The sequence below is a fragment of the Lynx canadensis genome, chromosome B1 (assembly GCF_007474595.2).
Source record: "Lynx canadensis isolate LIC74 chromosome B1, mLynCan4.pri.v2, whole genome shotgun sequence".
In the NCBI taxonomy this organism is placed as follows: domain Eukaryota; kingdom Metazoa; phylum Chordata; class Mammalia; order Carnivora; family Felidae; genus Lynx; species Lynx canadensis.
In genome coordinates, this window is record NC_044306.2 from 3,808,141 (window position 1) to 3,880,229 (window position 72,089).

Sequence of the window (72,089 nt, forward strand, 5' to 3'; positions counted from 1 at the left end):
GTTCACTTCTAATGTTTTGAGGAACCTTTCTATTTTCCACAGTGGCCGCACCAGTTTGCATTCCCACCAGCAGTGCACAAGACTTGGGGACCCCTGTACCATTGGGTTTCATATATTACAAAAGCCTTTTCTCCTGCTCTCCAGTATTGCAATGCCACCACATGAAGGTCTTATAACCCCACCTTCTCCCTCCCTCCTTGCCTTTAAGGCAGGGGAAGACACTTCTGTGGTTCACAAAGCCAGTAGAGAAACAGCCCCTCCCTGCCTACCCTCTTCCCTCGCTCTCCCTTTCCAGACAGACTAGGCCAGGGACTCCTTTACCACTGAGGGTCACATTTCAAAGCGAAGGCTCCCAAGTTCTCCAGAAAGACATTCCTGAGCTGCAATAGGCCATGAGGCTGCTAAGAAAATGTACATCTCCAAGGGGCAAAGAAAGGACTCACAATTACAAGTTTATTCAAGATGAGGAGAACATTAAGGCTCTCCTGGTCCTATCCAGAAATCTTACCTGAGAAAATAATGTCCCCCTTTTTAGTTCCTGCTTACTATTATCACCACCATCACCCTAGCTGATATAATAAGATATCATTTGCTTTTCCATTTTTTTCCTCAAGTAATGCATTTTTAGTTAATGCAATTTCCTATCTTGCTTTCCAGAAGAATCTGCATTTTCTCAGCTTAAAAAGAAATCACGATAATAATTCAGTGTAATGGAACATCTTTAGCCTAAAGGGTTACTAATGTGGAAACTGAATCAAGTCACCCAAGAAAAACATGTGAGGGGGGTTAAAAATGTTTAAATTTTACTTGAAACTCCCATGAAATTTTACTAAACATATTCTCTTTCTATCGTGAGGACATTTTCCACTTTGATCAATGGCTATGATAAGTTAACACAAGGAACTCAAATATTTTAAATGGTTTTGGAAAATGGAAAATTAAGTTATACATAGAATATCCATATGTTTATTTTTGATTTTGCAATTTCGCTCCAAACCAAACCTTGCCCCTTGTATGTAGACGGCAAATACGTGGGTATTGTGAACGCTGTACTATGCACTTTAACTTGACTTCTTTTAGGAAAAGCCGTCAGTGCAAACACACTCAGCACATCACACACAATCCCTGGAAAAGACACACCTGACTCCAATGCCGAGATCATCAGACTAGTACATCAGTCGTTTCCCCGTTTCTCTACTCTTGGTTTTCTTTTAGATTTTTTAACTCTTCCTGGCTGGGGTCTGGGGGAGGGGGAGAAAAGAGGAAAAGTCTCTTCTAATAGAGCTATATTTTCTTTCTAACCCAAACTGCAGGCTTTAGGGGAGGTCTTCTGAGCCTGAAACTCTAACAAAATCCCTGATGAAGCATCTTGCCTCTTATGTGCAATGTATCAGGTAGATACATAAGTTTCTCTCTCTCTCTCTCCCTCTCTCCCCTCCTCTCTCCCTCTCTCCCCTCCTCTCTCCCTCTCTCCCCTCCTCTCTCTTTGATTGGTTTACTTTGAATACTAATGAAGAGTGTGGACAGTTGCTTCCCACCGTCCTGGTGAAAACCTGTGGCAAACGCCAGTGTGGCTGGGCCCCTCACTTCCGAAGAGAACCTTCTGCGTGAACTGTCAGATTTGAATCACTGACTCCAACGGTCAAGACTGGCACTTCTAATTGTTCTTAGAATGACCACCCACATACTTTCCCCCCTTGATTCCATTTAGGACAGAGTTCTAAAAATCTATTGCTATGGTAGTTTTTATTTGACAAATAATTTTCCCCCCTTTGGGGTTTTAAACATGACATTTCAAGATAACCTTTTCGGTATATTTTGTTTTAAACCTGTTTTCTATTCTATTGAATAAAATTAAGCATTGAATTTTTATGGAGGAAATTGGAAAGACACAGAGAGGGAACATCTCAATAACCATAGGGCTCAAATATTTAAACAGGAAATATGTCCTTTGGCAAGAAACAGCATGAGTGCAAATAGCTTCAAGCAAGGCACTCTTGTTTCATTCAAGGACTAGAAATATGGATTTCTCCTCTTTGTAAAAAAAAAAAAAAAAAGCATCCCATTGCTCAGATGAGTTCTTTTCTTTCTTATTTCGTAAAGTTAATAGAATTACAACTGGATGATCTTCAAAATCGCGCAGGTATGTACGTGTGAGTGTCTGTGTATTTTTCAAAGGTCTGAGATCACTGCAGTGACATATGAGGGCCAGTGCTGGTTCCTGACTCATGCTGGTGCACTGGCAGGCAGTTATAGCACAGGAGATTAGGTAGGGGAGGGAGAACTTCACAAGAGTCAGGCCAATGACACATAAATAATTGCAGTGACAGAGGTTCTGCGAGCATAGGAGTTCTTACTCCGAGTTGGGCATCTGAGCCCCTGTGTGGGACACGCTCCAGGTTTGGTGGTGAATGTGGAAGGGAGTGGCCGAGGTGCAGTAAGAAAATCAATTTTGCCTTAATTCAAAGTTCACTTGCTGGAAATTAGCATTTCACTAACTGAATTTCTCTAATCTTCTATAAATCTATAAAGAGATAATTATGTTTCAGTATTAGCCATTAAGGTATAATCTTAAGCGAAAAAGTAAAACCGTGTTTAAAGTAAAAATACATAACATCTGCTTTCCATTTCATTTAACTGATTCCACGGAATAAAGGATATCATGAGAATGGTCTCCGATGGCAATAAAAGTGAAGTTAGAATGTTTAATGCTTTGCATTCAATAAACTGCTTTCCATTGTTGATCTCAAAAAGTAATCACTGCATCTGCCTTTAACATTTATATCTTCACACAAGGAATTAGTACACTCGATTTATTAGCAATGGGAGATGTCAGTTAAAAAAATTCTAATAGCACACCTCATGGCCAGATGTGGGTTGCATTCTCCAACAAATGCATGGGTTGCATCCTCCAACAAAAGGAAGCAGGGATGCTTGGAGAAACGGCTGCTTCTGGGCTTGGGGCAAAGCACATACAGGATGATTCTAAAGCATCTGCAGTGGCAGAGAGAAAGGAAGTGTCCAAAGCAACCAGACCAAACACCCATGTTACAGGGGCAGGTCGACCAACGCAGAAACCAACTGAGAACGTTTCCAAAGGCCCAAGCTGGCAAAATTATAGCAAAACAGAAACAATTATTGTACTTCAATCTGAAGGATAACATAATATCCTTGAATCCATATTGACTCCTAGAAATAAAGAAGGGGAAATACAAATCTCCAGTATAGAAGAACACACGTGCTGTATGTGGACACTCTGCCCTCGGGGAGGTGGGGCTTAACTCCTCTCCCCGAGCTTTGGGCTTGCTTTCAAAGAGTGCCCTACGGAAGGGGGCACAGTGGATGGAATGTGCCCTGGAGGGACAAGACAAACGCGACCCCAGTCCCGTACTCAAGGTCAGGAACCACAGCAATCCATCAGACTGATAGGGAGATGGCGTCATGCAGAAGACGGCACGTTACTGCTGAGATGGTCCTCCCCAAATCCCCTACTCCAGACAAATGCACAAATCTCAGTTGAGCGTCCTTCTACAAAATTATGACGACTATCTTCAAAGCCGTCCTCAAAACTGTGAAGATCATCCAAAGCAAGGAAAGTCTAAGAAACTGTGACAGTCAAGAGGGGCTCAAAGAGACATGATGAGTCAATGTGCTGTGGTGTCCCGGATGCACTCCGGGGACAGAGGAAGACATCGGAGAGAAGGGGAGGAACGTATGATATTTAGTTAATAATAATGTCTTGACGCGGGTTTATGAATTACTAATGGAAGATCTTAGTAACACAGGGATATGAACGTGGAGTATCTGAGAAGTCCATACTAAATCTTTCTATAAATCTAAAACTGTTCTAGAAATAAGTTCATTTAAAAAAATTTAGAACTACCGCATAGCTCCTCACGTCCATTAAGTACTCCACTGTTATCATTTCATTTTATCTTATTTAATTTTCCTATGTGCAGGAGTGATTCATGAACAGAGCAAAGATTTCTAAAAATATTAGGGAGCTATGATAGTTTAATAAAAGATTTCACTTTAATTAAATTAGAAGGAAACCCTTCTATTCTTTTTTTTTTTCCCCTCCAGGGAGGAACCATGGTGTCATCTTGTTACAGGATTTCCCTTACGGCCTTTTCCTTCTTTGATGAATTTGTTGTAGTCAATGAGTGCCTAAAGAATGAAGAATAAAGGTCTAGCCAAGGGACATTTCATTTTTATATATATATTTTTGTGCGCGCGCGCACACACACACACACAAAATATGTTTTTCTTTCCTTTCCTTTAAATCATAAGCTATTAATGAGGCATTAGGAAGGAAACTCTCACTTTTTGTATTTATTTAGAAGACTTTGGTGTCTTTTCTCACTAGACCTGATAAATACTATTAATGGAAAACCAATATCCTGTGATAAAATCCCAAAGAACACTCTCAGTGAAGTGACATGACCAAATTGAATTGATAATACAATCATCAAGTATCCACATGACAGAAACATAACATAAGCATTTGCCACTTTTGTTTATTTAGAAAGAGATCATAAGGGGAGAGGAGAGGAGAGGAGAGGAGAGGAGAGGAGAGGAGAGGAGAGGAGAGGAGAGGAGAGGAGAGGAGAGGAGAGAGAGAGAGAGAGAGAGAGAGAGAGAGAGAGAGAATCTTAAGCTGTCTCCACGCTCAGCATGGAGACAGATACAGGACTTGATCCCATGATCCTGGGATCATGACCTGAGCGGAAATCAAGAGTTAGACACCCAAACAACTGAGCCACTCAGGTGCCCCATCATCTGTCACTTTCTTGACCCACCTGCTAGACAAATGTCCCCCAGTGCTCTCCTTTTGGGTCCCCCCCCATTAGCTACATATGAGGTTAGACATGACAGAGGATTGATGCTGGTAGCCCATCATCACCACTGCTACAACATATACATTCACAGTGTCTTCTAGTCTCGAAAGAAAAAAGCAAACCCAAACAAGAGACATCCCAAAAGATTAGAGTCAGAAATAAGTACTTGAGTGTAAAGCTCAGTGAGATTACAGGTACCAAAGGATATCAGGAAAAACAAAAAAGGAAAAGTCACTCTAGGTCCCAGTAACCTGAAAACCCTTCGTGGAGGCAATGGGAATAAATCTCTCTTGGAGAGCAAAAGGGAGCAGACTGGCCAGCCGGCATGCCCAAGTGAGAATGAGCACAGGAAGTCTAGAAAAAGTGGGCTCGTCAGCCTGACTGAGGTGACTCCTTGTTGCTAGGAAAGGAGAATAAACACCAGCGACATAACCAGAAACCAGTAAGAGAGAGTCTCAAGAGCAAGGAGAGGGAAGCTGGTTTTCACCCTGATGTTTTATGAGTAGGCGCTAGGTGACAAGGCAGTTATGGGTGGAAACAATCACTCATCAGTGTCTGGGATGGAATAGGAGTGAGTGGGGGAAGACCTTGGAGTGGTTCTTCTGTAAGTGACCAGGCCTGTCTGGGATGGTCACAGCAGGAATTAAAGGGGGAGGGGTCTTTACCAGGGTGACTTTGACGCCAATGTGGAATAGATGGAATGAAGAACCAAGAATCAAGAATGTGTCCCAGTTTTCAGCCTGAGGAGCTTGGAGAACCATCACAAAACTAAAAAAGAAAGAGGGGCCCCTCTTGACTCAGGGGCTGAAGCGTCCGACTCTTGGTTTCAGTCAGGTCGTGAATGCTGACAGTGCAGAGCCTGCTTGGGATTCTCTTGCTCTCTCCCTCTTTCTCTCTGCCCTCCCATGTGTGCACACACTCTCTCTCTCTCTCAGTATTAAAAAAACATTACAAGAAAACTAAGAAAGAAAGATTTATGTGAATCCTCAGCCTGCTATGGACAGCCTGGGGAGGTGAACACTGGGAGGTGAGCTCAGCACATTCAGAAATAATGGCCACAGGCACGTAAACATACAGTAACAGGATCTGAGACTCATGAGTTGCCATAAAACCATAAGGGTACCCAACATATAATTATACAACATTGAGTCAAAAAATGAAGAAAAGGAATATTTGGCATTTCCAAGACCAAGTACACGAGATAAATAGCTCAGCTGGTCTTTTGAAGATACAAACTATGCAATGATCTCTTCAGCGATTTGAGGAAAAGGGTGTCACCTCTCCAAAAGCACAGGTCTCACTGGTCTGGGGTGTGGGTGATGCTGGTGTTCATCCCCCAAAGAGGAACCCCTCTGAAAGGCAAATGGCTGCCACTGCCAGTTATTTTCAATTGTAATTCAATTTTTCTGCTGGAGCTGTGACCCCCATCTTCTGGCCCAGGTGTCGGAATGCATGAGTCGTGGGCCTTCACGTTTGCCCTGGAGCTGCAGTCCTCAGCTCTCCCGGGCCTCTAGCCTGCAGATCAGACTGTGGGACTTCTCAGACTCCACAATGCTGTGAGACAATTCCTCATAATAAACCCTCTCTGCGCACGTCCATACAGGGCAATGGGCCCAGATTCTCTAGAGAAGCCTGGCTGAATGGTACATTGCTGATTTGAGCCCCCTGCACCTTTCTTGCATTTTTAACTATTTCAAGGGTTTTTTTTTTTTTTTTTTTTAATCAAAATAGCATTCACAGGGGCGCCTGGTTGGGTCAGTTGATTTTAAGTGTCCAGCTACTGATTTTGGCCCAGGTCAGGATCTCACCGTTCTGGAGATCGAGCCCCACATCAGGTTCCAAGCTGACAGCTCAGAGCCTGCTTGGGATTCTCTCCCTCCGTCCCTCTCTCTCTCTCTCCCCCTATACCGCTCATTCTCTCTCTCTCCTCTCTTTCTCTCTCCCTCAAAATAAATAAGTAAACATTAAAAAAAAAAAGAAAACCATTCACCGTTATGTGAAGAAAAGACAGGTGGACTCAACTGCTCATGTGATTACAGACGAAATGCCCGCTGGGTAGGGGGCCGCTTTCCTGTCCTCGACTCGGCACAGTCTTGTCAGGCGGATGGCCCTGGGCCTTGCTGCTGCAGTTTACTCCACCCTGGGAGAACAGCAAAGGCAGAAAATTCCTGCCCTCAAGTCTTGGTATCTGTTCTGAAGCTGGAGAAGAACGTTTCCATAAAGTAACCCTCCTCCCCACCATGAAGACGTTTCCTTTGTCAAAAGGAAAGGAAATCCACTGTAGAATTTATGCTGTCGTGTAAAGGCCATGTAACACTCCTCTCTGAACAATTTATTTCCAGTGGCCTCTTTTTGTCAACTGTCCATGTTGTCGCTTTTTCACATCCGACAACGAATGTACGGATATCATTTTCTCTGATGGAAAGCAAAACAAAACAAAACAACACCTGTGGTCATTACAGGATATTTCGGAAGTCAAATCTTCCAAGGAGGAAATAAGAATTAGCTGCAATCCCATCTCTTTGAAATACCCCCCGTTAGAGTCACTTATAATCCCTACGCCGCCATACTTTCTGTCAACTCTGTGGAAACATCATTGAAAAAAATTCCATATGTGAACGTGCCATCATTGTCGCATTACATATTTAATAACTGCTACGCTCCATTCTGTTATGTTTATATCTGCCTATTTGCTGTTGCTATCCCCTTGTGTTGGACGGTCTGGTACTTTCGAAGGCACACTGAATAATGAATGCTCTCTTCCGTTCCAAAATGCTGCACCCACTTATATCCCCACCCCTAACAGCGTGGGGATATTCACACCCTCCCTAGCATATGAAATTTTAAACCTTTGCAAACTTGCTTGCATTTTAACGTGCATTGTTATTCATGCAGTGGAGATATTTTCAAGAAGCTTGATAAGCAGCTATGTTTTCTCCCATTCGACCTGAAAGCTGATGTCCTTACCCATCTACACCATTTCTCATTTGTAAGAGTTTGTATGTCACACACTTCTACAGCTACTTGACTTCAAGATCGCTAACGGGCTGCTGTCGTGGATGGGTTTTTATACAACGGATTGAATGACCATCCCTCTGTTTGGGAAACGGTTGCCGAGCACCCGCAAAGCAGCAAGAACTACACACAGTTACGGGGGGCCCGCAATGAATGGGGTGGACACAATTCATTTCAGAGCTCTTTCCTCCACCACTGATTCCATTGCTTTTAAACATTTAATTCCGCATCCTTGTGGATTCTGATGCAGAATCATGTCTCTTTCATTTTGCATTTTGTGAGCTGGAAACAGTGGGTTTTAATGGACGGAATTGTTTGCGTGTCTTCTGGGAGAGCAGAGAGAGCAAAAAGGGAAAAGAATTCATCAGGGATCAGTCACTATAGAAAGGTGCTCTGACCTCTGGGGCTGCACGAAGGGAGGAACCAGTGTTTGGGGAGCTGGTGAAGAAGGGCAGGGGTGCCCGGCAGGAGCTGGATGTAGGGAGGGGCGCAGCGTCATGCTGGATCCCTTATTTTTCTCCTCTTTGAATGACTGTATCTAAGCCAGTTTAGATCTATTTTGTTTCGCCACATGAAGTGAGAATTCACCCCCCACCCATCTCTAACAGATCAACCTTGGTTTATTTTTAAAATACTGGAAGATCACACTGGACACAGGACACCTGACACATTCAGAGCTGATTCAGGAACGGAACGGTAACTTTGGGGACAGGCCAGGTAAATTCTCAGTGCCCCGGCTTTACCTTCTGTAAAACTAGCATCTTGATGAGATTAGTTAGAAGGTTTACGGTTTAGCTCTATCACTATATTTTTACTCAGCTTTTAAAATTTAATCTCTTACCTAACTTGGATTCATAATATTTCTCAGGCCGCTCACAATAACTATTATACTACACAGTTTGGCACCTTTTAAAGTCTAAGTTCTGCAAAACTATTTATTTGTGTGAATGAATATTTTTGCCCTAATCAGTACACTTCTCTAAGTGTGGCCAGTGCCTAAATGCAGTAAGCAAACGATCACGAACTACTTTGTATAATATTTTATACAAGGTACTGATGTAGGACTCTCGCGATGGTGGTTACGGCCAATGATGGTAGAATTGTAGTGCTCTCAACAATATTCAAATACATTTGTAACTCCCTTATTTTTATTCCTACTAAACTATAGGCAGCTATAACTCCTACCACACCTCTGATTACAAGCCTTGCAGGTAAAGTAGATGTAAAATCCAGAAGCCCAATTTTACCAATGCCATGTACAGTGTGTTACGTTTTCACTGATCGTGTATACCCTGGTACTGTGTGATTCTAGTTGGATTCTAACAGATTAACTGCGTTACATATTGACTAGTGAGATTAAAAAAAAAATCCCTGGGCTCTCTATTAATGTTTGAAAATAAATCATTCTAAAACTTCTATGTTATGTAAACCATGCAAAGTCACTCTTTAGTTGCTATAACTCACTAGGTGCTAAATTAAGTATTAGACATTTATTTAACATAGGTGTAACAGAACCTCGAGAAATTACGTTAATCATTTGCATACAGGTTGATCCAAAACATAAGCATAAACATTGTGCCATTTAGAGAACTTCTGAGAGAATAGTCCCTTTGTCTCTGTCTCTGTCTGTCTCACTGACACACCCACATTCCTTCTCTTCTAATATTCAACAAAAGCCACAACGTAGTCATTCTTTCTTTTAGCTTTACACTTTCCTTCAACAAGTTTTAAATACCTTTGGTCAAAAGAAAATGCTAACCAAAACGTTTGAGGAGAAATAGGCTATGTGGATGGTAAGAAAGTCTCTCCCTCAAGATGCTCATGAATTTGAAAGAGAAAACAAAGGTAACTTTACAGTGGACATACTCATCCTACACCACCTTGGCCAAGTCTTTTGTGCTAGCTCCAGAACTGAAAAGCCATATGGACCTCATGTGCCTGTGAAAAGTATTGATTACTTCTGTGGTGTTCCGGCCAAAAATGCATAATTCAACCAAATCATGAGAGAACATCAGACAGACTCAAACTGAGAGACCTTCTATAAAGGAAGCGGTCAATGATTTTCTAAACTGTCGGGGTCATAAGAGAAAAGATGTGATGGCTTCCTGTTGCTCTGGGATCCTGGGTGGAACCCTGGAACAGAAAAGGGATGCAGGAAAATGGGAGAAATCTCAGTATTTGGTTAATAATATTGTGTCAGCACGAACATTCTGATAGCTGCCCTCTGGGTATGTAAGATGCTAACTTTGGGAGGAAGGTGGGTGAAGGTCTTATGAGATATTTCAAGTAAAGACTAAAAAACATATATGCACCAAACCCCTGAGGTGTACAATGCCCTTAGTAAAAAAAAAAAAAAAAAAAAAAAAAAAAAGATTGTGTTGGACATTTTCTGAAGTCAGTGCTCAGAGGGAAAGAGGATGATAAAGCAGAGGTGACAGGAGAGTGGTGAGTATACGATAAATCAGTAAGACCCTATGACGAGGCAAGCAGATCGGGGTCCTTGAGACTAAATGCCGACCACTCTGTAGGAGGTAAGCACCATTTGTTGAGAAAGTCATCTCTGCCGGAATATAGTGACGTGTGACCATGTCCATACCTAGTGCACCAATGTTCACAGCACAGGGCACCTCACAGAGACAGCAGGGCATATTTATTGCTGCCGAAGGACAGGTGTCACTGCGGTGCAGAAGGCGTATGGAGTAACAGCAGGGTGGCAAGGAGAAAAGTTAAAGTGGATCTGGGTGACCCCAAGTTTAAAATGAATAGCCATGAATCCTAAATGAGACGGATAAATTATGAAAAAATAAATAAATACGTGGGAAAGAAGAGAGGGATATCCTGCGTAGAAACATACTCGATAATTTATCGATATTCTGTCCCAGAGGCGGAGCATCATTCCCCTCTGTCTAGTTGCACGTCGTGCCTTCCTTCCCCAGACTCTGATTGAAAGGCAGAAAAGCAGAGGCTGTACCTGGCGGAGACGTCCGGCGGATCCAGGGCGGCCACGTCCACACCAGCTGTAGTGATTCCCGTTCACGGTGTGGACCCGTGCCGTGATGTGCTGCGGAGGACCCTTCATGTCTGGCCTTCCTCCTCAAAACCCACACCCCCAGTGTACCCATGAGAAAACGGTGGACAGATCGCAGCTGAGCGTCACTCTGAAAAATGCCCGACCAGTAATCTACACGACTGTCAAGGTCACCAAAACAAGAAAGGTGGGAGACACTATCACGGCCAAGAAGAGACAAAGGCGACGTGCCTGAATAAATGGAATGTGATTTCCTAGCTGCAATCCTGGAATGGAAAAGAGGGCATTTGGTTAAAAACTAGAGAGATCAGATAAAGTATGGAAGTGAGCTAACAATAAGGTACCAAAATTGGTTTGTTGCCTGTGACACATGTAGCATATGAATGTAAAATATAAGGGGGAAATTCTATAAAATAATTTCTAAGAAAGCTCTAAAATAAAAAAAAAAGCATATTAAAAAATCTGGGAAGCAAGGCACATGAATTTGGAATGTTACTCTATGTTAATAGATCACTCTTTTATTCGTATAACATATTGTTAATATAGTATTCACGCTATTTTTGAATACATTTTGAGATATTCTCTCCACAAAGGAGTGTGTGGGCATTCTGTATTATACAGTTTCAATGAGTTAAGGACAAAATAGTTGATTTATTTTTAATATGTATTCCAGGTTCCTCAGGCATTGGTAAAATTTGGAGCAGAGATTTAAAATGCTGTTTCAGTGAAGCTTCTGGAGCGTCTGACTGAGCAGTAGGGACACTGAGACAGCCTTCCAGGGGTTTGGGAAGTAAACCACATACAGAGCCCCAGCATGGTGAAGTGCATGGTCTCACTTCCAGCAAGAAGGACCAGGCATCTTGTGACTCTAATGGAGACAGTGACAGGTGGGGGCACACAACCCAAGAATATTTCTGTCAATAATCGTCATCACATGGAGAGAGGGTAGGGCCCAGAATGTGAGATAGCTCATTACTCTTCAACTGTGAGGTCCATTATATGAGCACAATAATATCAAGGCTGGAGAAGGGGCGCCGGGGGGCGGGGGCTCAGTCAGTTAGATGTCCAATTTCGGCTCAGGTCATGATCTCACGGTTTACGAGTTCAAGCCCTGCATTGGGCTCTGTGCTGACAGCTCAGAGCCTGGAGCCTGCTTCGGATTCTGTGTCTCCCTCTGTCTCAACCCGCACCCTGTTCTCTCTCTCTCTCTCTCTCAAAAGTAAACAAACACTGAAAAAAAAAATTAAAAGGCTGGGGAAAGGGAAGAGATGATATTTACAGAGACGCTGTTGCAATCTTTCTGCCTAAAAGGAACCATTACCCACCTTATCGTCCACACCTCAAACTACACCTCTCCCTGGACCCCTCATGATCACTTACTTTCCATCTAGGACCCTAGCCCACAGTTTTGTGTTGGGGGAGCAAAACACGTTGACATTCCCAGAGCTGACACCATCACGCGTGAATTGCGGGCTTGAACGTGATGGTTTTCCTGCGGGGTCTCCCCCTGGGGGGTCACTCATCTCATGTTTCCCATCTGCTTCACCAACACCCAGCCTTGTCCTGCCTCTCACTGGTAGATCCCGGCTGACCTGTTTGCTTCTTCATTACACAGCGCACAAGACCCGGTCATGATGCCGAAGAAAAAGATTGAAATATGTGTAGAAGTAGCCCACTCGGTGAGACTGGAGAAAATAAAGCAACTTGCTGAAGGTCGCTCAAAAAGGAAAGGGTATAGATGGGACTTAAATTTCTTTTCTCTTATATGAAAACCACTCCACTACCTCAGCTGCAACTTAGGTTCTCACAGACAGATGGGAGTATAATTAACAGAGAATAAACTTCACGACGCTAAGGACATATCTGACAAAGGAAAGTATGTGTGCTTTGTGCGGTACTGTTATGTCATTGGGCCGGATGAAAGATTTCCCTTCCAACAGAGACTCAATTCCACTAAACAAACATTATCAAAGACATAAAGTTTCCTGACCTAACAGCATTAGCGCATATGCTGAGATCTGTCTCCAGAAAGTAGGGTGAGGCTATGCTGACCTACCATGGGGCTGACCTCATTACACTACAGTCCAGACCCTTAACTTTCCACTTGCTCTACACTTCCCATTTACTATCAGTATTACCTATGCTTTCACACGGTGGGGTCCATGAACTTTCTGTGTCTAACAGAAAGAAAAAAATAACGATGCCTAAGTGTCAGATGCTTCAAAATGATCCAAGGAATCCTGAAGACCACCTCCCACATTTTGTCTAGGAGGGCTTCAAGGCTCAGAATTATTCAATGGTTCAAGATTACATTCTTTATAAGGGGACAAGTGTAGGGGCACCTGGGTGGCTCAGTTGGTTGAGTGTCCGATTTTGGATCAGGTCGTGATCTCACGATTCATGAGTTCAACCTTGGAATGAGGCTCCATGCTGATGGCTCAGAGCCTGGAGCTTGCTTCAGATTCTGTGTCTCCCTCTCTCTCTCCCCCTCCCCTGCTCATTCTCTTTCTCTTTCTCTCAAATAAACATTAATTTTTTTTTTTAATTTTTAAAAAGCAGACAAGTGTCCACTCACTGTATCATATGCATGGCATATACAGAGGCTTACAGAACCCAGAGGTCCCAGTGCCCGTGTGTGCATCAGTGGCTTTGGGGTAAACCATGGGAATATTCCGGACCGCATTTCAGCAGTGGGATTCTAGAGTAACAGCTGTTCCATGATTTACCAATGTTACCATCCTCTTTCATGTTTCCACGCGTATTAATGTTGACAACCTGATGATTTCTTTGCTCCATAATATTTCAGCTTAACTCCAGATGACGTGTGGGGCCATATAATTTGAATTAACAATTGACCCCTGAACAACGCAGGTTTTTGCTGCATGGGTCCACTAATGTGCAGATTTTTTTTTTTCATAAATACAGTACAGTACTGTAAAAGTATTTTCTCTTTGTTTTGATTTTCTTAATGATGGTTTCTTTTCTGGAGCTTCCTTTATTGTAACAATTCATTATGTAGTAATATAGGTAACATACAAAATGTACGTTAACTATTTATGTTATTGGTAAGGCTTCTGGTCAAGAGGAGGTTATTAGTATACTGTGATGAAGTGTTTTGGGGCTGAAAAGTCAAATGTGAATTTTCAACTGCATAGGAGTCAGTGCCTCCAACCCCCACGTGATTCAAGGGCAAATGTATTGATGTGGTATGTTAACAGAGGACACAGAACAAGATTTAGACACCACAGTCTACTAAGCCCACACTTTCTTTTTTTTTCTTTTTTTATTGTGTGTTTTATTTATTTTTGAGAGAGAGAGCTAGCGAGCATGAGTGGGGGAGGGGCAGAGAGAGAGGGAGACAGAGAATCCAAAGCAGGCTCCAGGCTCCGAGCTGTCAGCACAGCCTAAACCATGAGATCACGACTTGAGCCAAAGTTGGTCGTTTAACCGACGGAGCCTCCCAGGCACCCCAGCCCACACCCCTTTCTAAGGGGAAGACAAGAATGGGGGTAGGTGTGGGGAATCTCTGAATCAGTAAAGAATAGTTTCAGTTCAGAGAATTCTTTTTAGTTACTTAGGGAATGTGTCCTTCAGAATGTCCACTCTTCAGCTGCCTTTAAGATAGGTGTGCCCTCATTTCCATGAAGTCTAACTGGATACCATGAATTCAACAGTTGTTCCTAACATTACAGAGAGTAATCTGTCCTCTCCGATGTTATCCCAGGACACCTAAATGCCATGACTGTGGCAAACAGAGTGCTCGAACCAGAAACATTTATGGACCTCAGATCCTAACAGATGGTCTCTAAACATGGAATGTTTACTCGATGTTTGCCGGATTGCACTGTATGGGAGCCATTACCACACTGCAATGTTTGCAGAAATATCCCAGATTGAGAAACCTCAACATTACAATGAGGGAAACCTGGTAAAAACCACACCCTAGGAGAAACTGAGCTTGTGTGGGTAAAAAGATCTCTTTTCAAAGATAAATCATCAATTTCCCCAAAGCCAAATGTTACAACACCAACTATTTACCCAAGTGGAACTTGAAAATCATGATGTTGAAATAACAGCATTTTAAAAAGGAAAACTCTTCCTAAGTATATTGTAGACCCTCCCCTCAATGCCGATTAATATTACACTCCGGGGGAGAAAAGACTTTCATGTAAACAGCTCTCAATAGGACACTGTTTCTATAGTGCATCTACAAAGAGTTCTCAGCAATAATTCAGCTCCTTGGCGTATGTTTGTTCAGACTGATTTTCTTGGCTCCATCTTGGATGGAGGGGTGCTCCCATCATCTCTAAATCATCAATACAGTCTCCAGCTTCACCTACACCTGAATGAACCTCCTTATCCTGCAAAGGACAAAACCATCTCAGGAATGCAATTTGCCCATATCCCAGCCAATTTCTGCGACACCTAAGCACAGCCCTCCCTCCTGAAATTCAGAGCTCCTACTCTACCACACCCTCTTTCCTTTGGCCGATTTCCGCTGTTACTTTATTTGTGTCCCTTTGATCATAATGATTCTTCTGGTTCTGGTTTCACTGCTGATTCCCTGTTAACCGGTTCCAGCCTGCCCTCACGATGGCACCTTATTATGTTGGCTGATCTCCAGCCTCAACTGATCTTGATTTTTGCCCAGGAATCTCCAGTGCAACCTTCACTGACTATTGCTTTCCTTCCACTCAAATATCCATCACCAGACATTCTTAACCTCTCCATCAAAACCCATCTTGTGCCCCAATGTCCAACAGAGAATATTCATCCTATTGGTTGTTTAGCTCTAGAGGAGAGCTCAGAGGCAACTCTGGGAGAACAAAGAGGACCCAGAACAGAGAAAGAGCTAATATGGCAGGTACACGGTTTACATTTAATCAGAGAGATCATGGCGAATCACATAAGGTATTTATTTAGTCTTAGGAGGATTACCCTGACAGTTTTTTTGTAAAATGTATTGCAGAAAAGGGGTACAGATGGTAAGACGGTTAGGAAGAAAATGTTAATGGAGGCTTTCATTAGGGTAAAAACAGTAGGCTTGAAAGGTTGGAATAAAAAGGAATCTTCTGGGTCTTGAGATTTAAGGGAAAAAAAAAGCACCAAATTTTGAAGCCCAGATGGTATCATTAATGGTAAAAATAATCTTCCAGGCATGTGGTATCACTACAAGAAAAAATCATGAGAGTAATGTGTGATGATTTATATTATTTATATGAGTAGAGTGGCAGTAATAGGGCTTTGTTGGAAATAGACTATTTAAAATGCTGGTGGTACATCAAGATTTAAAAAAATAAACTGTTTGAAAAAATTAAAAAGGCAATTTCTGGGTTTAGAATAAACTGGAGCTTTTCATAAAACAGACTGAAGGGGAAGTTCTTTATCTGGAATGTGAGCGAACAGAATGCCATCTGGTGGATAGGAGGTAGCAGGGTGTTAATCACTTTGTCTAAACAAATTTAAATAATGGACATTTCAACTCTTATTTCTCCAAACTGTTAATTTTAAACTTCTACTAACTATAACATTTGATATTCTTTTAAAAATGTGAAATAGAGGGCACCTGGGTGGCTCAGTAGTAGGGCAAACGTCCAACTTCAACTCAGGTCATGATCTCAGGGTTCATGGGTTCAAGCCCCACATCGGCTCTCTACTGACAGTGTGGAGCCTGCTTGGGATTCTCTCTCTCTCCCTCTCTGTCCCTCCCCCACTTGAGCACTCTCTCTCTCTCAAGATAAATAAATAAACTTAAAAAATGTGTGATAAATGCTATATTAGCCTATATTCAGTAGGGTAATTTTTTTCTGGTGTTTACTAAATGATAATTCAAATATTTAAAAATGGCCAAGTCATAAAAAATAAATAAACAAAATAAAATAGTCAAGTCATGATTCAAAATCAAACGTTAAGGCGTGTTTGATCTGTATAACCAGGAAACTGTTTAGGGTCACATGTGAACAATTGATCACTGAACTTCTTTTCTGTGTGAGCTTATCTGTTACAACATGTAGAAGAGACTTACAAATCCAAGTTGGTTAAAAAAATATGAAATGTTTAGTAAATACTCCTGAAAGATTTAATATAAAAATAGTTACAATAACTACAGATGAAAACCTACAGCAATGGAGGAATTTCACCCAGAGGCAGCTTTGAGGCAGCAATCCTTTATTTCAGTGAAAATGGACATGTTTACTCACCTTACTTCAAAAAATCCGAAAGACTGCGAGAATTAAAAAGAAGAGTTTTGGATATGGACTTCAGAGGGTATAGCTTGATGTGTACAGTCACGAATGACAGCCGTCAACAAATATTCCTTAAAGTCTTAATTCAGAAGCACAGCTACCATGAGGACACAGTACAAAACAGACCACCAAGTAACAGGCGTGGATTTCATGTCTGGTAAATTCAGGTTTAGGATCTGAGAATAGAAGGTCACGTCAAAGATCCCCAAGTCCAACTCTAAACACTCCAAGCCTCCAAGGTCTACACACAACTAAATCTTCTTCTAATGAACTAAACATCTCCCTTTGGGTTTATTCCTTGGTCCTCCCCTTAAGTGTGGACCCCGCACAACACAAGCCTGACTTCTCCTTGGCACGGCAACCACGTAAACCTTGGAAGGCAGCTGGGATGCCTCTTTTTCCATCTTCGTATCCATCCTCGTTTGTTCAAAGTTACCGATGTTTCCAAAACTCACTGCCTTTCTAGAATCCCTCATCTCACGTCCTTTTCATATATCCATGCTCTTAGTCATGGAACATGCCGACTGATTGGGCAGATGTGAGAAAACACACTCTTGGCTTGTTTGGTCCTATTTTACATTCTCTTTTCTCCCTTGTCGGAATCACCAGAAACATCATTGGAATGTTTCCAGCGAAAGCCTGTACAGGGTGGTAAACACTAACACACATGTATTTGTTATAAAAATTTACATTGATCTAAGATACAAAATAACATCATCAACTGACCACCTTCTTTTTCAGAGGGACTGGCCTATTTCTACCAACACACTTTGTCCTTGCTTTTGTACCATACAATGAGCATAAAAAATATAGAAGGGCAAGAGTTAGAAAACACTCTCTTATCCTTCTATTTTATCCTTATCGTCCTCATCTGGTTGAGCTCTCCATGCTCTTATCTGGAGGAAATACTTGAAAATTACAATCAGTAAGATCCCTGGAACTAGAACAAAGAAGGCACAGTAAAAGGTACCAAGATTACAAGAAAAAAAATTATTTGCATAGTTATTTTTTTTCTTCTTAGGAATTTCAAAGAAAAATGCAAAGGACATTATGTCACTCATGTACTCAAAAGTAGAAATTTAAAATGCTAACCCTTCATCAAAAGAGCATTAGATGTTTTTCCAGAAATAATTATTTCAAGTCGACTCAAAGCAACTTATATTTTCTTCCCTCCCTACAAACAATAAAGGTGGATTTACAACTCTATTGTTAATTTGGTGTAAACACATCCTAAGTGTTTATGATTTTATTCATAAAATTGATGTTTTAAATTTGTAAAAACAGTCACACTTATCTTGTTCTGCCAAACCCTCTTTTGTTTTTTGAAATTGACTCAAAATTGAAAGCTATACACCTACTTTGTTTTAAGTGCTCTAAAGTATAATGTGTACGTGAATATTAAAGAATGTATATGTCTACCCCACTAGTGACAGGCAGGTGGGTTGTTTCCAATTCCCCACTATTACCTGTAGTTCTGGAATGAACAATCTTGTACATGTCTTGTGACCTGCGTGAATAATAACTGGTTCCATAAGGTACAAACATTTTTAACAGTGCCAACTGGCTTTTCAAAATTGCTCTACTAATTCTCACTTCCATCAGCAATTTGGGAGTTACCACTTCTACACACTGTCCTACACATTTGGGATTCCATTTTTTAGACAGTTAGATGATGCTTGCCAATTTGACGTCAATTAAATGTTATCTCGTTGCTTTTTAATTTGAATTTGCTGAGTCTGGCAAGGCTAGCCATATTTTCTACTAGTCAGGCTTCCTTTTCCATGCCTTATTCTTTACTAATTTTTTATTAGATTGTTTTGTCTTTTTCTCACTGACTTGCAGTTATTTACATTATATGTACATGTGTGTATATGTATATGGGTATGTCTGTGTATATATACATAAATGTTATTCAATGTTATATGTATATGTGTGTGTGCACACACACACTTGACTACATGTTGTAAAGAGAGTTTCAAGACTATTGTTTATCTTGTTCATATTATGTGTTTCATATAATCTTCTGGATTGTTTTTTAAAATTTTGATGTACTACTCCAATTTTCCAATCTTTCTATTATTTGTATTTTTATAACTCCATTGAATACTATTCCACTATTTTCCATTTCCCCCCAATTTTTCTCTACCTAAGGTGTGTGTGTGTGGGTATATATATATATATGGTGTATATTATATATATATACACGTTATTATAATGTAGTAAGTTATATATAATATGTATATACACTATATTATAATGTAATAAGTTATATATAATATATGTTAACATATTTTTTATTAGAACTATTATAATAACTAAGTATTTAAAATGTATTATTTATATTTGGGAATTTAATCCATCTGGAATTTATTTGGGGGTAACGTGAAATGAGAATCTTATGTTCTTAATATTTAACTGTATGGAATTGCTTTTGTTTTGTTTTTGGTATATTTTTAATGATTTATAATTTAATGACAGTATCAGAGGCTGTGTGATGTCAATTTCTAAGATGAGGTTGACATTTCCTTTGCAAGAGCACCTAATTGTTAAAAATGCCCCATTTATGTTTTACAAAATAATGTACATTCTTTATATATTGTGTAAAACATTCATTAAAGCAAGATGGGGTCTCTGGGGTTAAGTATCTGACTCTTGATTTTGGCTCAGGTCATGATCTCACAGTTCTTGAGATCGAGCCCCACATCAGTCTCTGCACTGATAGAGTGCCCACCTCCCCTTCCAAATAAATAACCCTAAAACAAAATTTAAAAATGAAAGCAAGACAGTTAATTGTTACTCAGGACTTCTAATTTGAAAAAGTTTTATCTGCTTTATTTATAAGTTTCTGATAATAGATATTTTGAAGTCTCACATTAGAATTATCCGTTTCTCCTTATAATTCTGACAGTTTACTCTTTATATATTTTATCTACTTCAAAGCTCTTGTTACGAGGTTATGAATTTTATATAATTTAGTATATTGATCTTTTCATCATGGTGTTTAACTTCCATGTCTCCACCAATGCCTTTTGTGTAAAGTGCTATGATGTCTTATCATGATGTTGACAAATCAACTTGCTTTGAGCTGGTAAACCTTCCTTGGTTTCCATTTGTAATTCTTATTTTGCCACTATGTTTACCCTGACTCTTTTATTAAGGGAGTAGTTGCATTTTTTTTTAATGCAGTGGGGTTAGTCTATTAACATTTATTTTGATTTAAAATAAAAATGACTCAGGGGTGCCTGGATGGCTCAGTCGGTTAAGCATCTGACTTCGGCTCAGGTCATGATCTCAGTTTGTGGGCTCGAGCCCCATGTCGGGCTCTGTGCTGACAGCTCAAAGCCTGGAGCCTGCTTCGGATTCTGTGTCTCCCTCTCTCTCTGCTCCACCCCTGCTCGCACTATGTCTCTCTCTCTCTCTCCCAAAAATAAATAAATGTTAAAATTTTTTTAAATAATTAAAATAAAAATGACATGTGAGTCAATGTCTTGTTTTCTGTTTATTTTCTTTTATCTCTGTTCTTTGCTTACTTCTCATGTCTTTCTTCCACAGAAACATTTTCTTTGTTACTATGTATACACTTAGCTTGTGCAGAAGTCATGGACGGTATTTCTATTAATGCAATAATTATCTTGATGTTCTTAACACAAGACTTTTCTAGCAAAGCTTGTAGGTATTCAATATCTCTATCCTATTATAATTTTTGAACAGTTACAAATTCTGCATATTGTTTATTACTCAAATTATTCTCTGTCTCTCCTGGAGTGCATATATTAAACAGAAAATAACGTATACACAGTTTTAGTGCATTTATTTGTGTAGGTACATGATAAATTAGGTGTGATATAATACTGACACATAGCACATAATATAAAACCAAAGCAAAGGAAAGGCATAATGAGATGGGTTATAGAGAGAATAGTATGGGCTATAGAGATATCCAAACATGACTGGAAGTCAATGTGTGGTGCGTATGATCATGCCATAAAGGGATTTCCACAAATACTATGCAGATGAGAAAGAGAGGGTCAGACATTTGCAAAGGCCAAAACTTCAGAATAGCATTAGTAGTTGTGAACACAATTTTTCTGTGAAGCTTGGGTTAAGAGCACTGGTCATAACCCCTATAGCTTTGCTATTCTCTGAATAAAAACAAGATAGCATTCCCACTTTGTGTTGTTGCTGTTGCAGATTAGGGTCTGAAGAAGACTCACGCATTATTAAATGAATCTGGACAAAATCAACTAGTACGAGGAACTCATGGTTTTGGGGGAGGAGCGGCTAAGGTTCTAGGGCTAAAAACATCAATTCCCTGAGGGTTTGACTTTCTTGCCAACGTGGTGTCAACACAGAGGGGAACTCAGTAAGTATCTGTTCCTTCAGTGTGAAGAGATGGCAATTAGAATAACTAGGTCTCATTTCAGACCTGGATTCATGAAGCACTGATGGAAAATGGTAAAAGAGAAAACCAGATATAAACAACGGGAAGATTCATCAAGTTATCCCTTACAGAGGTTCATTGAAAGCACAAGAAAAAGATAAGCAACAGTCAATAAGAAGGCTGCATTCCCAAGCCCAAGAGACTGAGTTAAGGATCGGCACAAATTCCTACACACACGAGTGAGGTTACTTGAGATAACTCTGCCCCAGTTGAGCTGTTGAACACCTGGAGCTGTGTGAATGATACCAAGAAGACCACAGAGGAGCTGACAGCCAAGTGGAGTCTACGTTAGTGACCCGTGGTATTGTAACAGAACTTGGCTTTTTTGTTGTTGCTGTTTTTTGGTAAGGAATTAAGTCTTGAAGTCATTTGTTACACAGCAACAGGTAGCTGTAACACTCCGCAGTGTAGTTGGGGGGTATGAATGCAGAGGTTATTCACACACGGTGATGATCGATATTTGGGGAAAGGGCTGAGGATCCAAATTTTGCCGTGGGAACTGTCTACCCTTAGGGAAAGGTAACAAGCAGAAGCCAGCCTAAAATGAAAAGAAATAATAAGCACGGAGATACAATGATATTACAATTCCTCCCACTAAAAGGAAGCCAGAGACTATGAACTTTCTGAAAGAATGTGTGTTCAGGAATATCAAACACTGCCAAGACAAAGGAACACTGAGGGGCTGGTCAGCGTAAAGGTGACATTTTGTGTGAATTGCTTCCAAGAAAGTTGGAATGCATTTTGCCATGAAAAGAATAGGTGATGAGAAAAAGAGAAGGCAGCTTTTAATTAGGTTCTTTAGAAGTGAAAAGAAGATGGAGAACGTAGGGTGATAGAAAAAAGCCAAAATTGCCCTTTGCTAAAAGGAAAGGCCAAAGAAAATAGAAATTCATGTACGGTTATGAAATCATTCATTTTAAAGGAAAAGATGTAGCACTGGCAATGCAGTTTTATAAAGATCCCACATATGGTTATATTGTGATCATAGCAATGGCCAAGTAGATATAAACCAGCTTCATAACCAAAGAGGCCAATTTGACTTGGATACGTCTACGCAAGCACACAACAAAGAAACACCATTCTGGTCGGCTTCTTTAGCTGGCAAGATTGCTACAGTGTGGCACAGTTTAACATCAACTCAGCCTCTCCCACGTATAATTAACCAGGAGGCTGGAATTTGAGGTCTGACCTCAGATACAACCCCCAATCCTTTTTTCCCAATAACTTCCATCACCTTAGAAAGACAATGAGCTTCTGATCTTAAGTGGGCATCCACGGATGCCTTAGTTTCCTAAGATATTCAGCAACCTTTCTAGAATTACAGACATGTTCAGCTCTCCATCCAGATACACCCCATAAAACAACTACGGAGACTATGAAACCTAACTTTTCATTTTAAATCTCTTAGCAAGATTTGAATATATCGACTGTATCTGAGGACTAAGCGTGGGATGTGCAAATGCCAGTTTGGTAGGTAATGAAGCTAGGGAATAGCATGGCTGTCCTCAGGCAGCTCACCAATGAAGGACTAATGTTAAATAGCTGCTTACATCCAAAACGAATTTCTCAGCCTCCTCAGAAAACACTGGAGACAAAATTTCCAAATGATGCTGCGAGTATTACGTTGAGAGATACTTAAGGTACTGTTAGATCCATGACGACGTATTATGTACTTATCAGAAAAGGTACTCGTGGTTCTAAAAAGAAATCACAGGCAATGTTTTTAAATAAGTGAACCCTTATTTTAAAACACTGCCATATATAATGATGTTAACATGTTTAGCCTCCTGCACTTTGCGAGATCAGACGAGATGGGGCGTGTTCAGGGTGGTATGGCCGTAGAATGCACTTTGAATGATGCACAGAATGTAGGTATTTTGTTGGATCTTAAGTGTCTTCTTCATGAGCCCAGCTACCACTTAGGAAACAGACATGTGTTCCATCCCGTCATTTATAAAGGACCTTGCAGGTTCAGTTGGAGGAAAATTGCTGAGCGTGATTCTTGGTCTAGTTGAGAGAGGTTTCAGATGGTCATTCAGCCTGAACTTACTGCGTTCGTCCAATCAAAGCATTTGGACACTCCCTAGTGTAGCTGTGGGTGGGGGTGGGGCATGGGGAGGGAGTTGCAGGTGCATCCCGGGAGCTGCGAAATCCTGTGACAACAACAGGGTTTCTCCTTCTCCTTACTTCGCCCTCGGGCTTTTGGTTGGCGCCCATTGTTGCCATCGGCTTTGGATAACAGCCAAACCCCAGTTCTATATTTTTCTCTGCTAAGCTGAGATCATTGGCATGTCCCTGCTGATTCAGCGTCACCTTGGTTTCTGAATGGACTTGAGACCACTGTGAATTTCCACCAGGTCTTTGGGCTTCCCCGGATCTCAGGGCCCATCCTCCCTTTGTTGTGGGGCCATTCCAGCCCAATCACGGCATTCCTAGGGCAGACGCACTGATTCTGAACTCACAGTGCAAGGATTCAAGAAGGGGAGGATTTGGCAGAACAAGTCAGACTCTTTCCCTCCCTATGGGCATATTCTCCTTAACTGTGCCAGACAGTGTTTTTTGTTAGGATTATTTAATGCAACCCCTCCTCTCTCTGCCAGGGACCAGAATAAATCACACACCTGGCTGAATGTCTTCTCCAGACTATTTCTATCTCCTCTCTACTTCTCTCCTCCCCCTTTTAAAAGTACCCCACAGAAGGACCTCTCTCCAGCGTCTGAATGTCAGTCCCTCAACTATCCTTAGTGTCTGAAAGTCACTACGTATCATCAGGAGGAGTAGGAGAGAAATCCCAATATCGCGCTCACCAAGCCAGGCTCCTGAAATGCGTGGCGACAATGGAAAGAAAGTAAAACGTCCTCTCTCCTGATCAAGGATGACGCCAAGATTATTCTGCTGAGCTCTGACACACTAATGTCTTACCTCTCACTCCTACCTCTCTATCCAGGCCCCAACCCCACATTTCTTCCTGCCCAGAGCTATAAGCATCAGAAATAAAATCTTAGAGGAGCTAAGATTTCAAGGGGAACCTGGGTGGCTCATTCAGTTAAACACCTGACTTCAGCTCAGGTCACGGGCTCGCAGTTCGTGAGTTCAAGCACCGCATCGGGCCATCTGCTGTCAGCATAGAGCCTGCTTCCAAGCCTCTGTCCACCTCCCTCTGTCTGTCACTGCCCCGCTCATGCTTTCTCTGAAAAATAAGTACACATTAAAAGAAAAAGTATCATTGAAAGGACTTCCTTTGTAATCCTGTCCATGGGGAAGTGGTGAAATATACCCCGGTTATGTCATCAATTTACAGGTAAATATTTTTGGTCACCTTTTAGACATTTAAAAGTAAATAATGTTTAGTCACGCATGTTGCTAATTGTTCAAAGGTGGTATTAAGCTACTATGTTGCCCTCTATCACCCATTTCTGTTCTAAACTATCTCCATTTGAATTAAATATTTTTAATTTCTACTCTCATACTAACAATACATTCTGAATTTGAAGTAAATGAGTGCTGTAAGAATAACATTTGTGTGGGGCGCCTGGGTGGCGCAGTCGGTTAAGCGTCCGACTTCAGCCAGGTCACGATCTCGCGGTCCGTGAGTTCGAGCCCCGCGTCAGGCTCTGGGCTGATGGCTCAGAGCCTGGAGCCTGTTTCTGATTCTGTGTCTCCTTCTCTCTCTGCCCCTCCCCCGTTCATGCTCTGTCTCTCTCTGTCCCAAAAATAAATAAACGTTGAAAAAAAAATTTAAAAATAAAAAAAAAGAATAACATTTGTGTGGTGTTTACTCTGCAATCAAATTATCACAAAAATTGAGCAAGAATTACTTAAGCACTAAATTGGTGTTTGCGAATCACGAATATGTAAGCATATCCTGCTACAGATGATCTGTCCAGAAAGTCTAAAAATGTATTATCTTAAGGGAAAAGGGAAATTATTTCATTAAGTACAAGAAAATGTTAAAAAAAAAACTGATATAAAGAAAATCTCGCTAGGGCACCTGGGTGGCTCAGTTTGTTAAGTGACCAAGTGTCCGCTCAGGTCATGATCTCACAGTTCGTGAGTTCGAGCCCCGCGTCGCGCTCTGCGCTGACTGCTCAGAGCCTGGAGCCTGTTTCAGATTCGGTGTCTCCCTCTCTCTCTCTCTGCCCCTCCTGTGTTTGTACTTTCTTTCTCTCTCTTAAATACATATTAAAAAATTTAAAAAAAAACATCTTGCTGATCTGGAAGTTAGGGCACAATTTGTTGCAGATTGTTCGCTGACCTTCAGTGTAACCTTGACCAAAGCTACTGCTTGTCTAAGACTCACTATTTTTTGCAATAAAGCAGAGACAATATATATCACTTATCCTAAAACTGTGCTAGGAGTTGTGTCAATATAAATGAAGGGAACAGATACGAGTATGTTTTCAAGTGAATAACTCGATTCAGGTATAAAAACACATGTTTTTAGAACACAGAATACTTGGATGAGGAAAAACCACTAACAGTGACACCTACCTAGAAATTACATACTAATCACACAGCGTTTGTAACCACAAAATAAAATAACGTCAGGACGCTTTTTTTTTTTTTCTAATTAAAACACTCTCCTTCCCATATTAGAATGGCTTTGGGTGTTATAAATTGCCACTATTTTAAGCTCGCTCTTTAAAACATTCTGTCGCGGGAAGAAAGGGTTGTCATACATCTCCTTAAAAGTCTTTGATGGTTTTTATATACTTTCACAGCCTTTGGCTAGGTTACACACAGACTGTTAGTAATTTCCTACTTGGCATCTCTCTAGAAATTTCAAATAGCTAGTAATAGTGTCAGTATCAATCAATTGCGGGATTTGCAATCCTTCATGCCCCTAATACCACATCTGGCAATGTGTTTATAGCAGGTGCAGCTACAATTACTCGTGTCCTGACACCAGTCTCCAGGCAGGTCTGATGCAGGAGGCTGGCCTGTATTGCAGGGAACCACGCCCCAGCAAGGCAGGGGGTAATGGTGTGCCCTAGTTGATCCCTGCTTCTCAGAGACGGGAGGCGTCTCCAGTCTGAGCAGTAGAACTAGCAGCATTAAACATCCTACTACTTAAAAGTCATCTACTTTTAATTCCTTGCTGCCACATTCAACCGTCATTTTCAAATGGATCCTACCAGATTATTCAGTCTCTGATTTATCACATGTATTGATCGGCACAGATCCTTTACCTCTCGTTCTTCCTGGTATGGACTTTCCTTTGTTTTAAAAGTCTCTATACTTGAAATTCGGACCTTTAAACCATCAGAGAGAGCTGGCATTCTTATTCAAAAGGAGCCTCCCAGGGCACCTGGGTTGCTCAGTTGGTTAAGCGTCCCGCTTCTGCTCAGGTCATGATCTCATGGTTCGTGAGTTCGAGGCGCACGTCGGACTCCGTGCACACGGCTCAGAGCCTGGAGCCTGCTTCGGAGTCTGTGTCTCCCTCTCTCTCCGGCCCTCCCCAGCCCATGTTCTCTCTCTCTCTCCCAAAAATAAATAAGCATTTTTTTTTTAAATAAAGGAGCCTCCCATTCACAAATTCATTTGCAAAGCTACAAAACACATTCTGGCAGGTGGGGGATTTTTTGAATAGCTTCTTTTAGGTATCAGTCAAAACTATTTACTGAGCACCTAATATGTACACAGCCTAAAAAGTTTTGCCAAAAGGAGCTCATTTCTAACGCCATCCAGCTTCTGACTTCTTGTTAGCTGTGTAAATTCTTAGAGCTCAAGAAATTTCATGTTTAAAATGAAGAGACAGCCAAAAGTCAACAGTATTAGTATAGACATTGACCGCCCCCCAAAAAAAATGGCTATGAGGGAACCGGCGTGAGACATAGTAAGGTGTTGAAGACACATTCCAAACCATTTGATTTTTTCTGCATGTAACCCTTCCCCACAAAAGCAGCAACGGATCGACCACGTTTGCTTCCCAGGGAGCTCCAGTCCTGTCCTGGGGAGACAAAGACAAGACCTGCCCTGAAGGAGCCAAGCACTCAATTTTGGAAACAGCTATCCAAAGTGCCAGACTTCCAAAGTAGACAATGTCTAGAGAGGTTGAGGTTATGACATAAGAGATGGCTCTGAAGTTTCGAGAATGGTAATGATGTAGGTGGCTTTTTCTGGGCTTCCAGCTGAAGACCAGTTTCCTGGTGCCGGACGCACGGAATCATCTACACTCCAAACCCTGCCATCCAGCCTTCCTCATGTTCTCCCACCCCGAGATCTCGCCAGACATGTTTTCGTGTCCACCTGCTACAGGTCGTCAGTTTGAATTTTATCACAATCTAGTGCAGTCTGAAGCTCAGTTTATTCTCACAGAAATTTATTTGGAAGGAGTTCCTGGAGTTTGAGCCCAGGGCTGCTCTTTGCACGGGGCACCATGAGACAGCGGGAGGTGCCAGGCAGTGGAATGCCATAGTCACTGATGACCACGCTCTCTTTTTACCTTGGTTTACCCCTGCCCCAGGAAGCCTCCTTTCCTGTCAGTGGCCTAGGCAAAGTGATTTTGAGACCCAGTTCGGAAGAAGTTCTTGGTAACTGAATTCCACTGAGCTAGATTTTGGTGGGATATGTTTATGTAGTCAGCAGTCATTTCCCTGTGGTGTTAATTTCTCCCAAGCCCCCCACATTCAGGGAAACCATTCAGAATTACTCCTCCCACCTCCTGGGTTTGACTTCCTTACTCTGTTGCCATAAAGGGTGAAGGTTTGGGGGTGTATGGGCATACACGTGGGCAAAGACCCTAGCACTGGAAGTACGTACTTGGCCAATGAGAAATAATTTTGAAATAAGTGATGTAAGAAGTTCATTTGTAGAATATTGTTCCCCACATCCAGTGTGGAAAACATATGCCGACGATTCTGGTTCTCACTGATGTCTACTTAAAATGGAATGTTTCTCTTTCTAAGAATAGCCTTGAGGGGCGCCTGGGTAGCTCAGGGGGTTGAGTGTCCGACACTCGATTTCGACTCAGGTCATGATCCCAGGGTCATGGGATAGAGCCCCACATCAAGCTCTGCACTGAGCATAGAGTCTGCTTCAGATTATTTCTCTCTCTCTATTCCCCTCTCCCCCATATCCTTGATAAGATAGCATAAACAATTCTAATGCACCATGCGATTTTTTCTCTTTTTTGATGAGAATCACGTATAATAGAATTTGTCAGAATTCCTGTGTTTATCGAGTATCAACCAGTAGAAGGACTGGTGCGTCCATTATAACTGTCAATAATAATTATATCTGATCACCCATCCTAGAAAAAAAACACAACAAAACAACTCTGAGTTATCACTCAATGTGTAGTGAAATTACTAAAATATCATTTTAGGTAAACTGATCAAAAATTAATGGCCCCAAAAATTTGAGGAATAAATTCATTGTATAGTTGAGTCAAGAAATTTTAAAAAAATATATTGTTTTTTTTCTGCACCTGTTTTTCTCTGTCATGTCAATGTTATTTGTTAACGTTTAAAATGTTGTCATTTGTTGCAACTTTTCCCAAGTGAAATACCTGATTTCGTAATCACGACTTTGTATTCTTTTCCTGCAAAAAGCACCCCCTCCCCCAAATGCTATATACTCCAGGCTACAAAATCTAAGCTCCAGCTTCACACACCTTTGGATTTAAGGGCATAACCTTGGAACGTGAGCCCCAGCTCCGCCATTTCTTGGTCCTGCGGGAACGGGCAACTTACTGAGTCACCACAAATTACAGTTCGCCCGTGTGTCCCTCTGTAGACACTGAATAATAATAACACCCTTGAGTAAGTGTGAGGATTACATCAGACCGCCTGTGCTAAAAGAGCTATGCCTGGTGACAGATGGTGACAACGCTCACTCAGTAGAAAACCACCACAGCAATAGTTAGAAATACTCGGGGAACAAGGGCAACATCAGATCTTCACTTTTGTCATTATTCCACAGCCATTGGGTACGTTTCCTTCGGACGTAGTGGGGCGAGAAGAGATGGCTGGTATTCCCCCCCTTCCCCTCAAGAAAACATTTTTTGTCTGGTTTGGTTGTTGGTGCTTCTCTGTCTACTTTTCTACCTCCAAGCCATTGGGAATATTATTTTTAAATGGTGTTCTATTCACTTATGTGCTCCTCATGCATCCACTGTCTTCAATCCTGCTGCCAAAATGTCATTGATCTCACCCTTTCTTCTCTAGAAAAGACGTTCAATAAATATTTGTTAATGAATCAATCGCATCCCTTCCTGGCCATCAAAATGATATATCGTTCCCACATGAGACTGTCCACGAAAGTAGGAGAAATGAGTGTTTGAGATCCTGTGACAACTATATGTCTCATCATGAGGTGACAAATTGGCGTTGTTTGTTTTATACATCGGCCTCTGATCTGTGTAACGTGAGTCTATCACCAAAAGATGCATCTGCTTGTAGTAGGGTGTTAAAATAAGTTTTCTAAGTCATCACGGTAAGGGCCACACTCCGGGTTAACAATTCACCAAGATAACCAGTATCAACTTGATAAGGCTTCATGGGAAGTAAAACACACTGCACCTATAGCTCTACAGCAGGACGTAAGCCCCAAGTTGGTAAGCTTTCCTTCCAAATTGATTTTCCACACCATCTAGTGGAGGCAGATGGACATATACATAAATAACTTATGTATCGTATCACCATGCCAAAATAGAGACTTAAAACAAGTCCAGTGAAGCAGAACATGGTCTCTGTTCTACAGTAATTCATATTTGGGAAAAGCATCATCATGGGATTGGAAGTAATTACAGATAAAATACAAGCCCTAGACAAAGCCACTTGGAAGGAAAGAAGTTGCAAATGTGTGAACTTGGAAGAAGATACGGCTCTCCGGTCCTGTGAATTAAAATAAGCAAGATTCAATCCAATTGGATTTCTCAGTTCCTGGTCCCACTGAAAACTGTTTTACATGTGCTATAAACTCATCGGCACTTCCCAGCATTTACATTCCGATCCTGCGCAGGCAGTTCAAGAACGTATGTGCTCGTTCACTTGAATGCACATGAGAATCTACCTGTACTCGTCTGTTCCAGGAAATTCTTGTGTTCAGCCATATCACAGGTCCAAAGGAGAAAGGGACAGAAAGCCTGTTTAGAGAAATATGGTTAGAAAACTTTCCCAACTGACCTCGCCACGCCTTTTGTGCAAGGCACGGGGCCAGCCACGGCAGCAACTACTTTCATCAGAGCTGGTGGAACTGAAAACCATGGCCAGAATCCAGACTGACCTGCAGCCTTGAAGTCTTTAAATTTAATATAACCCGTAAGTTAGGCTGGTTCAGACTAATTTGCCTTTTATTTCAGATTCTTTAATGGACACTTTGGTTCTAAGAGCTCTGCTAGAGGGTGGTGGTTTTTTTTTTATTATTATTTTAAAAAATGTCTTCAGGAGAAAATGCTTTTAAAAGATTATTAGGTCATTTGAAGTACAAATTTTATTTAAGAGCAGGAGAATTCAACCCAGCATGGGTTGACCAGGTGCCCAGTTCCTGTGCAGCACACGTGAGGTGCAGAAGACCAACCTCATGGCTTTATTTCCAGTAATACTTTAAGGTTTGTGTTCCAAAAATATTTTTTTTAATTTTTTTAACATTTATTTATTTTTGAGACAGAGAGAGACAGAGCATGAACGGGGTAGGGTCAGAGAGAGGGAGACACAGAACCGAAACAGGCTCCAGGCTCCGAGCTGTCAGCACAGAGCCCGACGCGGGGCTGGAACTCACGGACCGCGAGATCATGACCTGAGCCGAAGTCGGCCGCTTAACCGACTGAGCCACCCAGGCGCCCCTCAAAAATATTTTAACAAGGGATGATTCTTACACTGAAATTTACTCTGGTTACCTTAAAATCTGAAAGTTAATACATCGCTGAGTGTGCAATACGATATACTTGATGTTAAGGAAATGACTTTTTTATACAGTAAAAAACAAAAAACACAACCTTAAAGACTTCTTTATCAGCTTCCTATAAAACTCTTCTTTGAAGCTGGAAGGATGGATGTTTGTTTACTGTTTGGTCAAGATATTTCTCAATCTAATTATAAGAAAATCTCTTCAAATGTTTTTTGAAACACCTTTATGAACTTAGGCATTGCATGTTTATTTAAAATCTCGCAGCTGGGGCACCTGAGTGGCTCAGTTAAGCATTCGACTTTGGCTCAGGTCACGATCTCATGGTTCATGAGTTCAAGCCCCATGTCAGGTTCTGTGCTGACAGTTCACAGCCTGGAGCCTGCTTTGGATTCTGTGTCTCCCTCCCTCTCTGCCCCTCCCACACTTGTGCTCTGTCTCTCTCTCTCAAAAATAAATAAACATTAAAAATTTAAAAATAAATAAAATAAAATCTCACAGCTACATATGTCTTCAAAACCTACGCATGTCTTCAAATATAAAAGGAGACTCAAAAGTACAAACTTCCAGTTATTAAATAAGTCATGGAGAAGAAAAGCACTGCACAGGGAATACGGACTGGAATAACATTGTACGGTGACAGATGTTGACTCTACTGATCGTCATGACCAATGAGTAATATATAGAATTGTTGAATCACTATGTTGTACATCTGAAACTAATATAACATTGTATGTTATGTATACGTCAGTTAATTTTAAAAAAAATCATAAAACATCTGTATAAGAATACAATTAAATGTGCTCCAATTGAACCCAGAAATATTCTTATAGTTTGTTCACAACATGACCATTTCAAATGTGAGTATATGGGGCCACAGCATCCTTTTAAAGTATGTGTGCATATTACATTTTTTGAATATGCATGATTTCAAGGTAATGGTGCCCCGACCAGTCCTTTCACTCATCCCAAAAGGGGGCCTCTAGATTTCTAGAAACTTCCAAGCCAGCCTTCTCCCCTTCTTCCCCTTCTCCCCTTCTTCAGCTTAGAGTCCTGTCACATTTAGCAGCCTTGAGTCTAGAATTACCTCCTGTGTCCCCCAAGACACCAGGTACCTCCCCAACGTCTCATTGTATTTCATCCCAAGCCCATGGAAAAGACCTCTCAGGATAACCACCCCTCCTTAGAATGTCCCCTTCAGCTTCTCACTAAAGCTGGGGCTGCCTTCCTTGAGACACAGCTTCTCCCTGTCCCTCCCAGTGGCACCTGTCATCTTGGGCACACATGCCACATTCATCGGGAGTGACTCTCGTAATTTCCAGGTGGTTTCCCTAAATCTTCAGCTCTGCATCTTGTATCTTCAGATTATTCCACCAGACATTCTCTATAGTGAATTGATCCCTCCCTATCCGCTCTTACATTTCACACAGCCTTGCTCCTTCACAATCCTGGCACCGGCTCACCATCATATTTCCTCACACTGTTCATGTCATAAATTTCGGTGGCTTCACTATCCTCGTCAATAGCCCTTCCGATCCCGAGGTTTCTGTGTCCTCAGCCTCCTGTCCTCTGACCAACTTGCCTTCTATCCTCTGTCATCAATTACTCCCATTGTTTAGACTTGGTCACACCAACCACAGATCTCCATCTGTGACATCTCCAAAGCTCTCCATCTCAGATATCCTATTCTCTCACCTGCAACTACATTTCTCTCCTGCTTCTCCATGATCCATGCCTAATGGCCCTTCTTATCTTCCTGGGGTCTAAACCCTGGAGTAACCAAAGATGTCTTGGCCCCTTCACTTCATGGGTTTCTTCCTCATTGACGACCCCATCTTATGATTGGCAGCTCCAACATTTCCATTTCCATCCTGCTCCTTGCTCTTGAATTCTATATTGTAGATCCAGTTCCTACATGACGTCAGCCTTCAGGTGTATGATTGGCACTTTCATTTAACCTGCCTACAAATGAACTCCTGATCCCCACCCCCAACCTGTCAGTGGGAGCCTAATGTGGTACTTTGAATATATTCTCCATCTCTAAAACCTTGGAGTTATCAGTAACTCATTTCTCATATCTTAATTTATTCAATTAATAAATCGCACTGATCCCAATGCTAAAATGTATCCAGAATTAACCATAAACACTCTGTCCCAGGACTTTTCAGCTGCTCTTACTGCGTCCCAGAATGGGATTACCCCAGAAGTACATGTGCTGTCACCTTCACCTGTTTCCCAGTGAAAACCTTCCTAAACACCCTATTAAATACTGCAACTCAAGCCCCTAGAATGACAATCTCTATTCTCTTTCCCTGATACACACTTTTTCATATGACCTGGCACCATGTAATATACTATATATTTCAGTCACACATCTGTTTGTGATATGGCTTCTTCCCCTGGAATTAAGAACCATGAGTCCTGAAGTTTACTCTGCTTTGTTCAGTGTTGAATATCTAAGCCCCAGAAAATGTCTAACATATAGTGGGTGGTCAATACATATTTGGAGAACAAAAAGTATCAATTTTATGAAGGGCTCAATACAATAAATACATGTTTCTAGTCTGTCAATTTTAATATTGGCAAACTATGAGAGTATAGAAGTGCCCTTCAGTGCTAACTTAAATTGAACATAATTTTCTGCTCTGGGTGCTGTAAACACCCTGTGAGCAATGTAATATCCCAAATTCCGAGTGAATGTACCTGACAAATTCATTTCTATTTACAGCGTTTTTACATTTCTCTAAAATGAATAAAAATAGGTGTGTATGTGAAAATCTTTCCACTTTATATAATCATTAGCAAAGGAAATTAAATGTTTTTAAATGATGGTAATAGAAATGGGTGAATAAAGTAGATTTTTTAACTCATTAGCCTCTTTTATTTAACATATGTAAATGACATCTTTCAAATATTAGTCACACTGCTGTAACAATTAAAATTTGTTTTCTGATTACTCATATCATACTTTAACTATATGTTAACTATCTTGACTGTCTCTCCGATGAAATGCCCAGAGTGCCAATGACCCGGGCCGGGTCTATCTCACCAGTAGTCGGAATGCAGACATGCCCACAGGCTGGGCTCTGAACCATGGATGGATTCTTCTATCCCCACTAAAATATCCACCCAGCGAGTGCACTGCTTAAGACATTCTCTAGAAAGGGTCTTTTTAAAGTGTCTACAGTGCCACTCTTTTTCTATGTGTGGAGTAGAATTCGGGGAAGAAGCAGGTAGGTGGGAAGTGAGTCTACGGGGACGGTCACAGTGTGCAGACCAGAGGGAGCGAGCAAGACAACACCCACACGCCCCACTTCCGGGACCAACACCATCTTGACTGTGCACAGGTGACATTTGTCAGAGAGCGCTGAAACAGGGCAGTCATGTGGCCTGTGTTGGGCTGATAGGGGACTTAATAGGGTTGGGGTAGACCCAGGGCAGTAGGAAGAAAATGGGGAGGATTTAGAGCACTTTTTTTCTCAACAGGTGTCCCAAGGATCCCAACCTCATGAGATACTCATGAAATGAACCTCTACGTCCAATCACATTTGGGGGACGCTGCTCACAGAAGCTCCCTTCTGGAACCCCAGATGATCGTGGGAATATTAAGGATGTTTCTTCAGCCCCACCTTCAACTTAGCTGTACCATCGTGTCAAGAAACTTGTCCAGTTGTATTTAAGCCCGCATTTTCCAATCACTTCACTTTTAGTCTAACACTTATTAAAATTCCATGCATGTGTTTTGCATGAAACACGTTCACGCAAAAATCGTTACACAGCACAGACATCTATTTAGTGACTGGATATAAATACAAGGATGGGGAAAGTGGGAGTGGGGAAAAACATTCATAAAGGTGACGTTTGCTATCACTTAGTAAAAAAAAAATTTAAAGCTCCAATGAGTCTTAGCTAGTAGTAAGATAGGAATTTATATTAAATTCATGGTGGATATTTATATTATACTATTTCTATTACTTGTATTTACATTGTACCAGTACCGACACTGTATTTTATTTATATTATTCTATTCTTGTTTAAAACTTATTTGGAGTGTGTTTAATATTATTACGGCTAATATTATTCAATATAAATTGAATTTGAGTAGCTGTAAGCAGGATCTAAACTAAGAACCTTCTAGCACTACCAGAGAATGGTGCCAGGAGGGACAAAGACTGACACTCACTCTGGACCAGACACTTTCCTAAATAGTTTTCATCTAATTCACTCATGGATTCTTCCAAATGGCCTATGAACCCATTCATTCTATCATCATCCCAGTTTTAAAATGTGGAAACTCAGGAACTCAGTGATTTGCAAAAAAAAAACAAAAAACCAAAAAATAAAACAAACAAACAAACAAACAAACAAAACCAACAGGAAGTATTAAAGCGGAAGTTCAGACACAGGCGGTTAATTCCAGAACCCACACACCACAACCCCTGTGCCATACACACATCCCATCAGTGCAGCACTGTGGCCGTATATTAGGCAGAAAAGGGGATCCTAGACTTCTGTGTTCTTCATCCACCAGCTAACATCTGGAATGTCCTCTCGCTTCAGGAAAGATATCAACCCAGTGTGTTTTACTCAAAAGAGGGTTATGGTCTATTATTTATTAAAAGTGATGGTTTTCCATGAACTGGGAGTGTTTAGCTAAAGTAAAGTAAAAAGTAAACACGGAAATAATAATTATCCTAACAGATGGAAGGGCTTGCCATCTATTTTTAGATTCTGTACCGTTTTTGCTTCTCAATTGTCCGCAAGTAGGAATAGTTTTAAAATCTGACAGCAGCCTCTCCTAGCTGCACGGCCACAAACACATTGCTTACCTTCAGTTCCACACTTACAAAATGGGGATTTTAATTTCCATCGATTTTATGGTGCCCTTAAAGGGTCAAATGAGACCACGTAAGACTCCTCGCAGTTCAGCGCCATGAAACCATCACCCGGGATTCAGAATTACCCTAAAAGTTTAAGGTTATTGTTGTTGTTTTTGTTGTTTATGATCAAAACAAAACAGGCAGCTTTGAGCAGCACTGCACCATCCCTGTGCAAGACACACAACCCTTGTCATCCCGTAAGCTCCGAAAGAGAGGATGCGTTTTTCACAAAGCCATCCTTAGAGTTAGCACAAGCATAAAAAAATGCTTTAGATATTGGTGAGTTCGGCGAGTGGTTTCCTACAAATACTCTGAGCCAGAGCGGTGCATGCCTTGACGGTCACCTTAGAAGGGAGCCATTCAGTGGTTTAGAAACAACCGTGGTTATTTTTAGTCCATCCTAAGTAACATTCGCTCTGCGAAGTGTTTTGCCTCCCTCAATTAGTATTCTGAGTAATGTCTTATGTTCTGATAGCCTGTCCTGGAACAGGCATGAGTGTGACCAGGGAGAGGCCAATTCATTCAGACTGGCTTCTGTTAGAACTGGCTGCTGGAAACAATGCCAACGATTTTATTTTTGGTCTATTAGTAAAATGACAGCACTAATTCGTTTCACAGAGGAACCAAACAGCTGTCAGATGGCAGTGAGCTTAATAGTACACATATTACAATTTAGTTATGCTGAGTGGGGTTTTTCCGCTGGCACAGTTTTATACTGTAAAGCGCTCCCAGCCCTTTCCATACTGTGCAAGTGACTTTCGTGGGGCACTTGTCCTCAGCGAGCGCAATTCTAAACATAAACCATTCACCGTTGGACCTCCGCGTGTTAATTCACCACATTCAAAATGACAAGATGTCGGCAAAGGTAAAGGACAAACAGATGTTCTAGGAAAATTATTTTTAAAACTCGACTTTTCCCCCAACCGCACAAAAATTGTATCTCATAGCCACCTCTTTCTCCCGTGTCTTCTGCAAGCCCTTCCCCGGGCATCGATGGGTGGGAAACAGGGATGTGATTAGTTGACCTTACATTTCATACTAAGAAGGTTAAGGAGTTCCTGTGGGGTCGAAATCAAAGTGCAATGTCTGTGGGCGTGGGAGCCTCTGGGAAGAACATACACCCAGAAAGGAAACTTGGAAAGCCGAGACTAGATGCACAATTGGAAATGTAAACACACTCACTGACCCTGTGTTACACACAAAAACACAAAGGTAAAAATTGAAACAAGCTCTGTGGAAAGCAATAGCAGAGAACGTGTTGACGGCCAACTTCAAAATGATTTAATTTTCCAAAGCCCTGAGTCTCCTGGTGTGTGAGTCAGGTGATTCACAAGGTTGTCTCGTCAGTTAGAGCCTAACAATTAGACTGCGTTACAGGCAGGCCCCCTGCAGGAGCCACTGACTTTTCCTACCGGGTATTTATTTAGAGGATGGGTCAAATAATGAAACCAAACTGTCCCAGGAGGAATTAACACCAGGCTTCCAAGCGAAGGAAAGAGTCCTGGCTTTAGAGAAGGAGTCCCATATCATGGCCACCTATCTTTGCGAATAAAGTTTTATTGTAATGTGAGCATGCTCATTCATGTGGCCTTGACGTAGAGCATTCATATCCTAGCACCAAAAGCTGGGGTTGAGGCAGAGCCCAGCTATACTGCAAAGCCAAGAGAAGTTACAGTTTGGCCCTTCACAGAAAAAGTTTGTCAGTTTGCAAAGCCAGAACAAGTTACAATCCAGCCCTTTTCAGAACGAGTTGGCCAGTTTTCTTTTGACTGATCGCCCTGGTATTTCAACTCCTCTCTGCTCCTGAATGGCAATGTTACATTGGGAAAGTTACCATATGGCTGGGGGTGACTCTAGAGGAATAAAGTAATCACTTACCAAGTTCTAAGGATTCAATGAAAGTGAATGTACAATAAAGTCTTCTGGTTTTCAATTTTAAAGTGTGAATGCGACCCTGTGGCATCTTGTACTGAAGTTGTTGCAAACGGAAACAATCGTATTGTAGGTGGTTAAAATACTGCCTAAAGTGCGTCGTAAAACGTGAACGCTGTACGTAATGTTGTATTTCATTGTACTGTCGTATTTTGTTCATTGTTTAAATTGAAAGTACAAACGGTCTGTGCTTATTTTATAGGGTAGTTTACAAATGAAATGGCACTTCACTTAATTTTTCAGGAACCTCAGTAATAAATAAGGATTCGTTGTAAACACATGCCAGCTAGTTCCTCTGATTTGGTGAGGTTGATGCAAAAATAATGCATTATCAGTGTTCTCGTGATTCATGCATATCAACTTTTCTTCCAAAAAAGAGTCAAGCAAATACGTAAATTTTGATACACATGTCAAAATTGTGCCATATGGGAAGGTTTCAGGCAAGTGTGAAAGTCTTCAAAAATGAAAAATAAGACGTGGAATGTTAAAATTCCGTTTTTATGAGTTAAGATGGATAACACATCCAAAGCCGAAACTGTTCACCATCTTATTCCTGCACAAAATCTCCCATTTGTTACCCTCCTACACTTGGGCAGAGCTGCGGGAGGAAATGACAGTGTCCCCACACACCAGCTGTCTGTTCACCCACCCTGCTCTCTTCCCACATGGAGCTTTCCATTCCATTATTCTAATATTTAAACATAAATTTGAGCAAAAAATTACACACCCGATTCGAAAAATCAAAATTAAAACTTGAGGGTGTACTTGATTAAAATCACTTCAGAAGCTTAATGGGATGTATATAAATTAATGTTGCAAGTTGACAGGCCCCAGGCCACTCTTTTGCTCATTAAATGATATATTTTCTCTCTGAGGATATGCAAGAATTACAAGGTTCCATTTTGAAAGAACCAACGTCAAGAATGTCTGCAAGGAAGTTAGTTACGGCAAACATGGAGGCCATCTAGAAAGGGCATTTTGCCTCTACTGTCATGGAATGGATACTTGGGCAGCACAGATTTTCCTCAATCGGGTTTCAGAGAAAAGATTCGGGAGAACACAAATAAAAAGAAGAAATTCTTAGCTTTCTTGATTTAGAAGCTTAATTTCTCTATGTACCTTATTCTTTTGATCAATGCTTGGATACAATCAAAGATGTTTCCTATTTTGGTTTATGCGACTCTGGTTGGCACCAAGGAATAAGAGGTGACATAAACCTTTAAAAAATAAGAGACAGGCGGTTTTCTAGAAATCTAAATCTGTTCTAAAAATAGAGAAATTGCACAAACTCATAGTGCAACTGCATATGATGCCTTTTCAAGCTAATCAATAAAACCAGTGCCTCATTTTGTTGAAACTAAGAATAAACCCCTAATGGGCCTTTTCTTGGAATACAAATTCTGTAGCGATCACCATCATAGCTATTATTCAGAAGAGATTGTAGATTGCCATTTTCCGACTAATTTAAAGGAAACAACAAACACGAAGAAACTGTCTAATAAAGGTTGGAAACTTCTTAGACTAACATACCCTTTAAAAAGATGTTTAGATTTGGGGCGCCTGGGTGGTTCAGTCGGTTGAGCGTCCGACTTCGGCTCAGGTCGTAATATCACAGCTCGTGAGTTCGAGCCCCACCCCAGGCTCTGGGCTGGGGATCCTGATGGCTCGGATCCTAGAGCCTGCTTCGGATTCTGTGCCTCCCTCTCTCTCTGCCCCTAACCCACTCACATTCTGTCTCTGTCTCTTTCAAAAAATAAACATTAAAAAAAAAAAAAAACATGCTTAGATTTGACAACACAGATGCCTATTTGACATTCAGTGACCCACCAACCTTAGGTAGCAAGAATATCAGAAATGATAATAAATTTACATGCTAAGCTCAAAGGAATGGAAATAAATTCTGACTCTCCTGTAGACTGGTTTAAGAACCCTGCCAATAAACATTTATATCTCTTTTCACCATTTGGATGCATATTTGGTATTTCTTTCACCATACATCAGAGTGTGAAGAACTAACTTTTTTAAAGCCTTTTACATCTAGCTACAGACTGCTTATATTTAATGGAACATACATATCTTTCACAAAAGGACCTGAAGAGGGGAGACATTTCTCTCATTTTTTTTAAGTTAAAAAAAATTTTTTTAATATTTATTTATTGTTGAGAGAGACAGAGACAGAGCTTGAGTCGGGGAGGGGCAGAGCGAGAGGGAGACACAGAATCCGAAGCAGGCTCTGGGGTCCAAGCTGTCAGCACAGAGCCCGATACAGGGCTCGAACCCACAGACGGCGAGATCATGACCTGAGCCAAAGTCGGATGCCCAACCAACTGAGCCACCAAGGCGCCCCTCTCTCATTATTTTTAAAACTAATATGATTTTTTATTTATCTATCCCAATTGTAAGATTTTTGTTCTAATTTAAATACTTAGCATTCATTTCCAGCATTCTTGGACACTTTTCATTTCAATGCATGCATGGTTTTTCTTTTCATAATCTGAAGCGAGCCCATGCTTTCGCATCTTTTCTCTGAGTTACCGCAAACCAACCAACTATAACGAGTAGCACCAGTAAAAAGAAAACAAAATCCCCTGTGATGTCTATCCTATATCCCTCTCATTTTAAAGTAAATAGTGAACAAGTCAACAAAACCGCTGCAAACATACCTACACAAAGGAGCTGAGATTGGAGAAGAATTGAAAAGTAACCCTAACCACCACGTGCAACTTCCTAGCTTGTCCAACAACCAGCAAATACCACCCCACACCTCTCCTGGGACACAATGGTGTTGCGGATTCTCACTTAGAAAAGCCGAGAATCATTGACCCCTGGCCATTTTCTTCGCCAGGTGAAAAAGATGAAGAGACACAAAGCATAGAGAAGGGGGGGCAGTAGACACAGGTGTCCAGGAACAGGATGGCAAAGAGGATATTCGCGCGTGCGAGAGGGGCACAAGCAGTGAAGAAGAACGTTACAGAACTCACAATTTGAAGCCACAATCACACACTATACTTGCTGAGTTCACCTTTGATGCCAACCGGCAGAATGAGAAGCACAGATCAAAATCTTTACACACCAGAGGCTGAGCCCAAACGGTTGCAGCAGCTAAATTTCTGTCTCACGGCAACTCTGTGAAGCAGGTGCTACTCAGATTGCAACGAGGAATCTGACATGGACACTGCTTATGTGACACAAGCAAGGGTCACGCTTGTAGTGACTGGGAAACTGGATTAACCCACACTTCAGGATCCAAGCCGTCACCCACATGGACACATTTAAATTATTAACTTCCCCTAAAGCTTTTCATTCCTAGCACCCAGACAATAGATGGCCAAGGGTTGACGGTGTTTTGATGGAGAGAGAGGCCATCTCATTTCCAGGGAATTGAGTCACACATTACTGATCCATGGCAGGGAAAAGGAAGGAAGGAAGTAAGGAAGGAAGGAAGGAAGGAAGGAAGGAAAAGAAAGGAAGGAAGAAGGAAGGAATAAAGGGAGAGAAAGGAAGGAAGGAAGGAAAAGGAAGGAAGGAAGGAAGGAAGGAAAAGAAAGGAAGGAAGAAGGAAGGAATAAAGGGAGAGAAGGAAGGAAGGAAGGAAAGGAAGGAAGGAAGGAAGGAAAGGAAGGAAGGAAGGAAGGAAGGAAGGAAGGAAGGAAGGAGAAGGAAGGAAAAGAAAGGAAGGAAGGAAGGAAGGAAGGAAAAGGAAGGAAGGAAGGAAAAGGAAGGAGAAAGGAAGGAAGGAAGGAAGGAAGGAAGGAAGGAAGGAAGAAAAGGAAGGAAGGAAGGAAGGAGGAAGGAAGGAAGGAGGGAAGGAGGAAGGAAGGAAGGAGGGAGGAAGGAAGAAGGAAGGAAGGAAGAAAGGAAGGAGGAAGGAAGGAAGGAGGGAAGGAGGAAGGAAGGAAGGAAGGAAGGAAGGAAGGAAGGAAGGAAGGAAGGAAGGAAGGAAGGAAGGAAGAAAGAAGGAAAAGAGAGAGACTATGAAAACAACACTCAGTCTCATAATTTTTGTTAGTAAAGGTTCATCTTAAGTAACGATCAATTTTCTTTTTCAAACATTACCCAAGGTTCCTTGTTACCAAATATTGTTTGCACATGAGCGTACACGCAAGGAGCAAATTGACCGATCCAGAGAATGTTAAAAAAAAAGAAAAAAAATCAACAGAAGGAAAAAAACAATCTTGAGAGATGAGTGGGTACAAAGAATAAAATAAATTGTAATCAAGAGCAAATATTTTAAGAAATGCAAGTATAATGACTCATGGTTTGGGAATTCCCATTAAGGACAAATAGTAACCAATCCTTATTTTGTTTGTGAATAATGATTTGGAAGATGCCTCTTCTATGGAATTGGTCTGCCCTTTATTGTGTCCCTTTCAGACAGGCTACTGTTTCTGTGTGCAGATTTCCAGTGAGTATACATTGTTTTCTCTTATTTTCAAAAGAAAAAAAATCTCAGCTACACTGACGGCCTTCGAAGCTATTAAGTCAGTCGTTTGAAAATAATATAATATTGGAAAACTTTTGAATACCTGGTTCTACTTTTCATGCAACTTCCAGGTAAGAGCCAGAGATTCACTTAAGAATATTAATTTCCTCATCCTCTTCGGAAATACCTTCCTTTACGATGTTCATTATTTAATTTTTTAATGCTCCTTGCAATCAGCTGAATCATGCAACTATATGGAGAAAACTCCAGCAGTCCTTCCTCCTAATTCCTCCCCGTTCCAAATCTTCCCCAAACAAATGCAGGCTAACAATTCAGGTATTCTACAATTTCCCGAATATTCACACCAGCCTGCATGTGTGTAGACACGTGTGCATATATGCAACACGCATACGTGAGACATGCATCCTCAGACACACACACGTGCGTGCACGCCTAGGCAAGTACTTCAAAAACATTTTTTGCCAAAATGGGATTATACAGCATTTTCTTCCCTTTCCTATGTTGCGGACATCCCTTCGTATCCATGCGTATAGGACTACACTAAATCTTTTTAATAGTATGAGCACTTTGAAAAAAACTATTTCTTTATGGTGTTGCTTGAAGCAAAATGGTACATGGCAATAGAACGAGGGTGTGTGTGTGTGTGTGTGTGTGTGTGTGTGTGTGTGTGAAGGCAAAAGTTTGGCTCAATATCTCTCAACAGGCTGCACAGCACAATTTATTATTTTAATGAATTTATAGCAATCTATTCCTACTGAATCAGAAACTAGATTTTCTAGTACACGGAGAGCAGATTTCATCTCCCTGGGGTAAATGCACATTAATTAAGTTCACAGAGCCAATATATAAAATCAAAATGCCAAATTAATAAATTACAACTCACAGCAACTAGACTATTTTCATTGATACAACAGTTGTTTTTCTAACACGGGAGGCCTATATACGAAGGCAAATTGCAACCTGAAGGCTTCTTGCTTAAACATGGAATCCGAACGACAGAAATAAATAAGAGAAGCGATAGAAATCAGATAAAAGAACATCTGATGCCGCAGGTGAGCAAAGCTCATTCCATCAATCTACACACGTCATTCTGACCTTTCCGTTAGTTATGGAACTCCTGGAGACTTGATGGAGTCTATGAAATGTTTTCCACAGAAAAACACACACGCAAAATTGTGCATGTAATATCACAGCCTCATGGAAATTGAGATGATCCATGACCCCCAAATTAGCAGCGAGAGATAGAGTATAGGGACAGCCTCATAATGGACTGGATGATTAAAGTGGACTCCCTTCATCCACACCCCCAACAGGGATGACTGTTCAAGGGACTCTCAGACTCAACGATCTTGTAACCGAGCACGCAACTCCTCTTGGTTGACCTTGACTGGACATGGCTTTGCCTTTGGCAATGTGTTTTGCTGCTGGCACTTATTTTAATTTCTATTCTTTCATCGGATGTATCAATAGCCATGGGTTATATATAAGCCTTGCTAGACTGTTTAAACTCATTCCTTTGTGACGGGTCCGCATCTCTTTTCTCCGCATCATCATTTGATTGCGTTCACATTGTACTTTCAGAAAGTAATCATATTTCTTCCATGCTTGTGCTTTTCCGAAGTGTTAGTACTGATATTACTAACAGCAATAATTATTTTCAAGTGCCGTTCTAAAATCTTTGATTAGCGGTTCTCACGTAGCTACGGTTGAAAATCCCTGCAAATCAGGAAGAAGCGCATCTAGAGAAGGTCTGATATGATGGCCAACAGCTCTGCTCGCTTCAAGGTGAAAGTAGGTAAGCAAAGGTCACCGCACCAAAGGTCCATGTGTACCTGGGTTTGCCAACCCACACCATCTAAATAGTCAAGAGGAATGTCATTCTAGCAGTTCCTCATTTGTTTCAGCCTCTATTACTGTTATAAACTCAAGATAATGTTCGAGTGTCAGCTAATGGACAGCTAACCGCTGTTCCTTTGCCATCGCTTTCTTTAGTCAGAAATGTCTCTCCTTTTCCAGGTGGGTCATTCATGTTTCACGCTTTAATTCAAGTTGAGTTTGGATAATCACTTCAAGGGAGAAATAAATCAGGGCTGACATTCTAAATAAAGCTTTGAGCTTGAAGGGTAATAATCTAGCTGCTCTTTCTAAGTCCAGATCCACGCATGTTAAAGGAAAGAAAATTCTGCTTGAGGGATGTGTCAGAGGGAAATGCCGAATATATTCAGTCAACGCGAGACACGTTGTTGATCCGGAGCCCCACCCCGGCCCCGGAGTTAATGACTTAGTGCAACCCGGATGCAAAGGTCTGCTTGGAGCCGAGTTTCCCTTCTCCCTGGTGAAAATCGAAGTGGTTGATTTGAAACCACCGAAACCACATGAAACCACATGAAAACGTTGGCCATTCGCATCCACGAAATAAATGTATCATAAAAGAAATGAATCCATTTGAAGTTCTCACAAGTTTAATTTAATGGCCTATATTAAGTCCATTATCTTTTAAACATGAACAGTTTTAGCACAGCGTGGACCACCTTAACTCTTGGTCTTTTAATCACTCCAGTGCTGTTTTAGAAGCTTCTAGATGAGAGGATGTGTTAACCAGAGGGAGAATCAAATTCACATCAGTTAACTGGGACACTTATTGGTGGCTTTCCTTTTAGGTATTGAGAGGACAAAATATGAAATACGACAAGAAATTAAGTTCTGGTTGAATGCAGATTTCTTATCAAAAACTAGTTTTGAATATTTAGTTGGAGGCAAATGTCAAGGATTCAGGCTTTCCATTGGTGCCTGCTAGAATCTGTTAGAGTTAAGGGGCCAAAGACAGAGGAGCATGAGACGTGGTGTACCAAGCGTCAACTAACATCTGATGGCCAACGTGCTGTGGGGATTTGGAACTCACCAGCTCCACTTTGCCCCTCTCCTTGGATGGTTTCAGATGCTACGGCCATGATTCAAAAGCCAAAAGGGGACAAAATGGTGACATGGAGGCAGAAAAAAACAGAAAGCTACAGCTCATTTAATAGTCGAGTGAAAATAATTCAGCCTTTTCTTTCGGGATTTCTCAGAGAGAGTGGTGTAGGCCAGGGATGAAACCATGTAAACCTGACCCTCTGGCCTCTCCAGGCCCCCGTGAATCCTGAGGAGAATGGGGGCCTGGCATCTCCCCCTCCAGACACCCTTCCATCCACCTCCTCTTGCTGCTACCTTCCTAAAGATGGTACTTTGTTTTGCTCCATATGCTTGATTCTTCCTCACTCAGAAACACCCTCCTTTCACCCATCTTTCTGGAGAACTTCTGTTCCGTGCCTGATACAAGGAGGGCATTTGACACATGAGGCTTTTAAACACTTCATCTGAAATAGAGCCCAACCATTAATTCCGTAATGACCTGCACCTGGCCCCCAAGTGCAGCTGACCTTCCCTCTCGGCCTGACCTTGCCAAACACCAAGTACTCTCTATGCGCCATCGAATTCAGGCATTTTCTCCTTTGCTATGGCATCACAACCAACATGCTTCTTTTCCTCTTTGTATTCCTATCACTTAGCTCAGCACTGGGTCTTTGCTCACTGGGAGATGCTCAGGGAAGGCTTACTAAATAAATGAGAGAAAGAATGAATGAGCACATCTGCGTGTCCATTCGCATAGCCACATACATATTCTCTGGTATATATACATGTGTGCGTATACACACATATACAACATCCAAATGTATATGTATGTATCTGTATACGTATGTGTGCAAAAACATAATTCTCTGTGTGTATACACACATGTATAAATGCACTCAGGAGCATGCATTTGCACATGCGTAGACAAATGAACTTAGGTATATGAGAGGATGTATGGGGAGTGGTTAAGAACCACAACTTCAGGAAATAGGTAGACTGTGTTTAATCTCTGCTTTCACAGTTTTGTAGCTAAGAGGTGTTTGCAAACTAAATTACTGTAAGTTATGACCTCATTTTCTCTACCTGATGATACTAGGTAACTTTAATTCACTTACAGGAATCTTGTGAGAATTTAATAAAAAAAATCTATGCAGGAGTTTATATCATACTACACACACACACACACACACACACACACACATATGTATCACCTCTCTCTCATCTGTCTATCCGCAGATATACATATACCTTAGTAAGCAGAATGTAACACTATAATTGATAGAATGGATAATTTTAAGACAGAAAAAACTTGGAAAAGAACAATTCCTTGAGAAGAGCATTTTATAACCCAGGGGAGGCTCTTAAAGCATTTTCATGGGCAATTGTTTTTTCTCATTCCAGCTAATGAACTGTTTTGTATGAAACACAATTTCCTGCCACAAGCAAATGTTTACTATTTAGTATGTCAAAATCCTCCTCATTATATCACCAGTATTTGTTTCCTTCAAATAGATTCTGATGCTTTCAGATTCTTATATTTCATGCATAAAGTGTAAATCCAGTATATTCAAAGATGGGACCTTGGAAAGCAAATGGAAATGCCGAGTCCTTAAAATCAGTATCTTATGATCAAAATATATGACTGCCTACATTTGTGGTTAACAATTTTCCCTTCGCAGCTACCATGTCAGCCAGGATTTTTAAAGAAATATTAAAAAGAATAGTTTCCCACCATTTATCAATTTTGCCGTAGACAAGAATCAAGTAAAACCTTCCTTCTGTAACCAAACTTAAATATTCATGTCAAAATATGCCTATGATTTTCATTCTGATTTATTTAAAACATCTTCTGTCCCGTAGATAAAAAGCATTTGCCAATCGTTCAAAGAATGTTTGGTTCTCAACCAATGGAATTACCCTACACATTCGAACTATGCTGTATACAAGGAAACTATTCATTCTAGTGAGTACACATTGACTCATTAATTTGAACCACAGAGCTGGTATTTTCTACCCAAATTCTATTTCACAGAAAATATGGAATTATTAAAAACCAACCAAAGTCCACAAAGACATATTTCAACTGCAAAAATATCTAAAAGGTCAACCTAAATTATGGTAAATGATTTGTGAAAACTACATTTTTAAAAATTGAATCAAGAATAAAATGATTGAACATCAGTCTATAAAAGTTATGGAACAGTCTGTGAAATATCTGAATGATATCCAGGACAAAAATAAACACATACATTAACGAAGGAAAAGCCATTTGAAAATAAATCAGAATTCAGAATCAAAATAACTAAAATGTCAGGTTGACAAATTCTTATCATATATTCACAAGTGTTTCTAACATTCTATTTACTTTTGTCGCTAAGAAGAGAAACCACTAGAAACAGAAGCATCTTGGGGCACCTAGGTGGCTCAGTCGGTTAAGCATCAGACTTTGTTTGGCTCAGGTCTCTGAGTTCCTAAGTTGGAGCCCTTGGTCGGGCTCTGTGTGGACAGTTCAGAGACTGGAGCCTGCTTCAGATTCTGTATCTCCCTCTCTCTCTGCCCTCCCCACTCACACTCTCTCTCTCTCTCTCAAAAATAAATAAATACTAAATACAATTAAGAAATAGAGGCATCACAAAAAAATAGAGGCATTTCCTTTCAAAAAGTGGAAAAAAATAAGAGTGACAGAGTGACAGGGTTGCTGGAGCACAGTCTCTAGATTTTCATGTCACCATATTGATTTGTTCTCCTTGTCCCCAAGTCAAATGATTGCCATGCCTTACCATGAATCTTTGTCATCACATAATATTTACTATGTCTTGACATGCCACATTAAGTTTCTGATTTCCTAAATGATATTTTTAATTCATACATAACCTTGATGGAAAAAATGAATTTTTTTTAAGTGATTGAAATCTCAGTGAAAACAAGTTGACAAACAGAGATCTCTGAATAAATGCTACTGACATACATACTCCTTCAATACTGGGCAAATTTAAGAGTTCTGATAGTAATCTATGTCATTGCAAGTTGTGTGTACTCTCGATATTTTCTGTTATAAATTTACCAAAAAATTACGCAATTTCTTTTGTTTATGGTAAAGAGCAATGTTCAGTGATGCGACAAGCAAATGTAATATTACAAAACACTCTATTAAATTGGTAACTTCAACTATATTCTGTATTTATATGTTGAAATATGTTAATCTCACCAATAGTCTATAAATGTACTAAGACCCTTAAGGTCTCCATATTTAGAGTTTCAATTACTGCAGATGAGCATTGTTACTGTGAAATTTATAAATATTTCCATTTAATTTCCAGGGTTAAATTCAATGACTGAATGCATTCATTAGAATTTTTAAATTATTGTTTTCATACTCATTATGTAGTATAATATTTTCATGCATGAATAATAATTTATGTAAATAATGCCCATTCTAAATTACTGCCAGAAAAGTACAAAGTTCAGTGCCCAGATTAAGCCTGTTATCAAGGTGATTATGTTTAGAGACAATTTAAAAGTTGAAAAGACTTTCTCCAATTTAAGCAAAGGTGCTTAAATTAAAAATCTAAACATCATTCTGTTAATACTAGAAAATATAGTACTAGTTTAAGACTACATAGCATTATGTTTTGAACAAGCTGATCTAGTGTTTTATATCTAAATCAAATTTCCTTTAGAGGTCTTGGATAAGACATCAGAATTTTATTATATGATTTGGTTTATATTAACTCTATGATGGACAGGGTCATCAAAATAAAAACTCATGGGAAACAAGGAACCCTGAATCCCTCCAAGGATTCAATGTTCTGGTTCAAAAAAAAAAAAATAGATAATATTCTGACCATTATCATTGGTTCTGCTTTACATTTTATTTGAATAGGCATGTTTGTATATTTCATGCAGTATCAGTATTGTTAATAAAATTCACCTTCTCCAGTGACATTGCCTTCAGCTGAATCTAATTTCACTCTGGGCACTTAGACTAGGGAGAAAGCAGTCGGTGCCCTAGTGAAAGCTTTACTCTCTTCTAGATAGATTCTCTAGTCTGTAATCCTCTGTTGAGACTACAGTTAACTTTGTTTATACAGATGGTACACATTGATTTTCTCAGGAGACCTTTATGTTAATGGAGAAATATTTTTAAATACAGATGTTAAATATTATATAGAATTTTGGTTTTGCTGACAAAGCACTTTTTAATGCAATATCTTTTTTTCTTCCTTTCGAGAAAAAGGCTTGTGCCTGCTTGTAAATATCAGACTATATGATAGATGTCATTATTTAAAATATAAATTTCAAAAAGAGCACGTCCACATAGCAACAGTTTTCAAATGCACATTTCACTTAGCTCCCAGCCCTATTCACTTTTCCACTCATTTTATAAAATAGCTCATAAGTATTTTTTCCAACAGAGACAATCTCACCAATCATGTGTTACATAAAATGACAACGAGCAATACCAACAAAAAATAGCCCAGAAAAGTCCCTAGAATTACTCTTTTGACCATCATTCAACACCAACCAAGTCTCCACAACATTTACCTTAGGAAATTGAGCAAAATGTAATATTAAAGTGCCAACTTTGTCTGGAAGGAGACGACAATTGTCACGGCTTCTGAAACAGGGAAGCGTTATCGACCTTCTGAGCAAATGTCAGATATGTTGACTGGACAAGGTAACTTCACAGGCAGCTAGGTAGGGTGCCTTAGAAACACTTTCACAATGTTGAGCAAAAAAGAAATTATGTGAAGTCAGTGTATGTGGAAAGTGGTAGGCACGCACAGAGGCAAAAGTTAATAATAGCACCTATCAACCTTAAGTTGGCTTGTTACTCTCCAAATATGAAATGATTCCCCAACGGTAATAGACTTAAACACCTTTAACTATATTAAATATACTCATGCCAGTTGATATTATATACATATACAGTATATAAGTATATGTACATGTATAATATATATGTATAGTATGATACATATATTTATATAATATGTTTATAATACATAAATGCCCTGGCCTGAAAGATACTGCAGTAAGAATAGTAAACAATCCTAAATGTCATGATGCCCAAAACTTTAAATAAAAGCATGGATTTGTCTGTCTACCTATCTGTGCAAAAAACACACGCTACCCTTATGTTTTCTGGTAATTCTATAGTAACTAAATTCAACTGTGTAAAGCGCATTTTATCTTTCCACAAAGAGTGATTTTTTTCCCCCAAGTGCACTGAATACTCCAAATAAAAACATAGGCAGATGTGATTAACCCAGAAACAGGTAAATGGGATCTGTTGTAAATAGGGATTTGCCTAGACCCCTACCCACAGTCTATTTTCAATTCACAGGCTCAAGAGTTTATTTATGCTAAACATAATAGTCTTTGTTTTACCCATGAGAGCAAATCTTGAATACCTCTGTACAACAAGACTAAAACAGACACACCTCAGCATTTACTCTTAGAGTGTTACTAATTTCTTATAACCGAATGCCTGAAGCGATCCTCTCTATTATTTCCTCTCTCAAAGGGCGTACTCTCTTTCACCTTTTCAAAATTTTTGTCCCAAAGTAGTTCAGCGATATCAAGACTCCAAAGGGTACCAGGCACAAACTCTGGAAACACAAGCAAACTCCACATGCCTTCAAATGACCAAACGGCGAAACAAAATCATCTTCTCAATTAAAAGTTTCAGCTTGGACCAGAAAGACTCACGGAATGGAATTCTCTTTAATTAAGCACTAACTTCATTACTGGCTACCAAAAATTTTAAGACAACACTTCTGAATTGAAAATGATTTTTCACAGAAAAGCAGTCTTGCTAATTGGTATTCAAAATTTTCCAAACTTCTCCACTACATGTCAAAAGAAAAACCACTTCTCCAATTAAAAAGAGCGCTTCCGACAAAGGAAAATTGTAAACACAGGTTTTGTGCTGGGAAATTCAGCAATTAGACTAGACAGTGTTCTGCCATCATCAATATATAAATCTAGAATATAAACGTCAAATGTTTATAACATCCAACCACCTCTGAAAGAGCAGCTTATATGTGCATTAGAATCTTTAATCCAGAGTGGCAAGGGTGAGGTCGTCTGGACAGTATGTGTGTGCAGAGCACATTAAATGTCCTACCTTCATACAGGGCTTTGAAACCTTGGGCACTCACGGCGAAGTCTGTCGTGAACCACAGCGCGAGGATAGATCCTGTGCTGACGATCGAGGACGGCAGCTGAAATCCCGATAATCTAAACCACAAAAAAATACATGAACATGGTTAAAAAGCCTACATGTGTTATTCAAGCTTATTTGATGAAGTCACTGTGTTTCTTCTTTCCCTGCACTATGTTTGAGACACGTCACGAAACAATTACAAGTTTCATACCCAAGGTGTTGCCAGGTGATTGAAATTAGGCACGTTCATCTAATGGTTTATTTAAATAATTTTGGCAAAAATTCTTTCTTGAAGAAATTGTATAATGCATAAGACAGGGAACGCAATGCAAAGGCATCCTCGTACGTGCTACATGACAAAGTATGATTTTGCACGTACTTTATTATTTTCCTCTTAATTTGTTAGATGGCGAGTTGTCACATCTCATAGTCAATGTGCTTATTCTTACTATCTGCTCAAAATAAATCAGAGCTTTCTTGAAAAGAAAACATACTGGCCACAGCATAATAAACAAAAAACCTATTGTTCCCTTGAGCAGAGGTCAAATGAATTGATTTTAATTTGTGGTTTTCAAGACAAATCTTTTAGATTCTGAGATATGCTTTTCACCTATCACTAGGTTTAGATATATTTAGAAATTTTAATGATGATAGAGTCAGCACTCTGAATGAGTGAACTAGTATAATAATACATACTTTATGCATAATGCGTTATAAAATTACAGGTTTCCAAAAGGTCAAAGAGACACTTCATCGGTTTATTTTTTACCTAAAGTTTGCTAATTAAGTAGCTTGTCTCTAAATATGTGATTTAGTATAGTGAGAACAAAAATCCAAAAGGAGTAAGCCTGAATGTTCATTCCTTTTAGAGAAATTCTGATTTGCCAGTAAGTCTATGGGTATTAAATACCTAATTCCAGCTGCCGTAGGTTTTAGAATCAAACTAAAAACTTGTTAGGGGAAAATAACAAAACAATCGCCAATCACTAAACAGCATCATTCTTAATATCCCTGGATCGAAGAAGAAATGTCAAAGGAAATTAAAAAAAAATACCTTGAAATGAATGAAAGTAAAAAGACAAGATAGCAAAAGTTAGAGGACTCAGCTAAGTGCTGAGAGGGAAATTAGTAGTATTAAAATATACAGTATAAAAGTGGAAAGATCTCATATTAGGAACCTAAGCTCCCATGTGAAGAACTGAGAAAATAGTGAAATAAACCTAAGGCAAGGAGAAGGCAATACATACAAGATAAACGCAGAAATCAAAGAAACCTAAAACAGAAGAACAACAGAGAAAAACAATGAAACAAAAGCTAATTCTTTGAAATGATTGACAAAATTAACAACGATCTAGCAAGGCCCACACAAAAATTGTGTGTGTGTGGGGTGGGGGTGGGGAGTGGTAGAAGATATAAACACCGAATACCAGGAATAAAATAGCAAATATTACGAGAGACCACACAGACATAAAATAATAATGGAATGCTATTTAAAAAATGCACACATAAATTTAACTTACATGAAATAGGCCACTTCCTATAAAAACTCAAACTATCACAACTTTTTGAATACAAAATAGAAAATTTGAATAACCCTGTAACTCTTAAAACTCCCCCAAATAAATCTCCAGGGCCAGGTGGTTTTATAGGAGAATTCTACGCCATGAACTGAATGTTTGTGTCCCCCAAAAGTCATATATTGAAACTGAACTCCCAAGGTGATGATATTTGGAGCTGGGGCCTTTGGGTGGTAACTTACGGGCAGAGCCCCCATTAATGGGGTTAGCACCCTTATTAATGAGACTCCAGAATCCCTTTAATATGCCCTCTGCCATGTGCGGACACAGCAAGAAGATGTTCTCTATGTAACAGAAAGCGCTCACACCAGACACCGAATCAGCTGGAACACGATCTTGAACTTCCCTTGTCTCAAGACCTGTGAGAAGTAAATCTGTGTTATTTAGAAGTCGCCTTGTCTATGCTATTCTGTTATACACAGACATCTACCCGAATGCACTAAGACATCTACCAAACATTTGAAAAGTTGGCACCGATTTTACACAGTCTCTTCCAGAAAACAGAAGTGGATGGCGACTTCCTTATGTGTTTTACGGCACTAATGTTACCCTATAACTATGGACTGAACTGTTGCCCCCAAATTCACATATTGAAGCCCTACCTCTCAATCTAATTGTATTTGGAGACAGGGCTTTTAGGAGATAAGTAATATGAAATAAGGTCATGGGGTGAGGTCCTAATCTGATAGCATTCGTGGCTTCATAAAAGGAATAGAAAGAGAGATCCCCCGCCCGCCCACCCCCATCTTGCTCTCACTTAGCAAGAGCCATATGAGTACACGGAGAGAAGGCAGGTGTGTGCGAGCCAGGACCAGTCCTCACCAGAACCTGATGGTGCTGCACTCTGATACTAGATATCCAACCTCCAGGACTGTGAGAAAATATACTTCCTGTTGTTTAAGCTACTCAGTGGATGGTATTTCATCGTGGCCGCTCAAGCTAAATACCCCGATACCAAATCGAACAAAACCTTTGCGAGACAACAATGGATCAGTAACTGCTCTCACACACATATAGATATGAACATTTTTAACAAAGTAAGAGCACACAGAGGGAACGTATCACACGGATTCTCCAACATAACCAAGTGGTGTTTATTCCAGGGTGTAAGTAGCGTTCAGTATTTGAAAATCAATCAATATAATCTGCCAGCGGGACAGGCTAAAGAATGAAATCACAAGATCATGATAGTCTATGTAGAAAAAAGTATTGCATATACTTAAACACCCAATCGTGAGAAAACCTTCCAGTAAAATATGAATAGAGGAAAACTTCCCCAACTTGACAATGGGGATCTAAAAAAAAAAAAAAAACCTACAGCTAACATGATATTTAATGGTGTAAGACTGAATGCTTCCCCCTAAGACTGAGAACCAGGCAAAAACGTCTGTTCTCGTCACTTGTATCCAACATCGTGCTGGAAGATCTAGCCAGAGCAGGAAGCCAAGTGGAGAAAACAAATGCATATGGATCAGAACATAAGAAAGGAAATCGCCCCTTTGCAGAGGACACAATTATCTACATAGACGACACGGGGGTGTCCATAAGGAAACTCATGGAGCTAATATTTGAACAAGTGCACAGGATGCAAACGAACATACAAAATTCAACTGTATTTCTGCATTCTAGAACTTAACACATGGACACCAAGATTAATTATTACAATGGCATTTATAATCATTCAAAAAAAAATGCTTGGCTGTAACAAAACAGGTACAAAACTATCCTCTCAAAATGGTGCTCTGGTGACGAAAGATACCAGTAAGAAACTAAACAAATGGAGAAACATATCGTGCTAACAGACTGGAAGCCTCAACACTGTAAAGATATGAATTCTCCCCTAATTTATATACAGGTTTAACACTATTTCTATCAAAATCCCAACAAGATTTTTGGAAGATATACGCAAGATTCTTCTAAAATGGATATGGAAAGCTCCCAAACCTCAATAGAATAGCTTAAATAATTTCAAAAGAAAGAAAGAAAGAAAGAAAGAAAGAAAGAAAGAAAGAAAGAAAGAAAGAAAGGAAGAAAGAAAGAAAGAAAGAAAGAAAGAAAGAAAGAAAGAAAGAAAGACCCACATAAATATGTTCCACTGATTTCAAGGTGCTAAGGCAATTCGGTGGAGTAAAGATAACCTTTTGACAAATGATGCTGGAAAAAATAGATGTCCAGAGACGAAAATACCAAACGCAAAAATAAGCCTGTACCTAACTCTAATACCTTATATAATAATTAACTCAATATGGATCATGGACATAAATATAAAAGTATAAAAATTTAGAACAAAGCATACAAGATAATCTAGGACTGACTGAAGAATTCCTAGACTGGACACCCAAAGCATAATCCATTAAAGGAAACATTGATACATCAGGTTTCATAAAAATTATTATTTTTTTGGTCAAAGACCCCACTGACTGGGGTCTAAAGACATGCTAAACACTGATAGAAAGTATCTACAAGCCTCATATCTGACAAAGGATAAGTGTCCAGAATATATAAAGAACACTAAAGACTCAACAGTGAAACAACAATCCAATCAGAAAACAGGCAAAGAACATGAAGTCACTTTATGTAAAACAATATAGAGATGGCAAATGGGTGGGTACATGAAAAGATTCTCAACATCATTAGCCATTAGAGAAATGCAAATTAAAACCACAAAGAGGTATCACTACTTATGTATTCAGAATGGCTAAAATAAAAAGTTGTGACAATACGAAAGCTGGCAAGAATGTGGAGAAAATGGATTGTTCTTTTTTTAAAAAGTTGTTTTTTTTTAATGTCTATTTATTTAGTTACTTTTTGAGAGAGAGAGAGAAAGAGCATGAGCGGGGAAGGGGCAGAGAGAGAGGGAGACACAGAATTTGAAACAGTTCCAGGCTCCGAGCTGTCAGCACAGAGCCCAGTGTGGGGCTTGAACCCACAAACCATGAAATCACAACCTGAGCTGAAGTCAGACTCTCAAATGACTGAACCATCCAGGTGCCCCATGATTGTTCATTTATCGTTAGTTGTCACAACCACTGTGGAAGCAGTGTGACAGGGGTTTAAAACATTAAATATGTACTAACCAAGCAATTGCTCTCCTCGACATTTACCCCAGAGAAATGAAGATTTATGTTCACACAAAACCTGCACACAAATGTCTAGAGGAGCTTCATTCTTGATAATCAAAAATTGGGAAATGTAGTAATTAAAACAGTATGGCACAGGTAAAAAATACATGCATAGATCAGTGGAACAGAACAGAAAGCCCATAAATAAACTCACAATAATCTGGCCAATTAGTCTTCAACAAAGGAGGCAAGAATATACACTGGGGAAAAGACAGTCTTTTCAACAAATAGTGCTAGGAAAATCGGACAGCTATATGCAAAAGAATAAACCTGGACCACTTTCCTACAGTACACACAAAAAGAAATTTAGAATGGATAAAAGATCTACATGTGAGGCTCGAAATCATAAAACTCCTAGAAAAAAAACATAGGCAGTAATCTCTCTGACATTGACCATAGTAACATTTTTCTAGATATGTCTCCTAAGGCAAAAGAAACAAAAGTAAAATTAAACTATTGGGACTGCACCAAAATAAAAACCTTTGCACAGTGAAGGAAGTCATCCTCAAAACAGAAAGGCAACCTACTGAATGAGAGAAAATATTTGTCAACGATACGTTCCGTAAGGAATTAATATTCAAAATATATAAAGAACTTATACAACTTAACACCAAAAAAAAAATCTGATTAAAACATGGGCAGAGGACCTAAATAGACATTTTTCTAAAAACTAAATACAGATGGCCAAGAGACATGAAAAGATGCCCAGCATCCATAATCATTAGAAAAATGCAAATAAAAACCACAATGGTGGCTCAATTGGTTAAGTTACTGACTTCGGCTCAGGCCATGATCTTACGGTTCATGGGTTCAAGCCCTGCATCGGGCTCTGTGCTGACAGCTCAGAGCCTGGAGCCTCCTTGAGATTCTGAGTTTCCCTCTCTCTTCCCCTCCCCTGTTCATTCTGTGTCTCTCTCCCTCATAAATAAACATTAAAACACACACGCACACACTCACTCACTCCCAACGAGATCTCACTCTACAACAGTCAGAATACCTACAATCAAAAGACAAAATATGACAAGTGTTGGGGAAAATGTGGAGAAAAAGGAACCCTCATGCACTCTTGGAGGGGATGTAAATGGATGAAAAAAAAAAGTCAACCCCCAAAAGGTTATAGACCATATGATTCCATTTTTCAAACATGCTTGAAATGGCAAGATTATCGAAAACAGGAAGAGAGAGTTTTTGCAGCCAGGAATGAAAAGGTAGTAGAGGTAGAAAGGAAGTGAGTGCGGCTCTTAAAGAACCACATGAGGGATCCTCATGGCACAGGAACGTGGTATCCCCACTGATTCAATGTCAATGTTCTGTACGTTAGTGTCCTACAGTTTTGCGAGAAGTTACCTTTGTAAGAACTCGGCATAGAGTACCCAGAATCTCCCTGTGTTATTGCTTATGACTGCGTGGAAATCTAAAGAGTTTAATGAAGCAAAAGATTAGAGGGTTTGGGACTGAGAAGCAGTAAATAAAATATTAACAGAAATGAAAATAATCAAAGTATTAAAAAAATAAGAAGAAAGTATTTAATAACAAAACATTCTCCTCATTGGTTAAAAAATAAATTCAACAACAGTGTTGTGTATTATTTCAGCTAGTCACAGTCCATTTACAAATTTTAAATATGTATTAGCATAAGTGTAGATATCGCATAATGTGGTAGCACTTTAAAATAAACACAAACTTAGGTTTCCTTTAACGCGTTTCATAAAGAATTGTGACTTTGAAAGAACACAAATAGTATTAGCTCAAAAAGAAAAAAACAGTAACAAGATACTAAGAGTTCTAAAAACAATGTTATATGACTATCTTTTGAGAATTTGGGGAAGTTTAGCGTGCACGATTGTTGATAAAATATATACACAGCATCTGTTTCAAATAGTTGAAATGAGATCAGTCTGTTCTCTGTATTTAAGAGTCTTAACGGTTTGCCCCCTCTCTGTTTTCAACTTATTTTTTTCTTCCCTTCCCCTATGTTCATCTGTTGCGTCTTAAATTCCACATATGAGGGACCTCATATGCTACTTGTCTGACTTATTTTGCTTAGCATCATACAATCTAGATCCATCCATGCTGTGGCAAATGGCAAGATTCCATTCCTTTTGATCACTGAGTTGCATTCCATGGTATGTATATTTACATCTTCTTTCTCCATTCGTCAGCCATTTCTTCATCACACCAGCGGAGGAGTGTTTGGGAGTGAGGGATATTACAGTCGGCCGCTAGCACATTCTTTCACTTCTCTGAAAATGTTCTGTTGAGAACACTCTTCACCATGTCACGTACATCCCTGCCAGGTGGACCCTAAGGACTAATTTTACTGTTACCTAACTTTCTCTGAGAAATACCTGTTCTTATGAACAACAGGTCCATTTTTAACACCTAGTAAATCATGGAGCTGTTCAAGTATTTCTCTTAGAGTGGAATTAAAAACAAACAAATGAGCAAACCCACAACTCAGAGCCCAATTTCTGGCCTCTCCTAAGCAACATGTGAATTTGTAGAGTAGCCTCATTCCAGATTTGTCTTTCTTATGATTCTTATCTTGCTGCCAACCTGGTATCTTTCTACCTCGGTAAGTGACTTAAATTCTGGATATAGATTAATAAAGCGGTAAGTCAATGACAGCAAGCAAACAAGAAAATAAGATCAGCTTTTCTAGAAACCCCTTTTTCTATCAAACCCAACTGCCTACCAACATAGGAATGTATGACCTCTTCTTTACACGCTATGACTCAGAAAGGTGGTATTTCAGAGGACGCAGGTTATACTATATTTAAACCACTTTGAGATGGAATGAAAATCAAGCCACAAATACGTAGAGTCCATCTGTATAGTATCTGTTCTGCCATCATGTTGCCTAAAGAGACTAAGCCGGCTTTACTACATGGTGTGGCCAGCAGTTGGTCCAGCAGGCTGGGCCGTTACAGGGTCCATTTCACACAGAAGATGAGTCTATCCTAACATCCATGCCATGGCCACCCCTGGAGCAAACAACCCTATAATCCCTATTCAAAGAATCAGGTGTTTGTTTGTTTGTTTGTTTGTTTGTTTCTGGACACCCTAGCTGAACCATTTGCGGGAAGAAGAAAATAATTCACAAAGGAGACAGGGTATGAGAACAGTCACAAGAAATCCATTTCAGTAAAAAACAAAGTGTAGCTAATATTGATCCAGATATGCCTGCCTCTGCTTCTCTCTCTCTCCCCCCTCTCCCTCTTTTCCTCTCCCCCCCCACCTCTTTTTCCAGTTACATCCCTGGTGTCCTATAAATTGTCATTTACTATATTTTCTGGGAGTAAGAGAAAGTAATTCCCATTTCACATCCAACAATGTGGGAAAAAGACAGAACATGCCTGTGGATGTAGAGTGACCGTGATGTAAAGCAGGGGACATGGAAGTGGCCGTAGCTCCATATTCTTGGCGCCTGTCCACTCGGCAGAGACAGGAGTTTCAGAATTGAACAACCTTATTCCTTTTCCACCTCTCAAGAAATGACTAGGATGAACTGCATATAGAAACGGATCCTGAAAATTTCTACTACCCTAGCATTCAAGATACTCAAATCACTGAGACCAGTGGAAGAATCTTGAACAGTAGATGTGGTAATGCTGATTAAGAAGAAGAAGGAGGAGGTGGAGGGGGGGGGGGGAGAGGGGGAGGAGGAGGAGGAGGGGGGAGGAGGAGGAGGAGGAGGAGAAAAAGGAGAAGTAGTAGGAGAAGGAGAGGAGGAGGAAGGAGAAGAAGGAGGAGAAGGAGAAGGAGGAGGAGAGGAGAAGGAGGAGGAGGAGAAGGAGAAGGAGGAGAAGGAGAAGGAGGAGGAGGAGAGGAGGAGGAGGAGGAGGAGGAGAAGGAGAGAGAAGAAGGAGGAGGAAGAGAGGAGGAGGAGAGAGGAGAAGGAGGAGAAAGAGGAGGAGAAGGAGGAGAAGGAGAAGCAAATTCAGTAAAAGCTAAGCAGAAGCAGATGACTGGTACGAGTGTGTTTTTTTTTCACAGAAATTAATGAGCAAGTTACGACTCCATCAAACAGACGCTCACTCCCAAATTACACACCGTACATACTGCCTAATCTATAGTGTTTGTGATTTCAAAATGTCAAATATCTTTAAAACTACAGTTTAGTTAAAATGTCAAGTAAATGCTTTAAGTAAATTAGGAAAAAAAAGATCACTAAATCTTTTCTCTGTGAATGTAATTGCCTTAAAGACAATCTCTGCAAAGCCAAATGTTGCCAAAATCACATTAATACTCCGTAATTGAGAGCATCACATTTCATACCATATGCCAGTGTGGATATCCTCATAATATACGTTATTAAAAAAAATCTTGGCCTAACAATAGGAGTAATATTAGAATCATACCCTAAGAGTTAGCAGTGATCCCAAAGATTAAGGTATTTTAAATTAATTTCCTCAGAAAGTGTCTCAGTTAACCACTGCCTGAGGCCTGTGTAAATACATCCAAGGCTGGGAACCAAAGACCCCACAAAGCAGTGAATTACACTATTTGGTAATTCAGAATTTTAATAATCCATCTCTGTCTGTGGTGCTCAAGTATTGGTCCTCTTACTATTACTGGGAAGAGTTTTCATGCCACAGAATAAAATATGAGGCTTTGCGCTTTCTTTAAAAAACATCCATTGTGTGGTTATTATTACTATTCTAAGATTTAGTGGCTCTCTGGTTGTTTTATCGCAGCCTGAACATTACCATATGTTTAGCTTGAAGCACAACACTGGGTAACGAGAATCGATTTTTTACTCATTCAAAATATTTCCTGGACATCGACCAGAGTCATGATCAGGGTCAACACATTTAGGCATTCAAGAAGCTTATAGTCTAAAGTGAAGGATAAAAAGAAAGACATGGAATATTCTGGAAGTAAATGAAAATAATCCACACAGAAGGGTCATAGCAGCCAGATTTGATGGTGGGGATACGGTGATATACATCAAGTTTTTGGTAACCCCTGAATGTTCAACAAAATAAGAAATTCGTGATGGTCTCCAGTAACCCCAAAACTTCCTTTTCAGTGTTTAAAAAATAGTGCAGGAACTCAAACAGGTACATATCACCCCTAAATTAAAAAGGTATACAGGGCCGCCTGGGTGGCTCAGTCGGTTCAGCGTCCGACTTCAGCTCAGGTCATGATCTCATGGTTCGTGAGTTCCAGCCCCACACCAGGCTCTGAGGACCCTGTTTTGGATTCTGTGTCTCCCTCTCTCTCTACCCCTCCCTGCTCATGCTCTGTCTCTCTTTTCCTTAAAAATAAATAAACATTAAAAAAAGTATACATTAGAATTTAAAAAGTGTTTTCCACCTCATCACATGATTAGGTAATAATTATATTACAAGGTGATAAAACTGCCTGTAAATAATGAACTATATTGTAATAGAAACAACAATCTCACAGTCACCTATCCATGTGTCAGAAAAGACTGGGACTGATTTCGACGTGACGTATCCTTATGTTGAATAATAAGAAAACAGAATGCATTGTTGGTGGATTGCTTAGTTTTATATTTCCAGCTACCAGGCGTGCCCTTTGAAGTTAACTAATTATTTGCTGAAAGTTATTCAATGTCATGCATTAGAATTTTTCCAGGATTAGTTGTAGGTACAGAAGAGCGCTCTGTATTAGAGCAGGATTTTAAAGAAGTGACATTAAACATTAAATGCCAGTTATTTCAGCTCTTTATTTTATGGGGCAAAGAAATGATGATGAGAGAGACTCAAGGACTTGGCCAGAGCCAGGCACACACCTAAAACCGAGCCCATCTTCCTTCCGAGCCACTGGTTCTGCCACTTGGCCATTTCAAGGTGATCTGTCCAGTGGGATAAAGTATTAAGATGTTCATTTATTTTCTCTTCCCCACCCTGCTTCCCCCACACTGGACCTTCTCCTTTTCAGAAAGTAATTACCTCTGAATGTAATGAGCAAAGAATCAAGTTCATGGCTTTGGAACAGGCTCTTGAAACGTGGAGCTTCGACAGCTCTGTTTATGGTTTAAAATGTCAGGGCTTAAGGCTCATGTCACAAACAGTAAATCTGAAAGAATACAGGATCATCCCCCTTCCGTAGAGACCTGATAGCGGTTTCGTGGTGCAGGGACGAGCACGGTTTGGGAAGCAAGAAGCGATCTGCAACATCGGCATGTCCCTGGGAGAACTGACGCGGGCAGAAGAACCTACCCAGCGAGGCTGATTCCTGTTGCAGGTGGAGCCCTGTGAGGGGGCCGCCCTCGTGAAGAGCCCCTCAGGCCAGAACAGGCCAGGCGCCGGGAGATGTGCGTGAGGGCAGCAGGGTATGTCTAAGTTCAAACAGCTCACGATGACACATCAGAGCGCAAGAGCAATCTAAAGACTCTGCAATCCAGGGCGCCTGGGGGGCTCAGTCAGTTAGGCGTCCGACTCTTGATTTCAGCTCAGGTCATGATCTCACAGGTCATGAGTTCGAGCCCCGAGTCGAAAAAGAGTTTGCAATCCAAGAGAGGTAAAGAGGTGATTCCTTCATGGCCCTGAGTATACGAGAACACCTGACTGGTGCGGCCAGCTTGGCCGCTGCGAGCCTGTCTAGGCACTCCCAACAAGGACCTACACGAATTCCATCTCAGATTGTGTCAGGAGAAGGCAGACACCGGGCGCCCCTTTTACTCCTGGCACTTTGGGGTCATGCACGACCCTTGGATTTAGGTACCACCTAGAAAAGATCACACACACACACACACACACACACACGCTCACCCACCTACACTTACACATCCACACACACCCCACATACAACCACACCCCCACCACATGTTCATACACAAACACACTCACCCTTTCCTCCGCACACATCCACACTGAAATGACAGAATCTACCTAGACCCGACCAAATGAAAATTTCTGCCCTCACTCAGGGAGGAATCTGTGTAGAAATTACTATAAAATCCAATTAAAGAAATTATATGTTATGATCACATCTTAACTTCTGACCTTTCAAAATAATGCCTATTTATTTTTTCTGTTCTGCTCAACATATCACTTATTTCTAACAATTAAGACAAAATACACAAATCAACACACAGTATCGATTTCAATTACACATTTTTATCATAACATAGAGGCCATACATATACACCTTCAAGCCTTTATGTAATTCTGGGTTGCTAAAAAAATTGTATTGGGTTTTAAACTCAGGGGCCATCGGTTTATTGAATCTTTCTTGGTCAAAGACTGAGTGAAATACTTTTACTTTCTTTAAGATTTTCAAAATGTTTTGGCCTCTGTGGAATGTCAGTAGATGGGCTCAGGTGTAAAGATATTTGAAGAAGCTACTGTATTTTCTTTTTACTGTACTTTACTTGGTTCTTCACTGTCACTGTCATCAAGAAATTCAAGCTTCAAGTCTTGTTTTTACTAGACAAGCCCAAGTGCGGACATGGTGTGAGCAGTCTGGGCTGCTCGTCTCCCTTGACGAGTTCTCGTCACATCTATTTGCACTGGGTTTGATTCAAGAACAAGAAAGCAATTTAGTCATCTGGTTTTACTACTTTATCCTAGCCTGACACTGAGTTTCTAACAATGCTAAGTTGTGATTATTAGCAGACCAAGAGAGTCTAGAGGCAAAACATTTTGTAAAATCCTGCCTTTCCAAGAGCCTAAGAAAAGATTTCATGCTCTCCTGCTCTCCGCTCACTTAACGACAAGTAATACAACAGAACCAGGAGAGCAATCCACTTTAACAAAGGAAGATCGGGGCATCTTGTAGTAAGACAACTACCTCTCGTCCAATGAGTCAAGAGATCTCCTGTCGTCTAGTGCTTACTGGGAATTAAGCCATTCTAGGTAGCTTGTTATCTGCCTGTTAAGTGATAACACAGAAGGAATACCTAAGTGATTTACTGGTGCCATTTTGAAATAATTTTCCACACTAACTTCAGGAATAAAGAATCATATGTCTAGCAGAGATATGTATTCATATCTACATATCTAAGAATGAAGGGACATATACCTATGCAATAGTGTACTTTTGCTGTAATAAGCTAGAAAGGATCCTCATAATTTATTTGATATAATTTTTTTAATGTTTATTTATTTGTGAGAGAGAGAGACAGAGCACGAGCAGGGCAGGAGCAGAGAGAGAGAGAGAGAGAGAGAGAGAGAGAGAGAGAGAGAGAATCCAAAATAGGCTCCAGGCTCCAAGGTGTCAGCACAGAGCCCGACACGGGGCTTGAACTCACAAACCATGAGATCATGACCCGAGCTGAAGCCAGATGCTCAACCGACTGAGCCACCCAGGCGCCCCTCGTAATTTATTTGATACAGTGCCTATATTCAAGTTGCTTTAAACAACATACATACTCCAGAAAATTCAGTGATTTTTTTCACATCTATGAAGACTGACATGTATATAATTTACAGAGCTCTTAAAAACAAGAATTGAAAAGCACACACACACACACACAGTTGATGACATAAGTCATATTTAACTTTCTTATCCGAAGTTATGTGCGGGAGACAGATTGTGCTCTCTAAAAGGATCATATCTCTCTTACCTTAATGTATTTGATTACATTTTGAAAATGTCATGGTATTTCTAGCAGCCTTCTTGATAATGAGAATATTCTGTCTAATTTATCCTGATAATTTTGGCTTCGTTGCTTTTCAAAAGCTCTGTGCGCGTGTACCTATAGATGTACACGTGCACGCATATGCATGTACATATACAAAGTATAGCTCTCATGAATGAGGGAACACCAACCTCCCTGGCTTCAAACTGTTTTATAAAGAGTGGGCGAGTTTGACTTTTTGCCTATTCTTTCAAGCGACTGCAAAATGTAAAGAAATTACTGTAATTTGATTTATAGAATCCAAGTTGGATCAGAGAGTTGAAAAACAGTAAGACTCCCTTCATCGCAGAGGACTGGGTGGGCATTGGAAGAGACCAAGTGTAGGCTAGACATGAGAAAGGAATGAGGGACCTTGGCACTGGGTCCCCTAGGGCCGGACCCCCTAGGGTCAGAAGGAAAGGAAGCCCCGGAAGGCAGGCACATGCTCACTGTGGTCCACGGCCACCCCAGGAGCCCCCAGGAGGGGACTGCAGCCCACTTGTTAAAATATCCTCATGACCCTCTCCCCTCAGAGAGGGACTAAACAAATAAGGGAATAAAACAAAACCAAGGGAATTCTTTTAATTATACCGATTGCTCTGGTTCCAGAAAACAAGCCTCTGTGCAGCTCTATCCAGTGTGTCCCACTCTGGTCTGCCAGTGCTGTGGCAGAACTAATTTTGTGAGTCGGATGCCACGTTTTTCCCAGGAGTTAGGTACAGGTCTCTCACACGGTGTTCAGTGCTTTGGAGGAAAAACGTTCTAAAATCACATTTCTTGTTTTGGTGCCTAATCCTTTATAAATACAGCAATTAAACCACTGCATCTTTTTTTTTTTTTTTTAACTTACAGCTTGCGTTCCTAAGAGATCTATGCCATAATAAATAATAATAACAAAGCTTTGAGCTCCACATGTACCTCTCAACGGCTCATATCCCAGTCACTTAGTGTGTTTAGTGGGTTACTTCTTCCCAGGACCCTGAGCGGACCCTCATGTGGTCATGGTGACTTGGGACACTCGGTACACCTTATCACACTACTAAATATTTGCTCCTGAGGGAGCTCACTCGCTCTCAAGCGCTACAGCAATGAAAGTGCCTCTGGAAGAAAAAATAAATTTTTCCCAAGTCGCATTCTAAACAAATTTGCCCAGAATTAATTCCACTGATCCTCTTTTTCTATCGCTGCATCAAGTTATTTTGAGAAAGTTATTTCATAATTGCGGTGTCTGTAATACACTGGAAACAAAAATCTAAGCAGACTTTGCCCCCAAGCATGAAAGACCATCCTCTCGATGTGACTTTATTGTGACAGTAGAAACAGCATCGTTTATAAATAACATTAAAATAGTAACGGCATTTTCCCACTCGCAAATATGATTGTAAGTACTTTACTCCAGTGTTCTCCTCGACTCCGGAGCCTTCTGTGCCATTGACATCATCTCCACTGGGTGATAAGGACCCATAAATTGTCTTTCTAGTGCAAAATCCTTTAGGAGGATTTTTCCAGCAAGATCTTTTCCGTCTGTTTAAACCAGATACACCACGGTTGCATGTTAGGGTGTTAGATAAGCCCTGTGCTACCTAGAACACTCACAAGGTCCCTGCTTTATTTTCTCATCTGACGGGTACTGTATTCAATGCTCATCTAACACACAGCCTGACCGTGAAAGATCAGCCAAGGCCCCCTTTGAATCCCTGGTTGGCAGGTGACGGGATTAGGCAATCATCTAGAGTTTATTAGAGTCTCAATGATATTAGGAAAATCACTCAAGGACCTGATAAAAGACGTGTACGTGTACTTATTTTACTGTGATATCTGACCCAGAATAATTTGAAACTGAGATTTCATTCTTGATTGTGAACCTAACTTCCGTAAAACTGAAATTCAAACCCAGTAGTTAGGTGGAATCCACTGCATTTAAAATTACACATGCATACACACACACAAAGGGAGGGAGGGAGGGAGGGAGACAGAGAGAGGGAGAGAAAATGAAGCACAAAGGATATAAAAGATCCAGGGCAGGAGGGGAGAGAGAAAAAAAGAGTGAGAGGCTTTGGAACGCCTGACTCTACAACAGCCCCATCCCAGGACATTCTGTGACCCTTCTGCTGTAAACGGGTAGAGTGGCTGCCTAGACAACAATCAGAAGCCCCCTGAATGGAGGAAAAGAAGAGAGAAAGAGGAGAATCTGGGCATCCTGACACAGAATTGAAGAACCCCTTCTAACAATCTGGAAAACCAAGGTTTTTTTTAATGGGTCTGGCGCGTATGAGAAACACAGCACATGCTTCTGGAGTTCATGAAGTACACAGACCAGATGAGGCACTAGGCAGATTACATTTGTCATTTCTGTGGTGGAATTGATGATATTTATATGCACTTTTTATATACTTTTTAAATATCTGAGGGGGTGCCTGGGGGGCTCTGTTGGTTACACATCTGACTCTTGATTTCAGCTCAGGTCATGATCTCAGGGTTTGTGTGTTCCAGCCCCGCATCGGGCTCTGCACTGACAGCAGGGAACATGCTTGGGATTCACACTCTCTCACTCTCTCTCTGTCTCTCTCTCTGCCCCTCCCCCACTCATGGTTGTGCACGCTAATACACTCTCTTTCTCAAAAAAATAAAGTTAAAAAAATTTAAACCCTCATGTAAAAAAATAAATGAATCTTATGTAACGATTGTGTAAAGGGAAATAATTTCAAATAAACATTGTATTTTTTCAAAGGCTATAAAATGATCTATATTTATACACACTTCCACACATATCTGATGAATTCTCAGAAGAGCTGTGAGAACACCCGCGGGGCTTTGGTAAATTTCACAAACTACAGCAGACAGAGACAGGACGAGAATCTAGAAATTCTGCCTATTCAGAAAAGAAATCAGCACGCTTGGGGGGCTTAGTCGACTGAGCTACTGACTTCGGCTCACGTCATGACCTCACGGTTCATGAGTTCAAGTCCCACGTCAGGCTTGCTGCTGTCAGCACAGAGCCCAATTATTTGTTGTTCCCCAATCAGTAATCGAAGTCACTTCTTGGCTCAGTATTTCTTCTCCCCTATGATTCCAGTTTGAAATCCCTCCTGTCTCCAGAGCTCAAAAGGCAGGCTCTAGAGAGAGACTCCTGGTTTGAATACCTGGGATCCTCTGTCTCCCTCTCTCTCTGCCCCTCTGCCACTTTTTCTCTCTCCCTCTCTCTCTCTCTCTGTCTCTGTCTCAAAAATAATAAACATTAAAAAGAGCAAAAGAAATCATTTGTTGTATGAATAAAAGGTGACTAGTAATTATTTTGAAAAACTTGGAACAACAAACCTTGAATACAACAGTTTCATCGAGTGGCTTAGCAGAGAACAGTAAACTCACAAGGACCTAGTCTGTTTCTTGCTGGTAGCTGTTGCCTTGGCCACAGCTCAGCAGGGCTGAAACAATGCATTCAAAGGACTGGCTGCAGAATTCCCTTCCCTGACCCTGAACAAGCGATCATTATATGTCAGGAAGGGTATCTCATTGAGTGGATTTTCTAGAAGTGGGTTACAACACAGGTACACACACACACACACACCACACACACACCTCAACTCTGATGCCAGCCAACCTTACTGAGCAGTTACTAAATGCCCATCACTGTTTGGACTTTGCCACATTCACGTACAATCCCCAAAATTGCTTTGCAGGTGAGGAAGTTCAGCCTCAGACGTCTTCAGTAATGCTGTCTAAGACCACACAGTGAGTGAGGACTAGAGCCAATATTCAAACCAGGGGTCTCTCTCTAGAGCCTGCCTTTTGAGCTCTGGAAACAGGAGGGATTTCAAACTGGAATCACAGGGGAGAAGAAATACTGAGCCAAGAAGTGACTTCGATTACTGATTGGGGAACTACAAATAATTGGGCCTTCATCAGAACAGAATCATATACACGCAGATGATCAGACTGTTGACATGGAATCATTGTGGACACAATGATAGAAGAAGCAAGCTTTGAGCAAAGAGTAGGGAAGATATTGAAGGCAAACCCTGGGAGGGTAACTCGCTGGCAGTTAAGTCCAGCCAAAGGGGACAATCACTCCCGTTGAAAACTGTGTCGCAGCCCCCCCCACTAGCAAGCTCCCTCCACAGACCAGCTGAAGAAGGGCAGGTTTACGTGTACAAGTTTAAACCACAAAAGGAAAATTTAATAAAGCCAACTCTCCTGACTTTATTTTGTTACAAAGGAAAGGGAAGTGTCTCATTTTCCTTATGCCCAAACCTATCCTAGCACTAAATGTTTCCCTGGTTTGTGAAGATGTAAAATTCCCATCCCTTGATCAGAAAACACTATTCCCGGCACCCTCATGAAGGAATAGACGGAGTTCGAATGTGCACAGTTTACAGATCTCTTTCCCAAGGTAAAATGTGACTGCACCTGGGAAAAGGAAAAGCAGACAGAAACGGAATGCGCATGGGCAGAGGGACAGTCCTTGGGCAATATTACAGAAGTCGTGAGGGCAGAAGGGAGATGTGACAAAACAGCACAGCATGCGGAGCGTGGTGACAGCAGGCTCAAGGACAGGGGCTCACCTCTCAGGTCTCAGTTAGCAGCTTGAGTTCTTTTAGCCACAAGGACAGGGAAGTTCAAGTGTCTCCGGGGGGAACCCCAAGGGTGAAGATCTGACAGCAGAAGCCCACTGTCTGAACTCAGCTCTAGCCCTCAAGAGCCCGCCCTGCTGGTGTCCCCACACCTCCCATAAACAGAACCAAAGGAGCAAAAGGGCCCTTAATACATGAAAGCAGAGGAAGGAGGAAGTCATCCGCTGAGTAGTCTTCAAAGCAAATCAAAAACTGCTGCTGAGTAGAAGAATAAGCAAGAATTCTTTTCAGAGGGTGGGGTAGAGAAAGAGGGAGAGACAGAACCCCAAGCAGGCTCTGAGCTAGGCTCGAACTCACAAACCCTGGGATCGCAATGCTTCCCCTCGCTGAGCAGCCCAGGTGCCGCAAGGAAGAACTTTCCTAATCTCATTTACCCACCTCCCTTCCCAAGGTACAGAGTGAACCACACTCTGCCTGCAGCTTGGGTCTTTGATCCTCAGGCTGAACGTCAAACACACAGCCTCGCCCCTCTCCTGCTTGCGCCCCCCTCTGCGCTCCCCACCAATTATTTCCCATAGAAAAATACATGTATTCTAATCACCTATATTTTTTCGCCCTTTCATCTATCCTGGGAGAAATTCAAGAACCCTCTGCTGTTGATGAGAGTCTAATTTAGATAGCTTCCCAGGTTATATACACGGGTGCTGTGCAAAGGTAACCAGCTAATAGCAGGTGCTAGAAATAAGGAGGAACAATGAGATTTTTAAAGTATTAGCTATCCACGATCAGTATTAAAAAAGAGATATTAGGGCTCAAATACAGGCTGTAAATTGAAGTGTAAATACATTGGCCACTTTGATTTTTTTTAAGTTCATTTATTTTGAGAGAGACAGAGAGTGTATGTGCACACACAGGCATGCGAGCGGGGCAGGGGTGGAGAGAGAAAGGGAGAGAGACAGACAGACAGACAATCCCAAGCAGACTCCGAGCAGGCTCAAACTCAAGAACCATGCGATCATGACCTGAGCCGAAACCAAGAGTCAGACACTTAACAGACTGAGCCACCCAGGCGCCTCTGGCCACTTAGAATTTTGGAAAAATAAACCGTGGCTGGGGGGAATCTACCTTTTGTCAGTGACATCCTTTTTCTCCTACGTGTCTACGAGTAATCGTCTCACACCTAATTTTGAGACTCTTACTAAGAGACACCTAAGATACAGGATTATCAAGTATCAAGGTGTGATTTCAGTTATTAGACTAAAACGTACAGGTTCAGGAGTGTGACATCCTTTCCAGAGTGGTCACCATGCAGGTCTAGGGTTTGTACATTGTGCTAACGTAATCACAGGCTTCCAGGAAAATTGTTGACCGGACCACCCACCTTCCCCAACTTCCTGTCATTCCTATCACGTGCCTCTGCTTAGAGCACTGAGCCTCCAGACGCACACGTCGGTATCTGGAAACTAATTGTAAAACCCTTCGCTGCACAGGACAGGTGGCCAATGAAAGCGAGCAGGACGCTTCCCTGTGGGGAGAGTCAGGTTTTAGCAGCAGACAACGCTTGGAGCGTTCCGGTGATGGGCTCCAGATGCTGGGGGGGCAGGCGGGTGCCTGCGGGAGAGCTGTCTTGGCTATGTCAGCTAAAGGAAGAACGTCACATTGCCCCTGGACGGCCCCCCCCCCCCCCCGCTCCAGCCAGCATGTGACTGTAAACTGAGTCTCACAAGGGATAGACACTGTGAAGCAGGGAGGTAAAGGAGGCATCACAGGTAGCTTTGAGGGGAAATGCTTCGAATGGTAACCAAACTCTATGTTGCTAGCCTTGGGTTACCATCCATCGCCATCTACCATCCACTGTTGTCTATCACAAAGAAGATGATGAATGTGTTAGTTTCACGGCAGCTTATTAAAAAAGATGATCAAGTGGAGGTCAGTCACAGATTTATAATTCCAAGGTTGCAGACTAAAACTAACATGTCCCACTGAAGTGCAGGTAGCCTTCATTTTACCGTAAGAAATAGAAGTATCAGGAACTGAGAGGTTGAGACTAGAAGATGCCATTGTTTTACACAAACTTGCTGTCGGTGGTGTTTAAGGTTGCCCCCGCATAGTGCTATCTTGCTGTAGACAAAAATTACCTCTTATTCGAATAAGAATATTTTTTTTAATTTTTTTAACCTTTATTTATTTTTGAGACAGAGAGAGACAGAGCATGAACGGGGGAGGGTCAGAGAGAGAGGGAGACACAGAATATGAAACAGGCTCCAGGCTCTGCACTGTCAGCACAGAGCCCGACGCGGGGCTCAAACTCACGGACGTGAGATCATGACCTGGGCCGAAGTCGGACGCTTAACCGACTGAGCCACCCAGGCGCCCCTCGAATAAGAATATTTTAAAGATCCACCTTGCATTAAGATTTGTTTGCTCGGTGTATGATGATGGCATCGACCTCTCCTTATTATAGAGGTTAAGTGCCTGGTTTATTAAACACGC